The sequence below is a fragment of the Cryptomeria japonica genome, chromosome 3 (genome assembly GCF_030272615.1).
Source record: "Cryptomeria japonica chromosome 3, Sugi_1.0, whole genome shotgun sequence".
Classification (NCBI taxonomy): Eukaryota; Viridiplantae; Streptophyta; class Pinopsida; order Cupressales; family Cupressaceae; genus Cryptomeria; species Cryptomeria japonica.
The window spans coordinates 683,183,358-683,255,446 of record NC_081407.1 but is presented as its reverse complement, the minus strand read 5'-3'; the positions used below and the strand labels follow the sequence as shown (position 1 = coordinate 683,255,446).

The window sequence follows — 72,089 nt, the reverse complement described above, 5'->3', positions numbered from 1 at the left end:
ACCAACAAAAAATTTAACATCCCCCCTTTTTTCATCCACTTTATCCTTGATTCTTTGAGAGTTATCTTGTAAAACCTGCCTAACCTTCTCATGAATCTCTTTCATGGACCGAGCCATATCAACACCATGCCCACTCTTTTGGTCCATATTCCCAATATCTCTAAGATCCAACACACCTCTTGGATGAAGCCCATAAACTACTTGAAAAGGACTCTTCCAATTGATCTATTCACACTGTCATTGTAAGAAAATTCAACTTGATGGATGATCTGATCCCAAGCTTGTCCATACTCCTTTGTCAAACATCTAAGAAGGTCCCCAAGTGTCCTATTTACCACCTCTGTTTGGCCATCCATTTGAGGATGGTAGGCTGAGATAAGAGACAAGCTAGTACCTAATCTTCGCCATAAAGTTTTCCAAAAATGACCAATGAATTTGGTATCTCTATCTGACACTATACTGATTGGTAAGCCATGAATCCCAATGACTTCCTTGAAAAATAAATGAGAAATATGACTAGCATCATGAGTCACCTTACATGGAATTAAATGGGCCATTTCACTAAATCTATCTACCACAACATAGATACTATCAAATCTAGTTTTGGTCTTGGGTAAACCAACAACAAAATCCATACTTACACACTCCCATGGCCGGTTTGGAATAGGTAAAGGCTTATAGAGTCTAGCATTAGAAGAGGTTCCTTTCACTCTTTGACAAACAACACATTGCTCCACATATCTTCTAATATCCCTTTGCATCTTTGGCCAATAGTAGAATCTTTGAACAAGTTCCAAAGTCTTATTCAACCCAAAAAGGCCACTTAGGAAACCATTGTGCTTCTCTTGCATCAAGTTCTCTCTCATGGACCCTCTTGGCACACAAAGTTGTCCTCATTTAAACAAAAGACCATCTTGTAAGGTAAAATCTGCATATTCACCATGAAAATGATTCCTAAACTTTTGACAAACCTTGTAGATGGCAGCAAAATCTTCATCATCTTGGTACAGTCCCTTGAAACTATCAACTCCAATGCTCTTGAGCTATACTTCTTGAACTATTAGCAACCTTATACTCAATTCATCAACAACCTTATTACATTGACCTTTCTTATGCTTAATGGTAAAAGTATAGGATTGCAAATATTCTACCCATTTGATATGCCTATGATTCAACTTTTCTTGGGAGTTGAGAAAACTAAGATCTTGGTTATCAGTATAAACCACAAATTCCTTGGGTAATAAATAATGCCTCCATTTTCTAAGTGATTGAACAAGTGCATATAACTCCAAATCATAGGAAGAAACCTTTTCTTGGCTTCATTGAGCTTTTCACTGAAAAATACAACCGATCTATTGTCTTGACTTAGAACCACTCCAATTGCTATGTGTAAAGCGGAAAATCGCGAGTGAACCCTAAGTGTTCCCCCCACCACTCCGAGGAGAGGGGAAGGAGGTCACTAGGGTTGATGGTTTTCACTTAGGGGAGACTTTACATTCAAAAGAGGGGTTGAAACCCACAAGATCCAATCCCACACAATGCAAGATTGGATTCTAAATGAGTTTCAAGGGTTAAGACAGCAAGGCTACCCTCTTTTGTAAAGAATGTAGATAGAAGGATTGACCTAGGAATGCATGTAGAGTGAGAAAGATTCACTTATAAACAGAGATAGGAATATGGGATGAAGCTGTGGACGTGGAATTAGCAGTAAAATGTCGAGACGACGCTGTCCTACAAATTTGAGTGAAAGTTGACGGGACGATGGCGCCCGGCGTGCACACGGTCCTCCGAAAAATCCGCGAAACAAAGGGGAATATGTTCATCTCTGCACAAGGATTCCAGATCTTCAATTATAGCCGTGTACCTGCAACCTACACACAGAAAAGAGAGGATGATTGGGGGGTTAGGGATTAGGGGTTTTCCCTTGGGTCAAACCCCGGTTTTCAAATTAACCAAGAAATGAGAAATGTTGTAAATGTAGATGATTGTAATGTAAAACAAGTACTAGTACCTTGTTGTAAGAATGTTTGTATTCTTACATGCGAAGGTGTAGATGTTGTTGTATGTTGTATGTTGTATGTTGTATGTGGTATGTGATCTCCTCTTCAATGGTTGAATCCTTGTCTTGAATGCAACACTTAGCCTTGAATGGAGACTTGGAATGATCAATTGCTTGAAGGAATGCTTGAATGCTTGAATGCTTGAATGCTTGAATGTTTGAGTATCGCTTCCGCCCTTTTTCCATCTTACCAAAATGGGAGAGGAAATGTAGTTTATATACTTGTCAATTAGGGTTAAAAGACTGATTTTTCTGACCTTGGGCCGACCAGGAAACATTATTTTCCCATTTGCAAACAAAAAGACCCGAGACCCAAAAGAGACCGGGCCCAAAAATAGGGCCAGGGACTAGGGCGCTAGGTGCCATGGTCCTGGGGGACCAGGGCACTAGACGCCCTAGTCCTGAAGGACCAGTGCACTGGGTGCCATGGTCCCACCTCCAGGGACAGCAGGGTGCAAGGAGGATCAGGCCAGGGTGCTGAAAAATGCAATTTTTGATGTCATGAACAAGTTTCGGGGTCTCCATTCAGGTTCAGTGTTGTGTCACCATCGTGAAGACCCAAATGCGGTCGAAATTGCAAGTGTTGCAATTTTAGGACGCTACACTATGTTACTTGCATCACATTCTATGGTGAAGAGCTTGTCAAAGCTTGGAAGAACAAGGATAGGTTGAGTATCCACTTTTGTCTACAAGAGATCAAATCCTTTTTGTGCCTCTTTTGTCCATTGAAATTTAGTCTTTACACCTCCTTTGATTGTATCAAGCATAGGTGCACATATCTCACTGAACCCTCTAATAAACTTCTTGTAAAATTGTGCCAAACCATGAAAACTCCTCACTTCACTTGATGTTTTAGGTGTAGGCCAACTGATTATGGCTTCCACCTTTGAGGTATCCATCTTTATATCACCTCTTGAGATTACAAATTTAAGATATACCAACTCTTGTTTCATGAACTCACATTTCTCAAAATTGATAGTTAGTTGCTCATCACATAATTGCTTCAATACAATCTCAATATGTTTAAGATGTTCTTCTTTAAACTTACTAAAAATCAAGATGTCATCTAAATAAACAACAACAAATTTACCAATGTAATCCTTGAGTACTTCATTCATGAGCCTCATGAATGTGCTAGGGGCATTTGTGTGTCCAAATGGCATAACAAGCCATTCATAAAGTCCTTTTGTGGTCTTGAATGTTGTCTTCCACTCATCTCCCTCCTTGATTCTAATTTGGTGGTAGCCACTCTTGAGGTCTATCTTGGTAAAATACTTAGCACCCCCTAAACAATCCATCAAATCTTCAATTCTTGGAATGGGAAACCTATACCTGATTATAATCTGGTTAATGGCTCTTGAATTAGTGCAAAGTCTCCAAGTACCTCCCTTCTTTGGTGCCAAAATGGTGGGAACTGCACATGGGCTGATGCTCTTTCTTATCAGACCATTATCCAAAAGTTATTGGATTTGTTTAGCTACTTCTTTATTCTTCTTTGATGTCATTTTTTAGGCTTCTTTATTAGGCAATGAGGCTCCGGGTATGAAGTCAATTTGATGACTTATGGCATGTTGAGGAGGTAAGGTTGCAGGTGTTCCATCAATTATGATCCCCTTGAACTGATTAAGTACTTTCTATACTTCAACTGGGATACTAACCTTCTTATCCTTCTTTTCCTCTTTTGGTTTCACAACAAGTGCAAACCCCACTCCCTCTCCTTCCTTGAGAGTGTTTATAAACTCCTTCTCACCAACTAGTAGCACATTGGAACTTTAGATCTGCTCTCTTCTTGATCCACTAGACCTTCCTCTATTAGAGTTGCTAGATCCCCTTTCTCTATAGCTACTCTTGCTATTGGAATCCCCACTTTTCTCTACCAACTTGGATTCCCCTTGGGATCTTTGGTCTACACCTCTTCCACCATAGCTACCTCTATGACCTCTACCATCTCTTCCCCTACCTCTACCTCTATTGCTTTTCTCTTGTTTCTTTTTACTCTTCTCTTCCACCTTGAGTTCCAATTGCTAGCACTTGTGGACAATATTAGGACACAACAAACTTAGCTCTTCTTAGATATTCCACTGCAAACCATTCGAGTACCTGGCAACCTTGATGCTTTCATCTTCCACCACCTTGGATCTCAAACACAACTTCTGAAATTCTTCAATGTAGCTACTCACATCTAGTTCTCTTTGTCTCAAATTTTGTCTCCTCTTGTGTAATTGAATTTCATAGTCTTTAGGGATATAGGCTTCTCTCACTTTGGATAGCATTCCTTTCCAAGTGGCAATTGGGTTATTACCCTCCTTTTGTCTCTCCTCTTGGATGAACTTCCACCAAGTCATGGCTGCTCCCCTCAATCTAGATTTGGCTACCTTCACCTTTTGTGCTTCACTAATTCCATCACATTCAAAGTGATTCTCTAACCCTTCAATCCATTCCATGACAAATCCTGGTTCCATTTTTCCATAAAAACATGGCACTCCTTCTAGGGACTTTCCTCCTAAGGATTTGATGGCTCTAAGGAAAGGTTCTTTAGGTAGAATAGGATCTGGTTTAGGTGTGCCATCCTCTCCTACCACTTATTTACCCTTTTCTTCATTGATTTTGATAGTTACCTTCTCAGTCTTGTCTTCTACTTAACCTAGTTTGTTCTCCAATTGTTGCAATCTTACCCTAAGGAGTCTATTCTCTTCCTCTTGGTCTTCTACCTTTTTGGCTAACTTTGCATTGGTCACCATCCTGAGGCTATTTTCACCTACTGACTCAGTCTCTAACATCAACTAGTTTCTTCCCAAATCTTAACTTGATCTGATACCACTTTGATAGGGAGGATCTCACAAAAGAGTTGCACCTTGATTAGTAGGTTGGTAAAAGATGTTATAGTGGTTTTCCATACTTGTTCACACCCTTCTCTTGTCTAGTATCAATTCAAACAAACAAACTCCTTTGGAATGCTCCCTATCACTTGTTTGCTCCTATTACTCAAAAGCATGGCTGGGATTCACTAGAGTAATTCCAACCATCAAGTTGTCAAAGTCTCCAACACTCACTTGCAGGGGTGTAAGATGACGTTGAGAAGGTGTTTCAATTACCTTCACATGGTTCTATTATTGATTTCTCTATATTTCCCCATCGCTTTCTCTTGTTCCTATTTTCTAGGCCTAGTACCCCTAAGAGCCCCTTTTAGCCCTACCTTCAGGGTTTTTTCCCAATTACCCAAAAATATTCCAAAGAACCCCCTAAGAGATTTTGTGATTCAAATACCCTTTTGGACACTCTTTGAGAATCAGGAGGTAAGGTTGTTTGATACGACTGTATAGGTACGAACCCCAAAATGGCTCCTTTTGAGGGTTTAAGGGTTTTAGAGCCTTCTCCAATAGGGTTTTTTGATTCTCACACTCTATCACACCTACATACTTCTATTGAGACTCTATTAGGATTCCTTCTTCCATGCCAAACACTTGGCACAAAAATATTTGATCATCCATGCAAGCAAAAGTGCACATAACAATCAAGTTCCCTAGCCGGGCAATGGTAGAGCTCACCTAGGACTTGATATCAAATTGTTTCAATGAAACCTCCAAGGCATAAAAATGTATATTCACACTGTACATAGGCTCCATAACTTGAATCCCAAGGGTCATTGAGAAAACACAATGGGATTTCAAGTTGGAGGCATAGCTAGGGTCTTAATCCCTTGCTCAGACTAAGACCAGTGTAGTTGAAGAAAAAATGTAAACAAGCACTAAAACTCACTAATAAAGAGTGAAATACCTTCCTAAGAAACAAAAGAATATATACTAAACCACCATGAAAGGATAGTACCAAGATCAAATCATCTGGTACGAACTGCTATAACCAAAATTACAAATTTTATGCAAAAATCCGAAAAATTGCCTTCAAGTATTATTCAAAATTTTCTCATGTATCTTCCAACCCATTTACAATTATTTAAAAATCATTTTATATGCCTCCTTTCTCATAACCAACCACCGATTTGATCAATTATTGAAAAGTTGCTCCAAAAGTTGCAAAAAGTTGTCAAGCAACAATGACAACTTTTGCTCCAATTTGCATTTTTGAGACTTATGCATCTTTGATCACTATAAAACCTATATGATGGTTCCATAACACTAAACTAACATGTACAAAATCCTTATGAGGCCTTACAAGGGTTTTTACCCAAATTTTGCAATATGATGCCTTTTTTGGCTTACAAAGGCACTTTGGCCAAAACTGAGCAAATAAGCTAAAACAAGAGACAAAAAAACTACAAATAACCTTAAACCACATTCTTGTACTTTTTAATAGTGCTTTATTCACTCATTAACCCCAAACATGATCAATCAATCCAAAATTTTGAAAAATGCATCAATAAAACTAGGTGCTTCTGCACCACTACCTCTCCATCCCTTTCTCTCCCCCCCTCTCTCCTTTCCTCTCCATACTTTCTATCTCTAACTCTCCACTCCACTCTACTTCTAGTTATCTTACTTCTCTATCTCTCTCCTTCCCTCTCCTACTGATTAAGTTTGAAAAATTATAAGATTTCCTAAAATCTAGAATTTACATTACGACTCCAAGAGATCTAAGAACATTCTTAAACATCCTCCCAATATATACATAAAATATAACTTACAAATAGAAAATATAACTTATACTTAAATGTTATATTTTATTTATATATCTTGATGAAAAACACTAAGGGAAGGCCAAAGGAATAACATCTAAGGTCATTTTCCTTTTCTATTTTAATGTCAACAAAACACGTGTTTTGCTTGTTTACCATAACACATACATTTTATAACGAGTGCATGTTTTTTTCACATAAAAGAACATACATGTTTTTATGAGAAAAAAGTGTACACATTTTTAACTCAAATAACATCTGTGTTTTTATCTTGTACTTATCCTTGGATGACAAGCCTTAGGCTTGGGAGCTTCATTTCCCTCCTTTTTATGTGTTTCTTCTTCCAATATGGTTTCTCAACTTTCTCATCATCAGGTTTACACATTATCAAGTGGGTATTTGTAAAATTGCCACCATAATTTCACACATCTTTTGAGCTTTGTAACCATATAGTTTCTTTATATTTAAATAACATTAACATATTGATTTTTGATTTCTTACCATTGTCTCCATAGTTCTTAGAGGCATATGTGTACCATTTTTTAATAACATTTGAAGTACTTGTCCAAACTTGAAATAATTATATATTATTGATCTACACTTCATTCTTTACACTTTCCAAAAAATATTGAATTTTTGATTATTTTGGTGAAAGTTATGTGATGCACATGAAAATGTATCTAATTTTTAGGATGCATCTAGTTCAAAAAATCATTAAAAAAATACTTCACAAAAAATTACAAAAAAATACACAATTTCTAGTACTCACTCTGAACTATCTGTCTGCCAAAGGGATTTTCAAAATATTAAATGCAACTATAACTTGTTTGATGCACACACCAAACAACATGTTATGTTTTGTTGAAAAAACAAGAATACTTTTGTGTGTGCGAAAGATTTGACCCCCTTAATCTTAATCCATTAAAAAAAGAAAATTTAGTACTTTGGAAACTAGATTCAGAGTACTACAATTCTTGTTCTTTTGGTATCTTCAAATTTTGAGTGCACAAGTCACAAAATGTTCCTCTAAGTTCCAGTTTAGCTGATTTAAAAAAAACATGGCCACTTATACCCTCTTTTTATTCATCTTCTTGGTGCTTTTACCCTTAATGAGAACCTATTCCTATGTTTTTAAAAATATTTTAATCACATTTTTTTATTTTATGAGATTTAATTTATGTATATCTTAAATCATCTCAATATATATTTTTAAATATAATCAAATATTATATAAATGACGTTTTATATATGTTTTGATTAATTAAAATGCGATAGGCCTAAACCTTTACATATCCTTTAAACAACAACACCTAGGAAAAATGAGGAATGTACACCCAACCAAAAAAAATTGGACACCAAAACACACTAGAAATCAATAGACAACTAGATAAAGACCAGAGACAAAACCAAAAAACAAAAACCAACCAGCCACCTGCCAAAGAGATGAAGGGATGGTCTATTGGATGGGGAAATTACCCTCTTGCCATTCATTACATAGACCTATAAGGGTAAGTGCACAAAGATGGTGGTAAAAAAGGGGGTATAAGTGGACACTTTTTTCTTTTTTTTTTCTGAAATCAGGTGAACCTGAAGTTGGAGGCAAAATTTGAAAGTCATCCATCCACTCAAGATATGAAGATAATCAAAGAACAAATATTGTAGTACTATGAATCTAGTTTCCAAAATACTAAACTTTTTCAAAATTGGATAAGATTAAGGGGGTCAAATCCTTCGCGCACAAAAAACAGACCTTGATTTTTTCTGAAAAACATAACATAGTGTCTGACGTGCGCATAAAAAATGTCATAGTTAGATTTAGTATTTTGACAAATCCTATGGAAGAAAGATAGTTAAGAGTGAGCACTAGAATATGTGTAATTGTTTGTAATTTTTTGTTGAATATTTGTTTTTTTATGATTTTCCAATCGAGCACATCCTGAAAATTAGATACCTGTTCATACACGAAGCATAAGTTGCACTAAAAAAATTGAAAATACAATTAAATTTTTTTTTTTTTAAAGAATCAAATGCACTACAATAATATATAGATTTTTTAAAATTTGGATAGCTATATAAAAAATTATTCAAAAAATGGTGCATGTATGTCTGTGAGAACTATGGAGACACTGGTAAAAGAAATTCAATAATAATATGTTGTTGTTGTTCAAATGTTTAAAAAATTATATGGTTAGAAAGCTCAGAAGATGGGTGAAAATATGGTGGCAATTTTAGAAATACCCACTTGATGAAGTGTAAACCTGATGATGACAAAGTCGAGAAACCAAGTTGATAAAATAAAACACATCAAAAAGGAAGGAAATGGGGGGAAATCAAACTTTCAAACTGTAGCTTTGTCATCCAAGCCTATTTCCAAGCCTAAACAATCAAAAGCGCATACGGGGTACATATGAGATAAAAAGTGTGTACGGGGTACTTATGGTGTAAGAAGCACGTACGCTCTATCTTAACTATAAAAAGCACGTATGCGCTATTTTTACTATAAATAGCGCATACGTGCTTTTTAATTTTTAAATTTTGGGAGTGTGTATAGTATGATATTGTATATATAATATGTGTATATACATATAATATATAATTTATATATAATATTAAAATATATAATATAATAATATATAATATTTATATATAATATATTAAGTATATATATACACACATATTGTCTCCCTCTCTCCCCTTCTCCCTTCCGCCATACCCCATATCTCTCTCTCTCTCTCCCTCCAATATATCTTCTTTTTGTTTGCATATAGATGAGGTGATAAGAAGATTGACAAGGTAGTCGATTTTTATTTTTATTTTTAAAGAAGATAGGATATAAAGTAGAACTTTTGAAGAAGATGAACATATTGGTTTCTTTGGATTGTGTGGATGTATTGGTTGGATAATCTTTATGGGTTGTGTAGTCACATAAATCTATCCACTTAATTAAATGAATACTTAGTATTTATTTGATTATTTAACCATCAATTAATAATTAATTAAATTAATATTTAATTAATTCATCTTAAAACCCTCTTCTCCTATTAATTAAATAAATTATTCAATTTATTTGATTTAATTCACTTAACAAATTCAGACCATTAACTAAATAAATAAATCATATTTATTTAATTAAATATTCTCTCACATTTAAATAAATTAATATTTATTTAAATCCCCCAAAATCCCACCTCTCACATTTAAATAAATTAACATTTATTTAAATCACCTTTATCCTCTACCCACTTGCATTTTCCTACAAATGCAAGTTGCACAATTATTTTAAATAAATTATTTATTTAAATCACCTTTATCCTACACCCACTTGTATTTTCCTACAAAAGCAAGTTGCACAACTATTTTAAATAAATTATTTATTTAAAATCCTATTTATTCTCACCCACTTGAAACCTTTAATGGTTTCCCTTAAAGTCTTCAAACTTGATGGCTTTGAAGTCTTCAAACTTGATGGCTTCCTTCTATAGTCTTCTTGAGCCTTTAATGGTTTCTCTTAAAGTCTTCAAACTTAATGGCTTCCCTTAAAGTCTTCTTAAGACTTTAATGGTTTTCCTTAAAGTCTTCAAGCCTTTAATGGTTTCCCTCAAAGTCTTCAAGCATTTTAATGCTTTATCTTCCTTTTTCTCATTTAAATAAATTAATATTTATTTGAATATTTATCCAAATGCAAATTACACCATTTAATTGAAATAAATGATTTTATTTTAATTGAAAATACCAAAATTTCTCCCACTTGCATTTTCCTACAAAATCCACTTGCATGCCTAAACCCCTTCTAGATTCTTCTAAACCTTTCCTAATTAACCTAATCCATCCCCTAAATATTGTCACATTCTTAAGAAAATTGGAGTCACTTCTCAAAGACTCCAAAGTCTTTGAAAAGCAATTAATGATTTGTGTGTTCAACAAATTAACCTCTAAAGCCTTCCAAACCACTTATGGCTCTTACATGACCATTAATGGTTAATTACACTTGGACCCATGGTTAAAGACTTTGACCCCTAACTTAACCCTCATGTAACCCATGTGTCTCTTCAAAGCATTTATTTCTTTGACTAGGGTAACCATCATGTCCCCTCAAGCATTTAATGCTCCTTATCTCTCCTCTCAAGCCTCCTCATGGTGACACTTGTCGCCATGGGATTGGGTTGAAAGTCTCACATGGATTGAATATCTTTCAATCCTAACCCTTGTTAAGATTGCTCAATCTTAACCCTTCATTTCCCCATTTCTTCTATAAATAGAACCCTTCTCCTCAAGCAAAGGAAGGAAGCATTAGAGTATTGTTGTTATACTGGCATTAGCATAGAGTTTTTTCATAGCATCACTATCTACTCTTGCATAGTATTTGCTTATCATATTCAACCATCTTGAATCTCCATATGGCATCCATGGCTAGTGCTAAAAGCTAAGAGCTACACTCATTTGGGACTTGGAGAGGAGAGGAACAAGGGAGGAGCAACTATGAGCATCTTGATTAGCTATTTTATTCTATGTTTATATGCTTTCTATTTCATGCTTAATATCTCTCTTGATATGCCTGTTTAGGATAATCTTTTGTTGCTAACACTAATGTTTGTTTCTTGTGCTCTTGTGTGTGTTGCCATCAAATAGATTTTCTAATCCTTTTTGCAGAGCATCATTTGGTGAACCCGACGTGAATCCAAACACCAAAAAGTTCAACTTTTTTTTTTAACCAATAACATGTTTGAATGTTGAAAATGTCACACAAGTTGCGCTTTTGACACTGTTTTGGTGCGTTTGACATTATTTTGGCGCTATTCACCCTATTTCAGTGCTTTTGCCTTCTCTGTCTTTCCCTTTCTTTTAGTGCGTTTGTGTTAAATAGTGCCTCTGTTCAAACGTAGACTAGCGCTATTGTAACAAAACGTTGTACAAATCACCTTGTAACCAAAAAAAAAACAAATAGGCTTGTAGAAGCCCACCAAATAGGCGGATTTTACTAACAATTTTTCTCTTTTGTGCAGATTTAAATTAGATTAAAAAGTAGATTTATGTTTTTTTACTAACTTATTTTTTAAGTTGGTTTTAAAAATGAATTCACTTTTTATTTTGGTTTAAAATTAACTTCACATTTCAGATTTGAGCTTTTAAAAAAGAATCACACATTTGTTTGGGGCTCTTAAAAAGAATTTCATTGTTCAAAGGTAAAAAGAACCACAAACTTATACAAAAACAACTTTATTTTTTTGCAAGTTAGGAAACAAACTTCGTTTTGGTGCTTAAAATCAACAAGGCAAATTTTATTTCTTGCATCAAGATAAAACTCACAATCCACACTTCCATTTTTGGTGCAAATAAAATTCACAATCAACTTGTCTCATTTTCAAAGCAATTTTACTTCATGCAAACGTGTTTTTCATTAAGTTGACCAGGATTTTCAAATTCTAGTTTACTCAAACAATTGCCTTTGAAAATTAAAAAGAACACCATGATTGTTGGAGCAACATCTCCAAATAGTTAGATCACATTGCAATGATAGATTAAAAAGAACAAGTGTTTTTCGTGCTTGGCACACTTGTGCAAAAAGGTCAATCGAGTGGTCCTACCTCTAACACACACTATCCTCTCCCTTGGCTCTCGTGGTCCTAGGTGCAAGAGAAAAGTGTTAGTAACACTCAAATTTTATCTTTTTAAGAGAGGCCTGTCAAGGGATCGATACTCTTGGGAACGACCTCGAGCAGTAAATCATTCGAGCCGCTAAAGAAATCAGGTGAGAGCGAAAGCTGTAGCCTTGGGTATAGCTGTTCCTACAGTGTAACTGGCCGAAAGGACAAATGGGCCCCACCACCAGTTACAAGGCTCTTAAGTGAGTCACTACAGAATGAACTTATGTCCAAAAACATCAAACATGACTAAACACCTTTAAGTAGTAGCCCACCCGTTCTATTGATTGAGGATATTTGAGATATAATTTAGTGCAAGAGCATAGATGGTTTTGCTCCCAAGATACTCACCATACATATATCCTTGAGTAGAAACATAGCTTTTTGAAAAGTCACTTGTGACTTGATAAAAGTGGTGACTCCCCCATCATAGGGATCATCTATTTGTTATGCTTTTGCAAGACTTAGTATATCACATCCTTACCTGCCACGGCGGGATTCATAAGGTATGTAGTACCAAAGTCGAAGAAATATCAAGATGTGGGCTAAATTTATCACAACTGGCCATTTGACCTTAGGGATAAAAAGTGTTTGAAGTGTGTTCATTTTAAAGACCAAGTGCAAATTGAGCCGACTTCAGGCTTTGGAAATACACCTTAAAATACATCTAAAGGAAGGGTTATATACAAGTCCAAGGATTGGGTTGATCTAGACCCATACTCATTTGTGCCTTTGGAGGCAACATTCTTGTGTTTATGTGCTTGCTTTGTTTTCTTGTCAAAGAAAAATCAGAAAATCAATCCCAAAAACAAAGTATTCATCCAACATTTCTCAAAAACAAACAAAAATACCAAAAACAAAGTGCAAAACAAAAAAGAGTCAAAATTTTATGACCATTCTTCACATCTTGCGAAAGAAGAAGCATCATCAGAATATCAACTTGAAAAGAAGACCATTAAGCTCAAAGGCTTTGATCAAAAGAAGGAAGTTATTCTATATAAATAGACAAATCTTTGTCTCACATAGAGTCTTTCTGCATCGCATGCGTCTCTACCTTCAAGGCAAAACAAACGAATTTGATTCAGAGACATTGAACCGCAGAGCTTTTATGCAATATAGAGCTTTGAGTTATCACAAAAACCAAGGAGGAAAGATTAATCCCAACTTCTTCCCAAACGTCTGTATCACATACAACACAGCTCGAGAAATACCACCAACACCCGAAAGGGAAGAGATAGAGTTTGTCCCATTTGTAACACAAAGTTTTTATTGAAGTTGAAAACATTTTCATCCATCATCTCACTCATACATCATCACTTCATCATCAATCCGTCCCAACTCTCAAAACATTAAGAGGTTCTTGTCCCAAAGTTCTCTTTTAGATATTGCTTGAATCAATCACATCACATTACTTTTTAGATGGTTTCTACATCTAGGATAAGCTCATCCTAAGAGACACATCTATGTAGGTTAAAACTAGTTCATGAGTGAATCCTCTCATTACTAGGTAGTTCAATCTGTAACACATCTCAGATTGCTCTACACCTTATCACATCAAAAACTTATCAAAACAAGCAAGCAATTCAAAGAAGGAATTTCGGTTACATCTACCTTTAAAGTGCTAGAGATCCACATACAACACAAAAACACCAACCATCCATCTTTCATTTCATCAACAAACTCATCATCATTTTCACACAACTTCAACAAAAACTTGCAAGCAAAATGGTTCAAACCCGATCACGGTCAAGGCAACGTGAAATAGAAAGAGAAGCAGAAGAAGAGGACAACCTCAATGAATTTCAAGAAGCACTTGGAGGAAATGCAGATGATGAAAACCCAAGTACTCCCACTCCTGCAACAATTGAAAGGGCTCAGCATAACCCTCTCTTTAACAGATTGTTTGATGAAATACTCCAGAGCAATGCGGATGCTCACTTCTTAAGACTCGCTCAAGAAGGAGCAAAACTCCCCTCTGACTTTGATCTTGCCCAATTAAGACAAGCATCGGACAGACAAAGTCACCATGAAGAGGAAAGAGGTAGAGATCCCATCAGATATAACATTCCTCGAGGTAACCCACCACCTCCTCCTCCAAATGAAATGGAGATGTTGCGGCAACAAGTCGAGAATCTCGCCCAACAACTTCATAGTGGTGTTAAGACCAATCAATTCTCACTTAATGACATCTATCCCTATCCTTTTGATAGGAATATTTATATGCCACCCTTTCCACGTGGGTTCGAAACACCCAAATTTGAAAAATATAGAGGAAAGGGGGATCCCCGCGATCATGTCTGAGAATTTCATTCCGCTTGTCTTGAAGTAGCATATGAAGACACATACCTCATGCGCCTTTTTCCCCAAAGCTTAGGAGGAGCAACCATGTCATGGTTTTCTCGACTATCAGGTGGCATAAGAACATTTGAGGAACTCATCCAGAAGTTCCTAGTTCATTACTCTCATAACATTGAACGCGACATCACCATGGCTGATCTATGCAACACCAAACAAAAACCAGGTGAACTATTCTCAGTATTCCTGCAACGATGGCGCCAAATGTCTAGCAGACGTTCTCTTCAGTTACCTGAACGAGAACTAGTGGAAATATTCATTTCCAACTTAAGCGAAGAAGTGGAATTTCACCTAGATGTCAAAGACACAGACTCTTTTAACGATATGATCACCAAAGGTTTGAAGTGTGAATGGGCACTCATCAAGAAAGGACTCATCAAAATATTTAATGAACCAAAAGATGGTCCTCGCCCGCGCTTCAATAGTGATAAACCAAACTTCTGGAACAAAAACAAAAATATCATCAACGATGGAGTTGTGGATGCTCGAACTATCCAAAATGCACAACCTGTGGTTCAGTTTGTAGGACAAAATCCTCCACCTCAGAATAACACAAATGTTCCTTCCAATCAAGGTCGCATCACGTCTCATGATGAACCAAGCACTCGTCAGCAAAAACAAAAATGAACATACACTCCCTTAGGGGAACCCATTGAAACGGTATTGCGACAACTCATTTCTCAAAATTTGATCACTCTACCTAAGCTATCAAACTATGAGCCTCAAGTCAAACCGGCATGGTGGAGAGATACTGAACACTGTGAGTTCCATCAAGGAAGAGGACACAAGACAAGTAATTGTCACCGATTGAAAGATCTCATTCAGGATCTTATTGATCGAGGAGAAATTGAAATTGAAGGACATGACCCAAAAACAACCAATAATGATCATCTGATGTTCAAGAATCCACTTCCATCACAAGATCAAAGGGGTCCTTCCACTTCCCGATGAGGCACTGATACCACTAATTATACGCAGGCTGCGTATAACTACACTGTAAATCACCTGTATGATGCCAGTGAACAAATTGCAACTATAACCTTCAAAAATCCCACCTCAAATTGCAATGTTGTTGCACGTCGTGGCAAGGTCACCATCAAGGCAGCTCCACAGGGCACCACCTCTGTCCCAAAGCAGTACAATCTTGTGGAACACTTAGATAAAATGCCTGCGCTTATATCCATTTTAGAGCTATTGCGCCTATCGCCATCTCATAAAACAATCTTGGATCAAGCACTCCAAGAGGCATCAGTCCCTGCAAACCTGAATACGAACCAATTTCAAGCCATGGTTGGAAATCTAAAGTCATCACCTTGTCTCACTTTTTCCGAAAGTGACAACTCTTCTTTCCAACAACCTCATAATGCTTCGCTACACATTGAAGGCTTTATCAACCAACACAGGATCAAGCGAGTCTTGATAGATAATGGAGCAGGCCTAAACATTTGTACACTACAGTTGGTCACAGCATTGGGATATGCAATAGAATCAGTGGATCCTCGCAAGAAGATCACCATCAAGGCCTATGATGATGCAGAGCGTTCATCCAAAGGAGCTGTGGTACTACCAATCCGAGTGGGCCCTATGGTAAAGCACATCATCTGTCAGGTTCTAGACCTTCTTCTGCCATATAATCTATTATTAGGGAGACCTTGGATACATGCCATGCAAGCTGTTCCATCTACCTACCATCAATGTATCAAGTTCCCACATAACGGTACAGAGCTCACAATCCTGGGCGATGCAAATCCCTTTGCATTTTGCCATAATATCAGCCATCAACCAGAAATTACTGTTCCTAATAATAGGGAAGCCATTTCCTCCACATCATATGTAAGTACCGCCTCTCTTGCTAGTTCGAACACCCCTATACCCAAGCAAGAAAAGATTAAGATGAAAGTAGCAGAGGAAGGTCCTGGAGAATACAACTTGAGTCAGCTCTTTTGTGTGGGACAAATGCCCACTTCTCCTAGAACACATGGTAAACCACAACAGTTACTCCAGCAACCACTAATCACGCCAGCATGTGCCTTGACGCCTTTCATCCTTGGAAAGAGTCAAGAGGAAGAGACACAAGATGAGGACCTAGCGGAATGGATCTATAAAGATCCCATCACCATTGATAAACCGCAAGTTACACTTCCTACGGAACAGTATGGCAAAGGCCTCCTCATTATGAAAAGAATGGGATATGATGGTCAGAGTGCTTTGGGATACTGCAAACAAGGACGACATGAACCTCTACTACCAAAATTCAAGCCCAAAGGTAATACAGGCCTAGGCTTTGAAAAAGAGATCCTTTCTAAACTCAGATTCAAAGGAAAACCTAGCAAACCATTTTTCCCACCTACTGCAAAGAGGACACCTTTCATAATCAAAGCACCATCAAGCACTATCCCCACTGCCCCATCAAGGCTCACAACTCCACCGCAACCATCACCAATGCCAAACATCCCACCAATCGAACCAGTAATCCCATCCGCGGCAGCCATCACATCAATAAAACCATTCACAGCAACAACTATATTTGAACTCGTAGCAACATCTATGGCACCAGCCGTTCCAATAGAAGCCACTAAGTCAACACTGCCAATACTTCCAATAACAAATCCTTTAATCCCCATCAAAATTCCTGCAGCACCGATCACTACAAAGGTACATAAACCAATCACGCCTGCAGTATTCAACTCCAGCGACATCCCAGTATGGTATAGCAATCGGATGCTGGAAAGTGATTCAGAGACCGACTCACATGAGTGGGAATTTGATTCTATACAGCTTAACACTTCAGATGAGGAAGGCACATTAGCACCTCCACCACGCAAAGACATCCCTGTTTACGGAGAAGCACAGATAAAGACCACTTGGGTACCTGAGCTAGAAACATCTTCCACAGACCCTACGTCTCATCCTACGCCTGATTCTGACAAGGAGAGTACCATCAACGACCTTCACCACACTGTCTTAACCCTCACTGATACATCTAATGTGCTTAGCCTAATCAATGAAGTAATGCCCATTATCCAACCTGAACTCATCGAATGGAACCAATCAAATCCTCCATTTCTTGACCTCTTCCAAAACGATGAGGCTATCATTGACTTTTTGGAATTAAGGGATAATCTACCAAGCGGGGATCACAAAGCTGGATTCGCCATTGAACTTAATAGTGCAGCATACTTTGAGGCGAATGCCAAACCTTTCAGCTACAAAAATATAACAATAAAACATGGATCTTCCAGTGAAAACCACACTGTGGCACTATTTGATCCGACAAAAGTAAAAAGAAAGAGCATATCCAATGGTGAAAACCTCTCTGAGGCACCTGAGGATGAAGGGTTTGACATCCTCCCTACTAGTACACAACAGGAACGATCAACGATTCTCATCGAGGAAACCAAAGAATACAATGTGGGGACTCTTGAAAATCCTCATCTCATACATCTGGCATCTCTTCTCACTCCAGAGGAACAACCTAAATTTATAGAGTTCTTCCAGCAGCATCAGATCAACTTTGCATGGTCATATGCAGACATGCCTGGGCTTGATCCTGATTTAGTTATGCATCATCTCACAATAGCAGAAGGAGCCAAACCTGTCAAGCAGAAGCTTCGTAAGATGCATCCTCAAATTGCAGTGCTAGTCAAAACAGAACTCAAGAAACTCCTAGATGTTGGTTTCATTAGACCAATTGATTATGCAGAATGGATCTCCAACATCGTGCCAGTTGGCAAACCAAAAGGGGGCATCCGCATTTGTAATGACTTCAGAGATCTAAATAAGGCCTGTCCTAAGGATGATTTCCCCCTACCAAATATCGACATCATAGTGGATCTAACAGCAGGACATGCGATGCTTTCACTCATGGATGGCTTTTCCGGCTACAATCAAATAAAGATCACACTCGAAGATCAACATAAGATAGCCTTCACATGTCCATGGGGCACATACTGCTGGAATGTAATGCCTTTTGGTCTAAAGAATGCAGGAGTGACCTATCAAAGAGAAATGACCACCATCTTCCATGACATGATACATACCATGATGGAAGATTATGTTGATGACTTACTAGCAAAATCACTCACTAGAGAAGGTCATTTGGACATATTAGAGAGAATCTTTGATAGACTAGAACAATATCATGTTCGACTCAACCCAAAGAAATGTGTCTTTGGAGTGACCTCCGGGAAGCTTCTAGGATACATTGTCTCAAGCAAAGGCATTGAGGTTGATCCAGCAAAGGTTAAGGCAATAATGGACATGCCACCACCAAAGAATATCAGTCAGCTAAGGACATTACAAGGACGGCTTCAATCCATCCGAAGATTCATTGCACAATTGGCTAATAAGTGTCACCCATTCACACATTTGCTACACAAAAACATCCGCTTTCAGTGGGATGCCCGATGCCAGCAAGCATTTCAGGCGCTTAAAGACTATCTCATGAATCCACCATTGTTGATGCCACCAGATCCAAGTAGACCGTTGTTACTTTATATCTCAGTGACAAGTACAACATTGGGTGTACTACTGACCCAACATAATATGAAAGGAAAAGAGTGTGCTGTTTACTACATCTCTCGCACACTGGTGGGCTATGAACTCAATTACACACCTATTGAGCGAGCTTGCCTAGCAGTAATATTGGTAGCCACTAAGCTGAGGCACTATCTGTTAACACACAAAGTACAACTCATTGCAAAGATTGATCCACTCAAGTATTTACTCAGCAAAGTAGCATTGACAGGTCGCCTGGCCAAATGGGTAATGATTCTAAGTGAATTTGACATCGAGTACGTGGACCGTAAAGCTATCAAAGGGCAGGTTATTGCAGATCAGCTGGCCGATGCACCACTCATAGGCGATCATCCTCTCATTTCCAATTTTCCAGATGAAGAGATATTCATGATCACAACAGCACAGCCATGGAAACTATATTTTGATGGTTCATACACTAAGCATGGCTTGGGGGCAGGCATTCTGTTTATCACACCTCAAGGTGATAGCATCCCGAAGTCTTACAGGCTCACATTTCCATGCACAAACAACATAGCAGAATATGAGGCTTTGATCACAGGACTCAGGCTAGCCATACAATGGAAATTAAAAGAACTACAAGTATATGGCGACTCACAACTGGTCATTCGACAAGCAACAGATGAATATCAGACCAAGGATGATAAACTCATGCCATACAAGCAAATGGTGGACAATCTAAAGACATCATTTATTACTATCACCTTTCAGCAGATACCAAGAGATCAGAATCGAGCTGCTGACACTATGGCTACTATCGCATCTCTACTAGATCTTCCGCAGAATTCAACACGCTGCGAGTTCTTGGTAGAACAGCTTTGGATTCCCGCTTATGATATCCTCGAATCCAAAATGATATGTCACCTTGTTAGTTCTAAATCCCCATGGTATGGTGAGTTCTACACCTATCTCCGCGATCACACCCTTCCTCCCAACCAATCAAATAACTAACGAAAAACCTTCATTCGCCAAACTGCTCGATATACCATTATTGCCGAAACCCTATACCGACGTAGTCTTGATGGTACTCTCCTTCGATGTCTGGAACAAGATGAGATAACAAAGGCTTTGGAAGAGGTACATGAAGGAATTTGCGGGACTCATGCAAGCGGTCCATCACTAGCCAAAAAGATCATGCGAGCTGGATACTATTGGCCATCTATGGAAAAGGATTCCTACTACTTTGTCAGAAAGTGCAAGAAATGTCAAGTTCATGGCAACCTAATACATGCACCAGCCCAGGAACTGCAACCAATCACAACACCATGGCCTTTTTGTCAATGGGGCCTTGACCTTATGGGTAAGATTCATCCATCTTCATCCAATGGCCATGAATTCATTATTACCGCCATCGAATATTTCACAAAGTGGATCAAAGCTGTTCCACTTACCCAAGTCACCGGCAAGTAGATCGCCTCATTAATCCTCAACTACATCATCTGTCGGTATGGTGTGCCCATGTCCATCATCACAGATAATGGTCTTCCTTTCAAAAATCAGGATGTCCGTGAACTTTGTGAGAAATTTCACATCCAACATCGCTTTTCCACCCCCTATTACCCACAAGGCAATGGTCAGGCCGAAGCATCAAATAAAAACATATTGCGGATCCTAAAGAAGATAGTCAATGATGCCAGCCATGATTGGCATGTTCAACTCAATCTAGCGCTATGGGCATATCGAACTAGCATTCGAACCCCTACAGGTGCAACTCCTTATTCATTGGTCTATGGTGCAGAAGCTATCTTGCCTATTGAGGTTGAGATACCATCATTACGGGTTTCCTTGCACAATCTCATCGATGATGAAGCCTACAGAGTATCCTATCTTCAGGACTTAGAGTTACTTGATGAGAAATGACAAGTTGCATACAATCACCTCAAAGCCTATCAGCAGCGCATGAGCAGAAGCTACAATCACCGAGTTAGACCTTGTACATTTGAGGTAGGTGATCTTGTTCTATGAGAGAATCCTCGCAACCAACCAAACAAAGAATATCAGGGCAAGTTTGAATCAAACTGGCTGGGCCCATATGTTGTTACTGTTGTATTCGAGTCCGGGGCATATCAGTTGGCTACATTAGAAGGAGAACCGCTTGCAGATCCAATCAATAGCATGCACCTCAAACGGTTTTATACCTAAGCTGAACAGAGCATCAGGCTCCCCTGCATACTAGAAAATACCAAAACCATCTAGAAAAATGTCCTGAAGAAAATACAAAAACATTCAAAAATTCAAGAAAAATCATACATCCAAACGGTGAACAACCACTCCGGTGGCACCTTGGGTAAGTGCGATGGTGAAAACCTAGCAAACAGGCGCCACTCATAAAGGCTATGGCTCCATTGTCTTTTCAGACTTGTTGCGATCACATCTACTTCATACATACATCCATCCATCCAAAGCCATGGCTTGTTATTCATCTGCTATTAAGAAAGTACTCCATGCGTCTTGCATCCCACTTTTTCATAGTCAGGTGTAAAACTGGGGGCAATACTCTTAACCTATTGATGGAAGTGGATTCTACATTACTGGTGATTCATTGGCAAAAACATTCGAAAATATCTCGCAAAAATCCAAAAACATTCAAAAATGTCTCACAAAATCCAAAAACATTCAAAAACGTCTCACAAAAATACCAAAAACATTCAAAACAAACCAAAATCCAAAAACATCAAAAAACCATCGAAAATCAAAACAAAAACATGACAACACCTTGTACATATTCATCCGCACAGATACCAAACAAACATTGTGATATACTTAACAAAATGACCATTTATCAATCAAACCAAACAACATCAACACTCAAAACTATCTTCAACAAGGATGCATCCTTCCTTACCAAAACAAAGACAAAATGACATTTTCTTTGAAAAGAAAATTGTGTTAAACTATCAAATACTTGGTTGATTTGTGAAGTAATTCATTCGTTTATCTGTATCAGGATCTTGCAGCATTGTTTTGTATCGTTTGCGCATTATTTCCGATGAAGTTCTGGGGCATGTACTAATGGTGTCTACATGGAAAGTTCACTAAGCTATGTGATCATAGGCAAAAATACAGTCATAGATCACTATGGCTTGTTGACTACAACGTATACCTCCACCATATGAGCATGAACCATTACCAAGGATCCATATTCTTTATTCTTTATGTATATACTGTTTATTTGCAGGTACAATGCTTTTTCTTTGGTTCCTCCTACCTCATCCAAACTAGATAAAGGTTTTATCTCTTATTACGGTATGCACTTGTCTCAGGATATGATCAGTCTAAGATCAAGGAGGACGATCCAAGTCATGCATGAAAGGAGATAATCCTTGTCTATTCTGCAAGCAATACTCAGGTCAACTTGATCCATTATATCAAGTTGCTTGTATTAACTTGCTATATCAAAATCCATGTAAGGAATACTCAGGTCATCTTGAATCATTATGTCAAGTTGCTTGTATTTTCTTACAACATTTTAAAGCTCAATGATGAAAAATAAAGCACCATGGATCATCATTCCATCTCATTTGTATATATTGCATTCCATTGCATTCCATCCATCCATACATTCATAATAGTTGCATATCATGCATACATAGTCATAATAATTCATACTCTATTTTACTCATCTTCTTCCATAGGACACGGTCCTAGTCTTCCCTATCGTCTATCTAACATCGAATCCCCCCTCACCCTCCCTATCTTGATCCTCAAAAATCATCCTAATCCCTTCATCGCTTCCCATCCTCACTCATCCACAAAATTAAGCCAGTTACTATGTCTACACAGATACATCGACTCCCACACACCTAGCCTATCAACAGATACTCTGATCAAGTATCTTCGGGTCTCAATAGGTAATCGATCATGGTAATCCTAGACTACATCAGGCATTTATCATAATGACCTAGTCTCAACGGGGTTGCCATGATTCCCCACAACCATCCATCACCCGCACACACTATCAATTGATCAACCAATCACACACAATCCAACGGATAATTACATCAATTGTCTACGTCTCAACGAGTATTTTGCTTCATATACCTTGACTTCATCGGGCAATTACATCAATTGTCTAAGTCACATCAAGTCACTTTGATTCACTTACTCAGACTTTATCATGTCCAAGTGACCAACTGACATCAACTGTCACGCTTTGACTTGACCGGGGCAATTAAACCGATTGCACTAGATTGTCCAACCAATTTTGATCAATTGTGTAGCATCAATCCAAACCCCACACTACATCTGCTATGTATCTCTTGCATGACCTCAGGGTACTCACTAGCTTGTTGTTTCTTCATATTCACTCCATTTTCTCCCCTTCTTTCATCATTAGTTCTAATTTCTTCTATTCTACATCCCCTCCACTTTTCATTCTTTTTCGAGAGACCGCCCAATTTTTCAGAAAAAAAATTCGGCCCATCTCTCGAGGGGGCATACCACCCACTAAATTAACATTTATGGGGCATATTTCTTCACACCTATTTTTCTTTCTTTGAAACGACGCGATAAAACTGCACCGTCTCAAAGAGGGGCCAATGTAGTCACATAAATCTGTCCACTTAATTAAATGAATACTTAGTATTTATTTGATTATTTAACCATCAATTAATAATTAATTAAATTAATATTTAATTAATTCATCTTAAAACCCTCTTCTCCTATTAATTAAATAAATTATTCAATTTATTTGATTTAATTCACTTAACAAATTCAGACCATTAATTAAATAAATAAATCATATTTATTTAATTAAATATTCTCTCACATTTAAATAAATTAATATTTATTTAAATCCCCCAAAATCCCACCTCTCACATTTAAATAAATTAACATTTATCTAAATCAACTTTATCCTCTACCCACTTGCATTTTCCTACAAATGCAAGTTGCACAATTATTTTAAATAAATTATTTATTTAAATCACCTTTATCCTCCACCCACTTGTATTTTCCTACAAAAGCAAGTTGCACAACTATTTTAAATAAATTATTTATTTAAAATCCTATTTATCCTCACCCACTTGAAACCTTTAATGGTTTCCCTTAAAGTCTTCAAACTTGATGGCTTCCTTCTATAGTCTTCTTAAGCCTTTAATGGTTTCCCTTAAAGTCTTCAAACTTAATGGCTTCCCTTAAAGTCTTCTTAAGACTTTAATGGTTTTCCTTAAAGTCTTCAAGCCTTTAATGCTTTCCCTCAAAGTCTTCAAGCATTTTAATGCTTTATCTTCCTTTTTCTCATTTAAATAAATTAATATTTATTTGAATATTTATCCAAATGCAAATTACACCATTTAATTGAAATAAATGATTTTATTTTAATTGAAAATACCAAAATTTCTCCCACTTGCATTTTCCTACAGAATCTACTTGCATGCCTAAACCCCTTCTAGATTCTTCTAAACCTTTCCTAATTAACCTAATCCATCCCCTAAATATTGTCACATTCCTAAGCAAATTGGAGTCACTTCTCAAAGACTCCAAAGTCTTTGAAAAGCAATTAATGATTTGTGTGTTCAACAAATTAACCTCTAAAGCCTTCCAAACCACTTATGGCTCTTACATGACCATTAATGGTTAATTACACTTAGACCCATGGTTAAGGACTTTGACCCCTAACTTAACCCTCATGTAACCCATGTGTCTCTTCAAAGCATTTATTTCTTTGACTAGGGTAACCATCATGTCCCCTCAAGCATTTAATGCTCCTTATCTCTCCTCTCAAGCCTCCTCATGGTGACACTTGTCGCCATGGGATTGGGTTGAAAGTCTCACATGGATTGAATATCTTTCAATCCTAACCCTTGTTAAGATTGCTCAATCTTAACCCTTCATTTCCCCATTTCTTCTATAAATAGAACCCTTCTCCTCAAGCAAAGGAAGGAAGCATTAGAGTATTGTTGTTATACTGGCATTAGCATAGAGCTTTTTCATAGCATCACTATCTAATTTTGCATAGTATTTGCTTATCATATTCAACCATCTTGAATCTCCATATGGCATCCATGGCTAGTGCTAAAAGCTAAGAGCTACACTCATTTGGGACTTGGAGAGGAGAGGAACAAGGGAGGAGCAACTATGAGCATCTTGATTAGCTATTTTATTCTATGTTTATATGCTTTCTATTTCATGCTTAATATCTCTCTTGATATGCCTGTTTAGGATAATCTTTTGTTGCTAACACTAACGTTTGTTTCTTGTGCTCTTGTGTGTGTTGCCATCAAACAGATTTTCTAATCCTTTTTGCAGAGCATCAGGTTGTATGGTGTACTAAGGGGTCATATGGTGTCTTATGACCCCTTAGGACTCCATATAACCCCTTAGGTGTTGTTATGGGTCATATGGTGTCCTAAGGGGTCATATGGTGTTCTATGATCCCTTAGGACACCATATGACCCCTTAGGACTTCATATGGTGTCATTATGGGTCGTATGGTGTCCTAAAGGGTCATATGGTGTTCTATGACCCTTTAGGACACCATATGATCCCTTAGGTGTCATTAGAGGTCATACTATTTTCTAAGAGGTCATATGGTGTCTTATGACCCCTTAGGACACCATATGACCCTTTAAGACACCATATGACCCATAACGACACCATATGGTGTCCTAAGGGTCATAGGATGCCATATGACCCCTCAGGACACCATACGACCCATAACAACACCATATGGTGTCCTAAAGGGTCATATGGTGTTTTATGACCCCTTAGGACACTATTTGGTGTCATTATAGGTCCTATGGTGTGCTAAGGGATCATATAGTGTCCTATGACCCCTTAGATGTAGTTAGGAGTTATATTGTGATCTAAGGGTCATATGGTGTCCTATGACCCCTTAGGACACCATATGGTGTCGTTATGTGTCTTATGGTGTCCTATGACCCCTAAGACACCTTATGACCCCTTAGGAAACCATATGGTGTCCTAAAGGGTCATATGGTCTCCTACGACCCCTTAGGAGACTATTTGACCCCTTAGGACTCCATATGGTGTCATTATGGGTTGTATAGTGTCCTAAGAGGTCATATAGTGTTTTATGACCCCTTAGGACACTATTTGGTGTCATTATGGGTCATATGGTGTGCTAAGGGGTCATATGGTGTCCTATGACCCCTTAGGACTCCATATGACCTCTTATATGTTGTTATGGGTCATATGGTGTCCTATGACCCCTTAGAACACATGCATGGATCCCTAGGATACCATATGACCCCTAAGAATACCATATGACATTTAAAAACACAAAAATGATACCATATGACCTCTAAGAATACCATATGACCCCTAAGAATACCATATGACATGAAAAAACATAAAATGGTTTCCTCCAAGTTCAAGCTCTCCTACGACCCCTTAGGACACCATTTGACCCCTTAGGCCTCCATATGGTGTCATTATGGGTTGTATGGTGTCCTGAGAGGTCCTATAGTGTTCTATAGCCCCTTAGAACACCATTTCGTGTCATTATGGGTCGTATGGTGTGCTAAGGGGTCATATGGTATCCTATGACCTCTTAGGACTCCATATGACCTCTTATGTGTCGTTCTGGGTCATATGGTGTCCTATGATCCATTAGGACACATGCATGGATCCCTAGGATACCATATGACCCCTAAGAATACCATATGACCCTAGAGAGGGAGAGAGGGGGAGGAGAGGGAGGGAATGGGAGAGAGATACACCTAAGAGAGAAGGAGAGTGAGATAGAGAGATAGAGACTTAGAGGGAGAGGCAAGAGATAAATGAGAGAGAGAGAAGGGGGGAGACAAAGATGGAGAAAGGGAAAGGGAGGGGGAGAGAGAGATGGAGAGATAGAGAGGGAAATAGAGGGAGAGATAGAGATAGAGAGTGACACAGAGAAGGGGACTCAGAGAGAGAGAGAGAGAGAGAGAGGTTGATAGCTAGAGACTTGATAGAGAGAAGGAGAGAGACTTGAGAGAAAGAGAAATGGAGTGAGAGGGGGAGAGAGAAAGATATTTAGAGGGAAATAAATACTTGACAAAGGAAGAGAAAGGGAGGGGAAGGGAGAGGGATAGAATGAGATAGAGAGAGACACTGAAGAGAGGGGGAGAGAGCGAGAGATAGAGATATTTGAGAGAGGGAGAGAAAGAGAGGGATAGATGAAAGAGAGAAAGAGGGTGAGGGAGATGAGAAAGAGAGGGAAAGATACCCAAGAGAGGGAGATGCGCAAGAGACAAAAAGGTAGGGGTTAAGGAAGAGAGAAGGGGAATGTAGGGAAGAGATGAGAGAGATAATGCTGATATAAGCATGCTGATTACTAAAATTTGACTAAGTCTGAAATTTATAAGAATACTCAATAAACTAGAATCTGCGTTATAACTCTTAGAGATCTGGAACCACTCTCAATCATCCTGACAATATATACATAAAATATAACTTAAAGTAATGTTATATTTTATGTATATATCCTAGCAAAAAACCTAATGGAATGCTAAATGAATTACATTTTATTGATAGACAAATGCGTATGCGGCTTAAAAACTAAAACCATGTACGGGGTTTTTAGTTTTTGAACTGTGTACGTGGTTTTAGTTTTTAAACCACGTACGGGGCTCTTAGTTTCTAAACTGCATACGTGGTTTTAGTTTTTAAACCGCGTACATTGTTAGTATACTTTAAACCCTGTACGCGGTTTAGCTTTGGTTATGCTTGGAAAAACAAGCCTAAATGCGTACGGGGTTCTTTAAATTTGAAATACCCCGTGTGCATTTTGTTGTTTTTCATGTTTTTTTTGTGTGTGTCCACTTTTTTGACCACCATATTTGTGCACTTACCCATAACATTTTCAATAAAATAAATAAATCTTTTTATTTGAATCCTTTGCAAAGGCCAAAGTGCCAGACTCTGGGTTAGCATTGACCACAGAGGCAGGGGGATCCATTATTATAGAGGGATACTCCATGTTCCTCTTCCGCTTTGTCTTCTTGCGTTCAATTTATACCTGTATGGCATGCAAGGAGTTCAAGTTCTTTAAATCCACCTCCTAGCTCACCATAGACATTTCCTCGACTCTTGTCTCTAGGACCTCCTAGTTCTCCTTTAGCTCAACCACTAAATTACACTCAACCCTTTGTGACATTTTTTCATTAAGGTCATTTAGCATCACCTCGACCTTATCCCATTTTTCTAATTTTCCAGCCATATAACTAGAAGTCTTCCAATCTCTATCATCCTTGTTCTCCATCACCTATTTGTTGGTCCTAGCCCTCACCTCTACCAGTGTTTCAAGCCTATTTATCTTTCTTATGCTTACATCAAATTGCGAGAGGAGCCATTTAATAATCATATCTTTCCACCCAATATTATCTACCAGCATATACACCTTAGCATCTAGAGTAGAGGAGTCACGATTGGGAGTAGGAAAACTAATGCAAGAGCATCCCCGATTCATAACAATCTTGCATCAACCAAAAACATTTTCCTTTCTATTTTTCTTTCTATTTGCAATTTCAACATTTCTTTCAGTGTGTACCGGTTTTGGCTCACCGGATCCTGTGGAGAAGGATTCTACTTGAAGACTTGATCATCTTTCATATTTCTAGACCGCATCGCATTTGGATCATTTTTCGGCAAGTTATTGCTATCGGTTTCCTTGATAGTTTCCTATTACTAGTTGATAGTTTCTTGTTACTGATTTCTTGGATCTATTTTGGTGATCTACCGGAACCCATTTCGACACTTGCGGAGCCTTGGGCGTTGATTCTGATGTTTCTTGGCATGTGGCCGACCTTTTCCCGCAATCAACACTTCATCCTTTGGATTTTTCAGAGGAATCTCTTGGAGGAGGATGACCTTGTTGGTTTTACACATTAGGTCTTGTTCTTCAGGTTTTGATCCCTTTTTGGGCCGATCGGATCCCCTTGGATTGTACATATAATTGTAATTGCACATTAGAATGGAACAATCAAAGAATCAGGTAGATATACTGAGCATAGAAGATAGATATTAAGATTGAAGGTCTTGGTTGTGACCTATTTTGTATTTTGAGCATGTTTTAGCAATCCTGTGAGCCAGTTATGCTGTAACCTGGTTGTTACCAGTTGCTTGTAATCGGTTTCATGAAATAAAATAATCTGTTCTGCATTGCCTCCATCATATCTTTGTGTTTCTGTTGTGTTTACTCTTGTTGACTAGACCAGATTGATCTCATTGAGGTCCCTCCTAACTGGTGACTGATTCAAGTGGTATCAGAGCGATTTTTCATTCCAGAAGTTGCATGTCTTGAGATTTTTGTTGTAGGGTGGCGAACTGTGGGTCCGACCTGCAGCTATAGAGGGCTAGCGTAAATGATGGTGGAAAGAGGAACTAGGAATGGTAGAGCACGTGGGAATGCATACCCTATTGTGATGTATATATTCCGAGGGATAGCAACCCGATTGGAAGCCATGGAGACAACCCAAAGAAGAGGCCAACACATCAAAGATGTAAGTGAAGATGAAGGAGAAGAAGCCCTAAAAAAACAAGTAAACCCCTCAATAGTTGATCCAGATGAGGAAAGGTTTTCGAGGGTTTTGAGTAGGGCGAATACTAAACGTCATTTTACCCCACTAGAATATGATGGGAAGTTGGATTAAGATGAATTGAAGGATTGGATCTCAGAGATGGAGAAATACTTTGATTTTGAAAACACTATAGAGGAAAGGAAGGTGAAATATGCCTATACCCAATTGAAAGGTCATGCATCTCTTTGGTGGAAACATTTGCAAGTCAATAGACAAAGAAGAGGTAAAGAAAATATCAAGACATGGGATTGGATGATTGCTAAGTTGAAATCAAAATTTATGCCAACTGATTATCAAGTGAATTTGTTTTTAAAGTTGCAAAATTTGAGACAAAAGGAATCTAGTGTGAAGGAATACACCAAAGCATTTTACAAGTTGAACACCAGATCAAGACATCTTGATGATGAAGTTGAACAAGTTGCAAGATATATGAATGGATTATGGGTGTCTATACAAGATGAACTGAGTTTGATCAAATTAGAGAGTGTTGAAGAGGCTTACCAGTATGCCCTAAAGGCATCAGAGAAGCTAAACAAAATACATGAGTAGAGGCAAAGAGGCAGAGGGGGAAGGTTTACCAAAGGAAGATTTCAAGGAGGAAGAGGATATACCAGAGGTATAGAGGAACCTATACAGATCAGAACAAGGACAAGGAAGTGAAAAAGGAAGGTAATTCATACCAGGAAGATGATAGAAATTTATACTAGAGGAGAGAACCGAATGGCTACCAAAATAATAATTTTGGAAGACAAGACAAGAGAACATTTAGAGGAAATTTCTATAAGTGTGGAGGAGAAAGAAATCATGCTTTTGAGTTTAAGAAGATAGAGAATACCGAAAGAGAAGCAGTGGTGGAAGAAAACTCCATTGGATTAGACAATAAATTGGAAGATGGAGAACTATTGATGATGAGGAGAGCTCTATGTCATATCGGGAGAGATGAAGAGCCCTTACAGAGGAAGAATTTTTTCATGACCAGATGTAATGTTTTTGGTAAGTGTTGTAAATTTGTTATTGATAGTGGTAGTTCAAATAATCTTGTTTTAGAAGAGATGGTGAATAAGTTTAATTTGGAAAGATTGAAACACCCTAAAACTTATCAGATAGCATGGATTCAGAATGAGTATAAGTTGTTAGTAAGTGAGCAATGTTTGGTGAAATTAAAAATTGGGAATTATCATGATGAAGTCTTGTGTGATATTATGTTTATGGATATTTGTCATCTTTTATTGGGTAGACCTTGGCAGTTTTATAGACAGGTGGTACATGATGGGAGGAAGAATACATACACTATTGTGGCCAATGGGATGAAGCAAACCTTGTTGCCCTTGGAGGAACCTTTGAAGAGTGAAGTCTGTATGAATGCTAGAATCTGTTTGGTAGATGGATAGAAATTCTTCGATGGATTGAGACATGAGAATGTGTGTTTTGACTTAATTCCTAAGAAGACTAAGAATATAGAGCATGAAGTGGAACAACCATAAGAGATAACATATTTACTAATAGAATATGAAGACATCATTTCAAATAATGTGCTTGATGGATTGCCACCTGTGAGAAGTATCAGTCATTACATGGACCTAGTTCCTAGAGCTAGTTTTCCTAACAAAGCTGCACACCGAATGACACCAACAGAGAATGAATAATTGAATAGACAATTGCAGGAGCTGTTGAAGAAAGGTTTGATCAGGGAAAGTCTGAGCCCTTGCACAATACCAACAGTATTAGCACCTAAGATTAATGGAGAGTGGAGAATGTGTACTGATTCCAGAGCAATAAACAAGATCACAGTGAAATACCAGTTTCCTTTTCCTATGATGAATTACAGAATGGACTATTTGAGTGGAGCCAAATACTTTAAAAATATAGATTTGAAGAGAGAATATCATCAGATCAAGATCAGAGAAGGAGATGAGTGGAAGACAACATTCACGACAAATGAAAGACTACATGAATGGTTGGTGATGCCTTTTGGATTAAGTAATGCACTAAGTACTTTCATGAGGCTGATGAATGAAGTATTGAAGAAATTATTGGGCAAGTTTGTTATTCTGTATTTGGATGACATTCTGATTTTCAGTAAGACAAAAGAGGAAGATTGGTTTCATTTGAGACAAGTTTTGCAGAGGTTGAGAGAAGAAAAGTTGCTAATAAATATCAAGAAGTGTACTTTCATGAAGGATGAGTTAGTCTATTTTGGGATTTGTGATATCTGAGGATGGTTTGAAGATGAACCCTGAGAAAGCAAAAGCAATTGTTGAGTGGCCTACACCGGAAAGCATTGGAGAGGTAAGATCATTTCATGGATTGGATAGTTTCTACTAGAAGTTCATAAAAAATTTTAGTTCAGTTTGTAACCCTATGAATGAGACCATGAGGGGAGATCGAAAGGAATTCAAGTGGACCACCAAAGCAAATAAAAGTTTTGAACTATTGAAACAGAAAGTGACTGAGCAACCTGTGTTGGCTTTACCGGATTTCAATAAAGTATTTCAAGTGGATTGTGATGCAAGTGGAACAACAATAGGAGTAGTCTTGAGTCAGGAAGGGAGGGCAATAGCTTATTTCAGTGAGAAATTGAATGATGGCCAGAGAAGATATTAAGTATATGATCAGGAGTTTTATGCCATAGTTCAAGCCTTGAAGAAGTGGAGACATTACCTGTTGCCTAAGGAGTTTGTGTTGTATATAGATAATCAAGCTTTGTAGTATTTGAACAACCAGAGTAAGTTGAATCAGAGACATATGAGATGGGTAGAGCTTTTGCATAGTTACACCTTTGTGTTGAAGCATAGAAGTGAAAAATCTAACAAAGTTGTTGATGCATTGAGTAGGAGAAGGAATTTGTTGATAGAGATGAGAGTGACAGTATTAGGATTTGAAGAATTGAAGACTTTGTATAAGGATGACCCATTTTTTGCAAAACCTTGGAAAACATGTAGAGAACCAGTTATGGTGGATAGAAGCAAGTGGTTGGATTACTTCATTCAAGATGGGATTTTATTCATAGGAGTTTAGATGTGCATACCTAAGAGTTTTATGAGGGAGAATCTAATAAAGGAGAAACACAATGAAGGATTAGCTGGACATTTTGGTCTTGACAAAATAGTAGCATTGGTAAGTGAGCAACACTTTTGGCTCTAGATTCATAAGGATGTTAAAAAATATGTGCAAAGTTGTGGAGTTTGTCAAGTTGCAAAGGGTAGTAGTCAGAATGTGGGATTATATAAACCTTTGATAGTACTGGTAAGACCTTGGGAGGATATAAGCATGGATTTCATACTTGGATTACCTAAAACACCGAGAGGGAATGATTCTATATTTGTGGTAGTGGATAGATTCTCAAAGATGACTCATTTCATACCTTTTAAGAAGACATCAGATGTATTAGATGTAGTAGGCCTATTTTTCAAGGAAGTAGTGAGATTGCATGGATTACCTAAGATCATAGTTTCAGAGAGAGACACTAAGTTTGTTGGCTATTTTTGGAGAACACTTTGGAAGAAGATAAAGATGGATTTCAAGTTCAGTTCTAATTTTCTTCCACATACTGATGGACATACATAAGTAGTTAACCCGATCTTGGGGAACTTGTTGAGATGTTTAGTTGGACATAAAACCGGAAGTTGGGATTTGATTCTTGCACAAGAAAAGTTTTCCTACAACAATTCAATAAATAGGAGTACCGGAAGAACATCTTTTGAGATTGTTACCAGAGTGCATCCCAGAGGTATATCATAATTAAGAGATATTAGCAGTAAAGACCAGAGAAGTTTAGAAGCAGAAGAGTTTGCAGATCACATGACAACCTTGCATATTCAGGTTAAGCAACATTTGGAGGACATGAACAACAAGTATAAGGAGAAGGCAGATGAGAAGAGGAGACACAATGAATCCAAAGTTGGTGATGAAGTGATGGTATATCTGGGAAAAGAAAGATTCTTAGTTGGAACTTATAACAAATTGCAGATGAAGAAGTTTGGACCTTGCAGGATTTCGAGGAAGTTTAGTTTTGGAAATGCATATGAAGTGGAGTTACCAGATAGTCTGAGTATTTCACTTGTGTTTAACATTGTCAATCTTCATGAGTATCATGAACCAAAATTCAGTAAGGACAATAGCAGACTTGGAGAAACAGTTGCCCCGAAAGGAACTAGATCAGATTGAAGACATTTTGGATAGTAGGATTGGGCATAGTACTTGGAGCAGTCAGTATAAGGAGTATCTTGTGAAGTGAAAGGACATACTAGTTGAAGATTCATCTTGGATTTCTCAAGTAGAGGTAGACCACCTTGGTTTTCCTCTGACCCCAGCAAAGTGAGAGGCTCTCTTTTTCAATAACCCTAGATGTCCTGATGTAGGAGCATCCTCGGTTCATAGCAATCTTGCATCAACCAAAAACATTTTCCTTTATGTTTTGCTTTCTGTTTGCAGTTTCAACATTTTTTTCTATGTATATCGGTTTTGGTTCACCAGATCCTGTGGAGTTGGATTCTACTTGAAGACTTGATCATCTTTCATATTTTCAGACCACATCGCATTTGGATCTTTTTCTGACAAGTTATTGCTATCGGTTTCCTTGACAGTTTCTTGTTACTGGTTGCCTGGATCTATTTTGGTGATCGACCGGAACCCCTTCCAAAGCTTGCGAAACCTTGGGCGTTGATTCTGATGTTTCTTGGCATGTGGCCGACCTTTTCCCGCGATCTACACTTCATCCTTTTGATTTTTTGGAGGAATGTCTTGGAGGAGGCCAACCTTGTTGGTTTTACATGTTAGGTCTTGTTCTTCGGGTTTTGATCCCTTTTTGGGCCAACCAGATCCCCTTGGAAAATATATATAATTGTAATTGCGCATTAGAATGGAACAATCGAAGAATTAGGTAGCTAGACCAAGCGTAGAAGATAGATCTTAAGATTGAAGGTCCCAGTTGTGACCTATTCTGTACTTTGAGCATGTTTTAGCAAGCCTATGAGCTGGTTATGTTGTAACCTGATTGTTACCGGTTGGTTGTAATCATTTTTCATGAAATAAAACAATTTGTTCAGCATTGCCTCGATCATATCTTTATGTTTCCATTGTGTTTACTCTTGCTGATCGGTCTGGATTGATCTCTTTGAGGTCCCTCTTAACCGGTAATTGCTTCAAAAACCTTGGCCAAGAGGAAAGGAGGCAACTTCTTCAGAGGCAGCAAGAGACCAATTAGACTTTGAGGCCAAGGAAGACTTGGACTTCTTTGAAGCCTCCTCCTCATCCAAATCCACTAGATCAATTTCCTTAGGAGGAGGGGTTTGGAATTTTTTTGTTGTTGCACCCCTCTGATAGGGTTGAAATAGGTAGGAACTAGCTTGGTATTAGACAAAGAGGCAACATTGGGGTCCAATTTTGAAATAGGGGCACCATAAAGATCCACCACTAAACTTGAATCTGACAAGGGGCTAAGGAAAATCAATGGGGTCCCACTAAACAAGGATAAAGCCAAGTGAAAGTTGTAAAGCCTTATGATTAACCCTTGGTGAAGGGGGGGGGGGGAATTTGGATTTAGTCTTAGCAACCAGTTGTGTTAAAGAAGAGCACACCTAGAAGGAAAAAATAATTTTTATGCCCTACCTTAAATAATTCAGTATGGAGAAGGGTTGGGTATGGAATATTTTAAATCTTCCATCCAAAGTGAAGTATTTCATGAGCAACATGGCTACATCCTTCTAGACCACAGGAGGTCTTCTCTATTATATCCACTCTATAGTCTCAAAACCCCTTCTCTAGGCTTGAAGAATATCTTGAGCTCATCTTTGTAGGACCTTTTCGACTTTTTAGGAAAATTTATCTCTTCCAGAGATAACCTAGTAACAATAGCAATCATGTTCAAAGAGACTTTAAAGGCCACTCTCCCAATTTTCACCTCGCCCTTTTCCCATGATTAATTTTTTTTAAGAGACCATGATCAAAGCCTTGCATTCCTTACACATAAATCACAAGGTTACCCTCAACAAATTTTGGCCACAACTTGGCATTATTTTTGAAATTGTCACAACTATTTGGTTCGGTTTGAATGAGATCATCCCTCATAGCTAACACAGAGAGCTTAGAGGTGAAAACCAAACTGTGAAAATAAAAAAAATGACAATATGAAAGAGATAATACTTACAAGGGCTGGAGGAAAAGTGCAACTGTAGTTTGAATGAGACGTCCACCACCTACACATTAAATGACTTGCATAAAGGGCGATGATGGCAAGAAAAAATAAATCTTTGGATTATACTTCATCACGAGTCCTTATGTCATCATAGTAGGGACATGAACCATATCAAGGATATAGTTTATTCATCTATATTTTAAAATGATTGGAAAATGGGTCCAAAGAAGCCAGCCTATCTGCAACATAATTCCCTTCTCTCTTCGTATGACTCAGTCTGACGTGGCTCATCCCAAGAGTGAGGTCCTGACACTTTGGCAATAAGGTGTTCACATTTATAGTTGGGTTTGGCTTCAATTCAAAGCATTAAAATAGTTTTTTTTGAATCACCTTCAATGATGATTCGATCATACCCTCTATCTTCTACAATAAATGGGCCATAATAAGCTGCTGCCACCTTCGCAACACTTGAAGTTTGTGTCCCGAGGTTAACCACATAAACTACGACTAAATTACCCTTGTGGTCATGTATGACCCCACCCTCACCTGCCCGACCTGGATTTCCTTTGGAAGAATCGTCAAAATTCAGTTTCAGCCAACCAGAGTCCAGGGGGAGCAGGAGGGGGGGCATTTAATAGAATTTCTAAAGCCAATAGGTGGAGATATCAATCTAGAAAGAGAATCAATCAAGCTCCAATTTATAGCAATCTATGAATCCATGGACAAGGGTGAAAGATAATGCTTTTTTCTTTCAAAACAACCCTTATGTTCTTTGACATTAAAAAATAATATTAAAGGCAAGAGTGTCCCATTTGTTCTTCCTTTCCTTGATAATTCTATTATTTTTGTCTTTCCAAAGGCTCCACATAGTATGAAAAAAGGCCTACCACTAGAGTTCCCTAATAAGGGGATGAGCCAAAGGAGGAGACCAACTAGAAACACAATCCTTGAAATCCCCATTCCAAACCCACTCAACTAGGAACAAGTAGGAAATTCTTTGTCTAGTAGTCCAAGAGTATTGAAAATGAAACATAATATGATTAATACTTTCTTCTTTGTTCTGACATAAAACATATAAATTAACAAATTGAAAACCATGCCTTTTGAGATCGCTAGCAATAATTTTAACAAGAACTTTCTTAAACGTATGGTAAATACAATCCATCAATTTATACTTTTCACTTATAGTGTATGTCTTATTGTTCATTTTATTAGAACATCACCTTGAAAATCACTTTTAGTTAACAATTCTTATTAATAAATTAATTACAACTTAATCATATATACGTGTTAAGAAATGAAGCATTAATAAGTATATTTATTTCATTAATTCAGAGAAAAAAGCTACCAACCCCTTATACTGATAACATATCTAAATTTTTAACATAACAGACTACTTGTATTAAAAAGACACAATCATGAATATCTCACTCATAAATATACGAACATTAATAACCGTTATTTTGAAGTCTATCATAAATTCAAATAGTTTAAAGGAAAAACTTATCTAATTATATAATGATCTATAAATAAAAGTAACATAAAAATAATTAAATTTTATCTTTGATATTCATAAAAGAGAGATTTTTGTAAAACATTATTTATAAAATATAAATTAATAAAATTTATTTTTTAAATTATATATTTAATGATATAAGAATTAAATAAACATTGTCATTTATGATATAGTGTGATGGTTAAATCGTGACATTGTTTTTTATTAAGATAAATTATCATGACATTATTATTGTAGTCATTAAGATTCAAATCTCAAGCAAGTTATTGTAATCATGGGCATTGTCCCCTCATTGATCTATTGTGCTCGTGGGTTTGAATCTTGTGTTGAAATTGGTGATCATTATCTATGACTTAATGTTAATCTCAACTAGTCTATAGTGATCATGGACATTGTGTTAAACTTAACTAGTCTATTATGATCATGGGTAACTTAGTGTTAATCTCAACTAGTCTATTATGATCAAGGGCAACTTAGTGTTAATGTCATCTAGTCTATTGTGATCATGGGCATTGTGTTAATCTCAACTAGTCTATTGTGATCATGGACAATGTGTTAATCTCAACTAGTCTATTATGATCATGGGTATTGTGTTAATCTCAACTAGTCTATTGTGATCATGTGCATTATGTCCTTACTGATCCATCGTGCTCTGTTAATCACAACTAATCTATTGTGATCATAGACATTATATCCTCGCTGATCTATTATACTTGTAGATTTGAATCTTTATGTTAAAGTTATTGATGTTCATTATCAATGACTCTATATTAAGATTTCCCATTTATGACCTCAGTTAACTTAGTCTATTATTGATTATGACCATTGTAAGATTAAGAGAGTTGGTCCCAACAAGCCAATAGTGACAAATCACATGAAAGTGATCTTGATTGAGGACATACCCTTCACATCGACACACAACATGCAGAAACACTCTATGGAGAATACAAAAATAGCTTTTCTCATGTCTAGCAGTCCACGCGGACATCTTTCAACGTATAGAAAGCCCATGGTGATACGGAATTGCTGTTTAGTGTCAAAAATGTGCAACTAAAATCTTCTCCTCCATACTATGAATTACTGTTAAGGTTGAGGTGGTGGATATACCAAAATAGTCTTTTTACTATGGATGTCTTATTGACAAGGAAATATGTACTGTACACCACCTTTAAAATCTGCCTCGCCTGGCTCAGCTTCAAGACGTAGAGAGTTTGTGCGAGGAGGTGCAGATGTGATAGAACTTTAGCATTTCATTGTCTCATCTCACGTCCTCCATTGCTTAAGCATGGGTTTCTATGCGAGAACGTCAAGCTCATGTTCAAGTTTGAAAATGGTGGGTCTCTGTTGATGCATGGGTTTGAGACCAATATTGAAGATTCAATTAAGTTGGCCTAAAACATGCCCTACATCCTTACTAGTATATGCTTTTAGGTTAGTTCTCTATCCTTCCACATGCAAAGTTCTTATTAATTATGTTGTTTTAATCAATCCTTTTGTTTAATTTTTTCTAATTGATTATTAGAATTCATTTAATATTATAGATTTTACATAAATTGATGTAGATATTAAATATTTCAATCAATGTCAAGCATATTCCAAATCAAGTAAATTGGATATGATCTGGATTCTAAATCAAGTCAAATATATTTTATTGTTGTTAACGTGAATATGAAAACCGCGTTCAATCATTACTACACATCTGACATAAAATTGAATGAAATAAGTTTTGAAGAAGCCAACACATATTTAATACAAGCGATGATAGATTTATGATCCTAATTCTAAATCAAATCAAAATGTCAATATCAAAATTGTATCCAATCATTACCAGTTACACATGTGCGACATAAAATTAAATGAAATAAATATTTGAAAAGCCAATACATATTTATTACAAGCTATGATAGATTTGACATTGGAAAAAAAGACATATATTGTACAAAACTATTGTTAACAATATAAAATAATTTTTAAAGAAGAAATACATTGATTTTCTTTTCCTTTTTGTTCATTTGATTGTTAGAGTGACCATTATCATCTTTGCCTAAAGTATCCAAAGTCTTTTAAGCAAATCCATTTTCTACATATTTTGAAATCCTTATAGTTTAGTGGAACACATCTCTTTGAGATATTTTGTCAAACAAATTACATGATTTGTTCATCACTTTTTCAAAATAGAGATATGTAATGATTATCATATTTAGTAGTGTGACTACTTATAATTTGAAATATAAAATCATTTTATGATCTTATTATATTTATTAAATATATGCATCTTCTTTTGCAACTTTGCTAAAGAAATGATCTCCTTTGTTGAGAATGAAGAATAATAATTGGAAAACCATTCTTTTTGGATAAAGAAAGCCTTATTATTTACTCTGTTATTACTTTTTTAATAATGCAAAATAATTCCTTTTGGATAGTGGAAGTCTTAATATTTATTTTTCGAAATAGAGATATGCAATGTTATAATACGATTTCCATATTTAATACTGTGATTAGTTAAGGTACTTGTAATATAAAGTCATTATACAATCTTAATAGTTTTTATTAAATATATGCATCTTCTTTTCTTGATTATTTTTTGCAACTTTGCTAAAGAGACGACCTTCTTTATTGATAATGAAGAAATATAATTGTAAAATTATTCCTTTTGAATAATGAAAGCCTTAGTATTTTATTTATTTTAATAATATTATCAATATGATGAAATTAAAATGGGCTTAACTTAGCCTTAGATGTGAATAATCAAGGATAAAAATATTGATTTGATGTTGGAATCTTTTAAAAGTAAAAAATATGAATTGATGATAAAATATCACAATCAAATTAGCCAAGACATTTATTCCTAACCTCAATAGATATGATTTCATCTTTGTTAATACCCTTTCCTAGAGCCCATTTTGGCACAACTAGAGTGGATGCTAGTGAAGGTTCTAGAATTTCAATCTACACGTTGCCATTGCATTCGGCTTAAAGTTCATTGATATTTTCTCATAATTGTTACAAAAAATATTAAATCTAAATATATACCAAGAATCTTTTTTCTATTGTCAATTTAAAACATCACATTCAACATTATTGATAATCTACATTTCCCAACCACATTATCCTCATTGCCAAATGAATTAGATAAACTATATTTTAATTAAGTTGATATATTATTTACATCATCACTAAATTAAATAAAATGATTTTATTATTTAATTATTATTATTGGCTTGTACTCCTAACTAATTAACTAATTTTATTATTTAATTAGTCTTATTTATACCATACTACTAATCAATTAAATGATTTTAATTAGTTTAATTGTCACATCATAATTTTCAAGTAATTAAACAAATTTATTATTTAATAATCTTAATATTCCTCCACCATTTCAAAATGAATGTATTTCCCTCTCGAGTTTCAATACTTTTATGATTATAACAAATTACTATTTTTAGTAGTTGAAATCTTAATCATTCATCTTAAACAAATTACATCCAAATCCTCCATTTTCTTTTTGATCCTGGGAAAGTATTCTCTTTCAATCTTCACTAGATAGATATCAACCTTAAACCCTATCAATGTATCCTCCCTACAAACTATCTATAATTGATAAATTATCCTAGGCAAAAGAAACCATCTAAAAATTACAAGTATATGTCATTGATATTTTGACCATTATTGAAGCAACTACATTTCAACATCTTGTTGATCATTATGAGAATGTCTAGTCCATCAATGGATTTATTTGGAAATATATTTTTGAAATATTTGTTTTGAACTTGATTTTGTCAGTCTAAGGTGAATATTGATTAATAATAGAAAGATTTCATTTTCATTTTATCTTTTTTTTTTTATCAGTAAAGGGCCATAGCCGAATATTAATATAAACAAAAAATACATAATAAGTGTTTGCTTGACAGTCACAAAATCATACCCTAGACTATAGATAATTCTAAAATTTCCCATAGAATATGAAGGGCAAAAACTTGATTATGCCAAAAATCAGAGTTCAGAACTAAAGGAGGATAATATTTTCTAAATTTAAACTATGGCAGAAATAGAAAAAGAGCATCCTGACTTGGTCAAAAAGAGATTTTGACAAGATAAGTAGTCACCCAGTAGAGGAAGTGTCTAGAACAAGGGAAGGATCTAACCCTTTGAGAATTGCAGGAATCCGCTTTGCCAAACCAATTGCTCTATTTTTAGAAAATATTCAAAAACTCTGATATTGTGAGTGTCTTTGGAGAGGATTGTTTTCTTGGGAGATGTATTGTGAGTGTCTTCGGAGAGGATTCTTCCCCACCCTTGCACTATGATATTAGAAATGTTTGGATAACTGAATCGGCGTAGCCTCTACTCTTAAAGATTTTTAAGAAGGCTTCCGTTTAGTCTTCTATGATAAAATATCTTGGGAGGCTTCCCTACCTTTAGAACAAAGGCTTTACGCATCTCAAGGATACTGGGGAAAGGCTAATCAATGAGCAAAACCATTGGACATGATTTTCATCATATCCATATTTGATTATAGTGGGTTGGAATACTTGGCATTAGTCATTCTCCACTTAGGTTGTTCCCCTCTCACTGACCTTATGGGCTTCTTGGGAGGGAAGCCTGCTAAAGGTTGTATCTTAATTGTAAAAAGGAAAGAAATAAAAAGAGTGAGTCCGACTTTTTGATCACCCAATTAAGGGGAGAGCATATACCTATCACTTTCAAAGCACGGTAAACAAGTTTTATTCTTTTTATGCTAACATTGCAAAGTGATCTAATTTCTATTTGGAGATATTGCTCCAACAAACATGATGTTCTTTTTACCCAAGATAGTAATAATGAGTATTCCTTTTGAGCCAATGATTGCAACAATGAACTTTGAGAAAATTTGAAAACCTTTGTCAGAAAATAAACCTCGTAACAAATAGAAATGTGGTTTGTTCTTTTTACCTTTGCAAAAGAAGCTGAGATTCTTTTTAGCGCACTAAACAAAGGATGAGGTTATTTTTATCCTTTCACAACAATAGTAAAATTTGTCTTGTTCTTTTTAAAGAGTACCAAAAGACAACGTGAGTTGGTTGCAAAAAGGAAAGGTTTAATTTGTTGTTCTTTTTAACCTTTGTAAGAAAAAAAAGGTGAGATTCTTTTTAGAGCACCAAACAAAGGATGGGGTTATTTTTATCCTTGTGAAAAAAAAATATTGAAGTGTGAATTCTTTTTACCCTTGCAAGAAAAGGAAGTGAATTATTTTTTAGCATTTGTGAAATAAAAGCAAAAACTAGTTTAACTCCCTTGGACCTGCAACACACATTAGTACTTGCAAAACCCTTCAAAAAAAAGTTAGCCAAGATTATGGGCTGACAAGCCTAAGTTCTCCTTTAAGGTTACAAAATTGGCCTTTTGTCTATGGCAAATGGGCTAGATCATATAGCAGATGCGCTAGAATAATAGTTATATGCACTAGGATATTAATAAAAAAAGCTATTAGAAAGGTAAAAAATGCTACAGAAACATTCATATGCACTAGAGAAACTATTGTAAGCGCTAAAATATTTGTCAAAAGCGCTAGAAGGTTGGTCAAAAGCACTAGAAAAAATATTGTAAGCACTAAAAGATCTATCAAAAGTGCTAGAAAATCTTGCATTTTGAACCTGCGTGAAAATTTGCAACCAAAAGTTAAATTTGAGGGAAGAGCCCCATGATTAGCACCAAAAATGTATACCTGAAAGATGGTTAGTTATCAGTTAAGAGACAAACAACAATCATACCAATGAAACATTATATGCAAGGATCTAATAAACAAAACAAGTTAAATACACAATCCCTCCAAGACGTCCCATTGTTCTCTATCTCATAGGATTCCTCAATTCATGGTTGCTCTTAGATCATTGAGCAACTAACCTTTGGAATGACAACTCCAAGAATGAGTGATGTGTGATAAAAATGATCTATGTGCAAAGAAACTAAGATCTATATGATAATAACAAAGCTTTCTAGGATGAAGATTTATGGTATGATAATGAAACTAAATGTGATATGCTAACATGCTATGCTAACATGCCATGCTAACAGGATATATACTGAACTAATGATTAAAATACTCCTAAATGTTAAAGATTATGATTAAAACAAAGAGAGACAAAGCTAATATTTGATGACTTTGATGGACTATCACTTGGATGCATAAAACCTGTCATCCTTGATAATGAAATAATGAGGCCTATTTATAAAATAAATGGGCAATTAGATGGTCAAGATTGAATAATCTTAACAAGGGTTAGGATTGCTTGAGAATTTGGTGATCCTCAATCCATGTTTACAATTTTCACCAATGAAATGGTGACAATTTTCAACATGAGAAGGCTTGAGAGGAAAGAGAAGAGGCATTAAATGTCTGAGAAGACATGGTGATTACCCTAGGGGGTTTGGTTAGGGTTAAGTTAATGGATAAAGATTTTATCCAAAGGATAAACTCTTGTGCAAGGGTTAAAGGGATAACTATGGTCAAAGAAATGCATGCTTGAAGAGACCCATGGGTTAAAGGAATGGTTAAGTTAGAGAGAAAGTCTCTAACCAAGGGTCATGGTTGAATTAATCATTAATGGTGTTGTAAGAGCCTTACAAGTTTTGGAAGACTTTGGAGGTTATCTTGTTGAAGAATTAAAGCTTTTAATGCTTTATGCAGACTTTGCATATTTTTGAGATGGGACCCTTTTCTTAAGGAATGAGAAAACCATTAGAAGGGGATTAGGCTAAATTGGAAGAGGTTAGAATATTCTAGAAGAAAGGATTAGTGGCTAAGTGAATTTGTAGGAGAATGCAAGTGGGGGGATTTTAGGATTTAAGTGAAATAAAATTAATTTATTTCAATTTATTGGTGCGATTTGTATTTGATAGATTTAAATAAATATTGATTTATTATAATGTCAAAAGGGGACTTAATTAAATGTAAAAGGGGGATTTAATTAAATAAAAATTATTTATTTAATTATAATCTATAATTTGGCTAAATGAATTAAATCAAATAAATTGAATAATTTATTTAATCAATAGAGGAAGGGGGTGAATTAATTAAATATCAATTTAATTAATAGAAGAATTGTTAGTGAATTAAATATAAACATTAAATATTTAATTAATTTGGTGGTGAGATTTATGTGTCTACAATGTTTGTTACTAAACTCACTAAACCTAAGATAATAAATATGATTGAAAGAAAATAAATATATCTAATTTAGGGTTGTTTAATTCTAAGGTCATTGAAGACACTTAAATGAATAATAATAGTAGATTAAAAAAGGAATAGAAATATAAATAGGCCCAACTAGAATAATAAGTAGCTTAACCATAGAGTAAAGGACATAGATGGGAACATGGAACCAAAGGTAGGTTGTTGGGCATGTGGTGGAGATCATACAAAGTGAAATTTTTGTCAATTGAGTGGAGCATCAAGGGGTCAACCCAAGATTTATGTTGCAACATATAGAAGAGGTTGATAATTGAGCCACTTTGATAAATCTTTGAAGCACTTTCATGGTATTTCAATATCTATTTTGGCTAACTTAGGAATTATTGATAATTTCATTTCTTCATCATTAGTAGAAAATATATAATTCCTTATTTAAAGTTGAGAAAAGGAGCATGGTGTAGAGTTTGGTTTGAGTAAGAAGCAGGGGATAAATTATTGCCTAGGAAAAAACTAAAAATTGAAATAAGGAATTTTGATAGTTCAAATTGATCATTTGGCCACTAAGTTGGGATCCAGTGAAATTATACTTAGCATGGATAGGTTTGGGCTTCACAAGGTGCATTTTAATTATTTAAATTTTTTTTTGAATTATTGGATAATTTGGTAAATATTATAGTTCTCTAGGGAATTTATAGACTATTTTTCTTGAAAACTCTTTTATCTATGAAAGTTGAGAATTGAATTCATAAGGGCTATAAAGAGTTTAGGGTTAAAATTTTAGAAAAAGAGAAGAAAAGTATAAGGAAAAAATCGCATCATTGCAATTTAATATTTAATTTAATACTTTCTTTAGCATCAATTCCCTTGGAATGTTAAGATGCATTGAGCCCTCAACTTTGACCTTTCTCCACAATAGATTGCCAAATTTAACTACCATGTTCTAATTCTTCTTGTTGACCTAGGGCCATATTTTAAAGTTTGCACAATTTCTCAAGGACTCTAGCACATCACGCATATGTTCATGTGATGCACTAACATCATCAAAAATTTCTAAATTTAAACATTGGCCTATCCTAGCTAGCTAATCATTGTTTCTTATTGTAATTATTTTAACCCAAAACTAAATAATAGTGGAATTGGTATTGCTAGAGGGGATGAGGTAGATCCAATAAACAAAATAGTAGATTAAAAATTCTTAGCACTAATAATTTGTAAGATCTTTAATCTATTTAATTTATTACTAAACAAATCATAAATCATATCTATTAGTTGAATAATTTATTAAATAAATAAAAATTTATGTATAAACAAACTTTTTTGATGGAGGATTTTATATCATCCACAAAGCATTTTTAGCTATCTGAGCACAAACCTATAGGTTGAAACCTCTTGGGGAGTATCCATCGTACCGAATTCACATACGACATGATCTTGACCTCATCCTTTATGATGTTGGGGCCTTGTACTCAACAAGACTTGATTTGTGGTGGGCTCATTAAGTACTATTCAACTTGACCAATAATTCAAGAACCCATTTTGACCTCTAAAGAACTTCAACATCATATCAAGTAGAAAACATTAAAATCCAAAACTAAATTAAAATTTAATAATAAATAAATTTCAGTATTATATCAAATAAAAGAACATAATGTTTAGACTTTTTGAAGAGAGATTATTTGATGTGATCGAAGGCATTTAATTCAACTCTGACTACCCAACTGCCTAAAACGCATAATGTATAAAGAGGGTGTTAGAAAAAAAGCTAATCATCTCCTTCACATACATACATTTTAGTTAGCTGCATAGATGTTCCCCTTAATTCATGAGGGCATCTCCAACACCTTTTCAGACCTGAACGTGTGGAAGATCTGCAGTTATAATTTTAAAAGTTTTCCAAAACTTTTGATATACATCAATTCTAGGCTGCTTAATCACGCCTTGACAAATTTCTTTGACGTGTTTCTTTGGGAAAACCACTTTTAAGGTTTATCATAAATAAAGTCCATGGGGGACAAAATAAATCTTAATTATTATAAATAAAGTCCATAGTGGACAAAATAAATCTTAATCACGCGTCTATGACAAATCACTTGCCCGTCAATTTCGTTCATATCGATCTTGGAGTGTGTAGAGGATGCAGCAAAGCATGTTAAACGATATCAATCCCTTCAAAATAGATATGAAAGTCAAAAATTTCTAGATGTTCAGAGTAAAAAACTGACGCCAACGGGTTCCATTTAAGGCATTAATGTGAACCAATGCTTCAAAGTCACGCAGAATAAATTCTGTTATTTTAGTCAAAAAAGGACTGCAATCTCGTGATAAATCTTGTTTGCCAAACACTCTTTAATGTTTTTTCTCTCTTCCAACTCCTAATATTTTTTTCTTAATTAAAACATGTCAGAAGTTTAGCTGCTGAATTAATAAATATTCAGATCATAATAAATATTTGTATAGTACTATTACTGCAATCTTCATTATTATGATATTTGAAAACGTTTGTAATGCTGTATACTGTAATTAGAATATTCTATTCATTAGATTTCTTCATTACCAGTTATACTTGTACCGACTCCATGTGGCGAGGCAATTATTTTTATTTTGTTTTTGTTTTGACCATCTAATGTCAACTCTTCAACACGCGTTTACATTGGATTTCTTATCGCTCTTCTGATTTAGAAATTGCTCTCCTCCCTCTATAAATAAGTTTCCCTTGTCTAAATTGATCCATAGCTTCAAAAGTTTTGTTTTAAGTTTGCCTGCAAAGAAGAAAAGTATCAACTATGGCGGGGTTGTCAAGTGTGGTGAAATTAGCCACTTCCCTTGTTTGTTTAATTTTGGTAGCAGCATGGACGGCTTCTGCAGCTCTTGTCCACCACAAATTCACAGTGAGCATTTCTAGTTTTTATTATAATCCCTTCAACACTAGAAGCATATCATGTTAAGCTTGATGTAATGACTGTTACAGGCTGAATTGATCGTGAGCTTAATCATGTTGTTTATTGTGTTACAGATTGGAACACAGAACGTGACTAGAGTGTGTAACACGCAGACGATCGTGACAGTGAATGGACAGTTTCCTGGCCCAACTATAGAGGTTCGAGAAGGTGATAATCTTGTTGTTGAAGTGGACAACAACGGGCCCTATAACGTGACTATACACTGGTAATAAATACTATTCTCCAATTTGTATCAAAGTCTTCATTAGTTTCATAAACACTAGAGAGAACATACGTTGAGATTTTATTATTTGTGATTTGACAGGCATGGGGTAAAGCAGTTGAAATCCTGCTGGGCAGACGGACCCGCCTACATAACGCAGTGTCCCATTACTCCTGGCAATAAGTTTACCTACAAGTTTACAATTACAGGACAGGAAGGGACGCTGTGGTGGCATGCACATATCTCATATCTGAGAGCCACTGTGCATGGAGCATTGGTCATCAAACCCCGGGCTGGAAAGGCTTATCCTTTTCCCAAACCGGATGCTGAGATTCCCATTATTCTGGGTCGGTACCAAGCTCTCTCTTATGTTTTCAAAAGCTGTTTAGTGATGAGATTTGGGTCATGAAGTGATAAACTTGGTTTATGGTGTGCAGGTGAATGGTGGAATGCGAATGTGGAAGATGTAATCGCAGATGCGATTAAAACAGGAACTGTACCAGCAAACTCCGACGCATACACCATTAACGGCCAGCCAGGAGACTTTTTCAATTGCTCTGCCAATGGTACGTACGTAATATTAAGTATGTACCGATAGTCATACCCATAAACGAAATTGTGATGAGGAGTAATGAAAGAATTTTTTCGATGCAAATGCAGATACTAGCCATATTTCAGTTAAGAGTGGAAAAAGGTACCTGCTGAGGATTGTACATGCTGGCATGCTTCATGGATCCTTCTTCAAGATTGCGCAGCACAAAATGACCGTTGTGGCAGTGGACGCGGTTTATACAAAACCATATACAACTGATGTGCTGCTCATACAGCCAGGTAATACCATGGATGTGCTCATAACTGCTGATCAGAAGTTAGGGCAGTACTACATTGGCACCCGCGTATACAATAGTCAGCCTGGAAGGACTGAATACTTAAATACCACTACAACTGCAATACTGGAATACAAAGGCAACGACAAAACATATATTGCATCTGCCCCTCTCTTACCCAACTTTCCTGCATATGATGATACGGCTACCGCATTCAAGTTCAGTACAGCCCTGAGAAGCCTGAGGTCCTCTGTCCCACAGACTGTTGATGAGGAGATGTTTATAACAGAGGGATTCGGACTCGTTCCTTGTATGGACAATTCTTGCACAGACAACAATGGTGTAAGGCCCGTTGGAAGTCTTAATAACATTTCATTCGTGGACCCCGAGATAAGCATATTACAAGCTTATTATAATGGCACCAATGGAGTGTTTACCAGAGATTTCCCAAGTAATCCTCCTCAGGCATTCAATTACACTGGGAATGTTCCACTGAGTCTTTGGACCCCCGAGTTGGGGACAAAAGTTAAAGTTTTGAAGTTCAATAGTACTGTTCAAATAGTGTTTCAGAACACTGCAATTATTACATTGCAAAACCATCCCATACACCTTCATGGGCATGATGTTTATCTTGTGGGACAAGGCTTCGGTAACTATAATTCCCAAACGGATCCTGCAAACTTCAATCTGGTGAATCCTCAGACGTTGAACACTGTTGGAGTTCCTACTGGTGGGTGGGCGGCCATTAGATTTGTAGCCAACAATCCAGGTAATCTAGTTTTACTTAATTTGCATATGAATATTTTAATGCGTTTTTTTTTCAACAGATTAACAGTGTATATGTGTATACAACTATTTTCTTGATTCAGATTTTACTACTTTAGAGCTAAATTATATGTACTTTGTTTTGAACAACAGGAGTTTGGCTTATGCATTGCCATTTTGAATCTCATTCTGCACTTGGTTTTGCTATGGTATTTCTCACCGAGGACGGTCCACGAAATTCAGACAAATTGCCGCCACCTCCTTCTGATCTACCTAAATGTTAGATGGATTTCTTCATCGTTAAAACCTTTAGTTCCAACATATCACTCACTTGTAGACGCCTGCAAACAATATTTCGTATGTGCTCACAAAAATTCAAAATTACAGCTGTCACGACAGCCTGTCATGCAAATAAGGCCATTGCAAGACCATTCTATTCAATTGTATAATTTTATTTATTCATAATAAGAAAGTTGTATTATTCCAAGATGGCTTTTTCTTTTAACAAGGTCAGGTTGCGATCATGGGTTGTTTGTGTTTAATAGTTAAGTTGTTGGATTTTTTCTTAAAAAAATCTTATAATTTGGATCTAGTTCGAATGTTCTTAAGCTAAGTTTGAATTACAAGATATATTAATTGTAATGAATGAATCATAAATGAATTTTTTAACTTTTTATAATAAATATTATTAAAATATTAATTAATAATATATTAAAAATGTCAGAAATATCATTATGTAAAAAAATAGTAAGTTAAACATAGTTTAAAGATCATCAAGGCTCATTGCTTTAATATTTTTTAATTTAAAAAATCATATAAATATATTAATATAATTAAGTTAATTTTAAAGTAAAAAATAATTTATAATCAAATTCAAATTTAGAAGATCAAATCAATTTAGAAAAGCACAAAATAAATCTATAATATATATTTAATTTCTTTCATTTCTCTTTCTTTCATTTAAATATATATATTTAATACATATATTTAACGGGACCTAGTCACATTATCTCCCATTATGATTTAAATTTTCATTAGAATAAATATTAAAATGAATTCAATTATTTTAAAAAGTTTAATATTTATTTATAGATTGAACATTCAATATCATAACACTTAGATTTTAGGACATTTTGATAAAATCCTAATTCATATCTATCTAAATAAGTATTATTTTCTTTCATTTCTCTTTCTTCATATAGGTGAAGGGTACCAATGTAGCGATTGGCACATGCCAAATTTATTAATGGACTTTTAGTTATCATTTTTTTAGTTTCTTTAAAGTTAGTAATTGGAGAGTCGAGTGAGCAAGGAGTTAAGGAAATTGTAATATGGGCTGTAACTGGTGCTCTTCCCCTATATATATACATATACATATACATATACATATGCATATGCATATGCATATACATATATATTCCGGTTGAAGATTTCATGATTAAGGTAGAGTCAAGTTTGAGATCTCCTAGAGACTGTTACGCTTTAATAAAAAATTTCTCCCATTTAGTTTTCTATCATTATCCTATTTTTAATATTTAAGGGACTATTAATATTTACCTTATTCATTCCAACCGGACTATGATTCTGACTCATAGCATGATTTCTATAGTAATTTTCTCTGTGACCAAACTTCTTGCCGTTGTAACATTGAATGCTTCTACAGTCTGCAACCTTATGACCATATTTATTGCATTGAAAATAATAACCATTAAATGATGGGTAGCTTTGTGCATTCGGTTGATGAATCGGTAGTCTCCTTGGAGTAGATCATTGATTCCTGGTTTTTCTTGCATCTTCAGGATTCTTTTCTTCTTCAACTTTGACTTCCTTGCCTTTGTCTTTATCATTATGATTTGAACATTTACTGATCTGAAATCCTAGTATAGTCTTGTCTAAATGAGCTTTATGCATGTTAATAAAGTCTTCCAAAAGTTTGCTACTTTCAAGAACTTTACTTTCTATCTTTAACTTTTTCACTTCTTGTTCCACTCCTCAATCTTCATCATCGTTTCTTTAATGGTTTCATTCACCTACTTCAACTGATTATTAAATTCCTTATGTCTGACCTTGAAATTTTAGATTTGTTCTCTCAGCTTTTACACGCATTCATCTGCTACCTACACATTCTCTTTCAACTCTTCATTCGTAGATTCCATACTTTGCATATCTTCAAGAGATATCTCCAATTCCTCATCTAAATGATATTCTTCGATCATACACATCGGTGCCATGATTCAACCAACAAGGATCTCCCACAAGTGGTTAAGATTTCAAAAAAGGCACCAAGATTTGATAGTAATTGTTGAATTTGTTGAATGGACTGGAATATTGAGAGGGGGGTGAATCAATATTCCCACACTTCTCCAACTTTTACTGATATATCAACTTCATTAATTAAAATTATGAATATGAAATAAAAAACAAATAACACAACAAAAAACTCAACACCAAATTTTATACATAAAAAATTTAAATGGGAAAAACCACAAAGAGTGTTAATGCTTAAGATAATATAGCTAGTTATTGTAAAGTGGAAAATTTGATTTGCCAATTTGCAACATAGGAGGGAGAAATCACCAAATCAATTTTCACTTTAGAAACCTTTACATTCAAAAGAGGGAAGGGAATCCACTAGATTCAGTTACAAATCAGATATGGACTAAATATTGAATGGATTGGATTGATTTTTGTGGGTTTTCCTCTCTTTTGTAAGTTGAAATGCTAAAATAGGATAAAGTTCTGAAAAATGAAGATAAAATTAGTAAAATAGTGAGTTAAAAATGTGGGATTGAGCTGAGCACCTATAATTGAGTAGTATAAGCAAAGTCAGATCTGACACTCGAAAAAGATCCTAAAAAGTGGGGACCAAGATGCAGTACCACAGTCCTCTGAACTTTCTGCGTGTCAAAAAAGGGCTGTCATCTTTGTGAATGATGCTTATTGTGAAAAGTACAAGTCTGTACATGTTTCTAGTACACATAAAGAAGGGGAAAAAGGCTAGGAATAGGGGTTTGCCTAAGTTAAATCCTAGTTTGGAATCAAGCTTGAATGAAATATTGTAAATGCTTAAAATAAATTATGGAAAGGTATACCTTGGATCTACAATGAGTGATGATGATATTTTTCTTCTTGAATGTAATCACATATGTTGTATGAAAATGGCATGAACATGACAAAACCCCAATCACACACACATTCTTGCAAATTAATGATGCAATGTTGCTCCACAATTGATAGATGAAGAATATGCAGCCTTAAAGATGAATGCTTCAATGCTTTAATGCTTGATTTATTGAATGTATTTATCTCACTTATCCCTTGTATCCACCTTATGCTTTCTTACCTTATGCCCAAATGAGATGCGGAAACCTCATTATATACTTTCTTCTCATCAAACAAATTAATTTTCCAACATAGGTTGATATGGAGCAAGATTTACCACTCAAATTTGAGATGGGTCAAGGGGTTTAAATTGGGCCCCAATTAGGGAGAACCATGGTGTGGCACCATGGTCCTAGTGAGGACCAAGGCACCACGCCCTGGTCCTACCCTAAATTGGGCCAAGGTTAAGGGGTCTTAGCAAGGTGAAATGATATAATATGACATTTATTTCATGGTAGAGACATAAATAGGCCCTAATCAAGCATGAGGATGAGAAAACTAAGGTGAGGGCCAGAAATGCGGTCCAAATTGCAAGGGGGTGCAATTTTAGAATTATAAAGTTATATGGTGTTTACGAAAAGGTTGGCTCACTATTGAATGGCTCACTACCGGAATGCTCACTACAATAGATATAAATAAATTGAGGAAAGTTGCATATCCAAATGCATGAAGTCAATTCCAATATAAGCTTAGATATCAACTTACATAAACTAGCATCGGATTCGGTAAATGATTACTTCAACATTGTCCATAACTTCCTGCAACAGATCTGGTATATTATTACTGTAAGACTGCCCATAATTGTCTGCAATAGATCTAATAAAGGATTACTATAACACTTTCTGCACTCTCTTTTCTTCACACACCTTCACTCATATACTACTCACATTGTATACTTCTTGCACACTAACTCTATTGCTTGCACAATTCTTACCCTGCTAAATGTCATAAACATACTTTGTTGAATAGCACACACGCTATGCTTTCTTATACCTCATATTCTTCACATCCACACATCTACTAAATGTATATATATCAATGAACACATACATCAAGATAATATGTTGGCCAAGAACAAGTGACTTATACAAAAATACATTGCTCAGATCAACACATTATCCAAAACATGCGTGGACCAAAAAATATGATAACCAAGTCAGCCTTTACCAAACTTCTAAATTCTTCCTTCACATACTTCATTTACCAAATGTGTGCCCCAATTACTAGAACAAAACAAGGGTCTATCAAACCCAAGAATAGGGACCCATAAGCAAAAAATTCAAGCACATGAACAACTCCTAACTTCCAGATATAGATACAATAGATTTCAAAACATAAAGCATGATGTAATATAATCATTCGAATAGCAATAGATACAATTGGTATGATTGATATAATTGATACCACTGATATGATCAATGTAACTGATATGATCAAAACTCATATAGCTAATACCAGAATTAGATACAAACCATGATAATCAAAAACCAACATTCTAGATAGGAGGATCATCCCGAAATGACTCCAGTAGATCACATACATACCTATATTCCATTGTTGCTAAACCTACAATACCAAAACTTCTTACAACACATCTGGTCCTAATAGGGTCACCAGGTTTGACATCAATGACAACATTCACACAAATCCAATAACTTGTAGGTCCAAGGCTAAGGGTTGAATCACCATGACTTTTCCAAGCCAAAATCCAAATCAAAATGTGAGGGTTGATATTTTTTTTTACTAAAAATTACCCATTGTAAAATGGATGCCTAACAACAACCCATTTCTAAACTAGGGAACCATTATATTTCCAAATTAAATATGACTTGTATTTAAATAATGACTATAATAGAAATGGGTACCCATAACCACTGGGATATGAAAGAAAAATGAGTACTCATGTTTTAAGTTTAGCTTTGAAATCTTAAAGCATAATGAGTGCCCATTATTTACAAAATGACTACCTATTTCTATCAGCTTCATTTTGATGTCAAAATATCGCCTTAGTGGGGATTCAAATTCTTGTGCCTGGCTAAAAGATAACATAAATATGATTGAAATAAAATAAATATATCTAATTTAGGGTTCCCTAATTCTAAGTCATTGGAGACCCTAAAGTAAACAATAATAGGTCCAACTAGAATGATAGGAGATGTAACCATAGAGTGGATGGCATAGATACAAAAATGGATTTAAAGGTAGGTTGTTGGATATGTGGTGGAGATCATATTTACAAGGATTTTAGTCAATTGAGTGCAACATCAAGGGGTCAACCCAAGATTTATGTTGCAATGGATAGAAGAGAGGTTGATAAAATTTAAGCTGATTTGATCAATCTTTGAGGTACATTAATGATATTTCAATCTCTATTTTGGTTAACTTGGGAGTTGTTGCTAGTTTTATTTCTTTATTATTAGTAGAAAAATCTGCAATTCCTTATATCAAGTTGAGAAAAGGGAGCATGGTGTAGAGTTTGGTTTGAGTGAGAAGAAAGGGATAAATTATTTCTGAGGAAATATTAAAATTTAAAGAGGAACTTTGAGAACGCATGTGTTAACATTTTTATCACTCAGTTGAGATCCTATGACATGATTGTTAACATGGATTGGTTTAGGCTTCAAAAGGATTATTTTTCATATTTTGCAAAAACTATAGAATGCTTTGATAATTTAGGGAATATATAAGGTCTCTACGGAATTTATAGACTAGTTTTATTGAAAACTCTTTTAACTATGAAAGCTAAGAAATCAACTAATAAGACTTCTGAGAAAATTATCATTAAGATTTTAAATAAGGATAAGAAAGACCTATATTAGGAAAAAATAAATCATTATTATTCCACAATTCATTTTATACTTCATATAGAATTGAGTTTCTTGGCATGCCTTAGATTGCATTGAGCCCTCAATCTTGAACTTTCACCATACTAGATTGCCAAATTTTATTGTCACATTCTAATTCTTCATGTTGACCTATCACTACATTATTTAAATTTGCATAGTTTCTTTAAGACTCTAGCACATCACACATATTTTCATGGGTTGCATTGGCATCATAAAAAAATAGATTTAAACATAGGTGCATCCTACCTAGAAATTCATTGTTTCTTATTGTAATATTTTTTAACCCAAAACTAATAATAATGGAAATTGGTATGGTTGAAGAGGTGGATGAGGTGGGTAAACTAAGAAAAAGAGTATATTAAACATTCTTAACATGAATATAACTAGTATATTTCATTAATAATGAGGAAAATGAGTGAGAGTGGGAGAGCAGGGAGTGGTTCTAGTGTATTGGGTGGAGGAGTTCCAAGGAAGGAGTGAGAGGAAGAAGGGGAATTAGAGGATGATGGTGATGATTGTGCTATGGCTTCTGTGTAGTGATGGGATAGTTGTTTCTTTGTGAAATCAATGGTATATTATGGCTTGATGTAGTGAATGGTTTGTACAAGGCTTGATGTGGCTCTGTGCGATGGTGGGAAAGTTGTGGCCTCTCACAATGGATGGTATGTTACTTGTTTTTGTTTATTGCATGGTGGTCTTGCTAGAGATTTGAGTCTGGAAGGAGTTATTGCTCTTGAAGTTGTCATAGTTGCATATCCCTTTGGTCTGCTACTTGCAGTCTCCTTTTTAATCCCTTCTTGTATGGATGCTACTATTTTAGATGTGTTTGAGGGATATGTGGCTCCTCCTTGTGCTAGGTTATGATTGTATCTACTCTAGGTTTGGTTGTTTCTTGGAGGGCTTATTATGTGCTTCTTTGGAGGCTAGTTTTGTTTCTCTTGATGGATTTTCTTTGATGGGTATTTACTTTCCTTTCCTTTCCATTGAGTTCCCCATTTTTTTGGTGTAGGATGACTATCAAAAGGGTTTATAAGTCTTTCCTCAAGGTTCTACCTGTTGCCCCTAAGCCTTTCGAGGCATTATTTTTGTGAAGTATTTTTGGTTAAGGGTTTCTTCTTCCTATTCGGGGGAGAAGCCTACTCATGGTAGTTTTGTGAGGGCCCTGGTTGCTATTTCTATTTTTATTTGCTGAGGGTCTATATTGCAACTATCCCAACTTACCCTCATGCTACTCCTATTGAGTTGGAAAGTTATCCTATGGAGCTAGATTTGGACATCATGTGGATTTGGCCGATGGTTTATATATTTTGTAGCTACACCTATTTCCTACTTTTCCTATTGAGATGGTGTTATATCCTATTGAGGTGGACGTTGGTTATTACAAGGAGGATATTGATACTATGTTGTTGGTTGTTGGCTACAAGGAAGTTGATGCTACCCTTTCTATTAACTCCTTTCCATTCACTCATATTGAGGTGGAGAATTTTCTTGGCAAGGAGATCTTTTGGCTATTTCATCTTAAGGTTATGGGAGCCTTTTAAAAACCCATTGTTATGTACTTTTTGAGATAAGTTGATTGGTGGCTCCACCCTTCTTTCTAGTGGAAATAGTTTAATGATGTTTTGATTCTTTTGTTATGTTGAATTGGGTTGTTGAAACTATTTGAGTGTTATCTATTTGCAGTGAATTATTTATGTTTAGGGTTTTGGGTCCCTTCAAAACTTGTAAGGGGATTCAAATCTACTTGAAACCCATTTTATCTTTGTAAAGTGGAAAATTGGATCCTAGTGACTACCCACCTAGGAGAGAGTAAGGAAGCTACTAGGATGCTTTTCACTTGGAGGAGGACTTTACATTCAAAAGAGGGGTTTAATACACTAGATCCAAATCTGAGGGAAGCAAGGATATGAATTTTGAGGGGACTGCAAGCAGTTGAAGTGTGATTTACCCTCTTTTGTAAATGAGAAATTTGACTTGTTGACTATGAGAAAAAGAGAGTGGAAATGAGCGAAATGAGGTGCTACTAGTTCGGGATCATGCTGTAACTTCGGATCTGAGATAATTAAATTGATGCAAATCTACCTTGCAAATTTGGAGAAAATTCATTGGGACCGTGGTGGGCATGTACATGGTCCGCCATAAAATCCGCGAACCAAAAAGGGTTCTTCTGTCTCTGCAAATGAAGCCCAAACCTGCAATTACAACTACACACCTGCAACCTGCACATAGAAAGAGAGGAAAAGGGGTTTTTAGATAGGGGTTTGCCTCAGTCAAACCCTGGTTGAGGAATAAACCTACAAAGAAAGTAATTGCAAATACTTGAATATAAACAATGGAGATGTATACCTTGTAGATCTGCAACTTATTGATGATGATTGCTTTGCTTCTTGAATGTAACCACAAATATTGTATAGAATGGCATGCAACATAACAAAACCATAACGCAAACACATGCTTGCAAATGAATGTTGTAATGTTTCTCCAACGGATGAATGAAGAAGATTTGAATGCTTGATAATGACCTTCAAATATTGTATCTTCTTCTCATACTCTCTATCTCTTATCTTTTGTTCTCCATCCATCCTTGAATGAGGGTATTGAATTCCATTTTATACATGCCTCAAGGATTAAATTTCAACCACCGAAGGTCGACAAAGAGGAATAACAAACCCTGAAGATAAGAAGTGCATAGGAGATCGGGCAACCCACACATAGGACCACCCTAGGAGGTGGAGACAGGGTTGCCACACCACTGTTCAGGGGGACAGGGGTGCCACACCCTTGTCCTAGGGGGAACAAGGGTGCCATGCCCCTGTCCTGCCCTATTTTGGGGCCTAGACAGAGTCTAAAGCAGACACAAGACATGAGGAGTGAGAGAGAGAGAGAGAGAGAGAGAGAGAGAGAGAGAGAAGGGTTGGAAATGTAGAAATAGGTCTCAGTTAAGCAAGGAGATGTCATCGCCAAGGTGAGGACCCCAAATGTGGTTAAAATTGTAGGGGTCACAATTTTATGACACTACATTTAGCCCCCACTTTAGCGGGAGTATGGCTTACACCACTAGTGCCGGTAAAGTAGAAGAAAAGAGAGATGAAGATGAGAGATGCAGAGAAATACCACAAGGATTGTAAGACATCACTAATATTGAGGAGAAAAAATCCCCCATTCTTAGGGTCTTAACTCATTCCAACCTATGCAAGAGCACACAAAATAAAATAGGGCACAAGACACACAAAACAAAGACAAAGCGCAAAAAAGACACATGACAAGAACAAGACACAAGATGGACAACTAACTAGTCGAAGAGACCTCGAGCTCAAATGCCTCAAGAACTAATCAGGACACAAAGGCCAATTCCATCACATAAACATGAGCGATCACATAAAAGAGCAAAGCTGACATCATGCATGAACTATCAATAGTAAAACTATGAGTTTATGAGAGGAAGATGAGAGAAAACATAAATACACACTTTGGTGATTCCTGAGCAGAAAAGTGAAGAAGAAAGAAACCATGAAAGTATCACCCCTAAAAATAGATGATCTGTGGAGAGAAGGACATGGAAAATCTCACCCCTAGATCTTGCCTAGGTGATCCATGTAAAGAGAGCATGTGAGAACTCTGTTAGTTCCACTAAACCTCATGCACATGTGTGCAAGTGAGGTTTGAAGTGCCTCATAGGAGTCTATGCTCGAGTACGCTACAACCTATATAGAATTTATAGTGCAAGTGTCAAGAAAGGTGTGATATCTCACTCTAAGAGACCATGCTTTGGTTCTGAGAATAATCACCCCACATAAGAAAAAACTGGCATCATCTTTCTCTAAGAGGTTTTCCCCTAGTTCCAAGAATGACCCACTTTACAAGAGAAAAGTGATGACATCTTGTTCTAAGATGTTTCCATCTGGATCCAAGAATGTCTCACTGTACAAGACAAGAAGAAGTGAAGAAATTTCTCTCTAAGAGACTGCGCTCTGGTTCTGAGAATGACCCATTGTACAAAACATGATGATATCTTTCTCTAAGAGGTTTCACTCTAGTTCCAAGAATGTCCCACTGTTCAATGCATGAGAGAAGTATGGTACAAAGGAGTAGTGTGGGTGCCCCCCCTTAAGATGTCAACATAGACTAATGTTGATATCTTAAGGAAAGTAGAACAAGGATACCTACCTTCGTCACAAAGAAAATATCTGCTATGCAAAAATGTCATAAATCCAAGCAAGAGAGGGAATACTCTTAAAGCAAGGATAAGATAGTTGAAAAGAGATATCTTGCTGTAAGTGTAAAGGTGATCCTTGGAGGAGAAGAGATCTTTGTTCAAAAAGACATCTACCCCCAAGAGGTGTTGTCTTAGAAAAATATAACATCTTCTAGAATAAGAAAAAGAAAGAACAAGAATTCAATCCTTCCTCCTATTTCTAGGTGAAAGGGATTCTTGATGAGGAATGACTCACGTTTATCCCCCAAAGGGATGGTTAGATTTATCATAGATGTACATAACTAAGTGTAAAAGAGGTTGTAGTGAAGGATTAACAATTCTTGTATAAGAGAGAATCCTCATGTCAATAACCAACAATTCTACACAAGGAATGACATCAAGTAATAGAACTCACACCATCCACTTAACAAGGCAAAGTGGATCCCTAGAGAAAGAGAAAGAGAAGGATCATTGCCCCCCAGACTAAAAGACAATGACAAGAGCTCACACAATATACTAGAGAGAGATTAAACATAAGAAAATGTGCAATGAACTTACATGACCACATGCAAGAAAAGACATTAGTAAATGTAAAATACACATCTCAAGAAGTGGCAATATTTGAAAAGAAGAGAGAAAAAGTATCATACATTCCCAAAGGGGTTAAATCATAAAAATTATACCATTGTAAGAAGTGATAATCACATATGAAAAATGCAGCCCTTAAAGGAAATGATGATACAAGAGAAAGGAGTGAAAATCCTTGCCCCTCAAGTGAGGAGAACAAGGAGAAATATTACACATTTTTTGACGGTGATTAGTTTCAAGTGATATTTCATCCTAGTGGAACAAATCCTTTCAAGGAAGGGATACATACTTCCCAAGAGATCGTTCCTTGCTAAGGGGCATATCATACTTGTGAATAATCAAAACCATAGAAGAGGTAATATTTCCAAAAGAACGAAGGAAAGAAAATAAGTACAATACTCATTGAAGATTCCCCTCTCCAAGAAAAAAGGAAAACCAAAGAACAATTATATGCTCATATAGGAATAGCCCTATGCAAGAAAAGAGATCTAATAATGAATAATGCACAAAGATAGAGATAAATGTAAGGAAGAAGCAGAAAAATGGACTTCATGTTGCTGCCCCAAAGTATGTTAAAGTGAAACAATACCAACAATAATGATAAAGACCCCCTTGGTAAATAGGCTAATTATGCCATAGGGTGAAGAGCAACATGAAGAGAAAAGAAGTGCTAAGGCACGATGTTTTTACCAAGAAATACAACTAGATCTTCTGTGAGACAAATGTGTGCAAGATCATATTGTAGTTGAACAAATTTCTTAAATGCATAACATTTTCCAATAGAATGTGAATATAAATCATGAAAAATGCAAGATTCAATACCTTTCACCTACTTAAGATTTTTTTTTTTTTTTTGAGGGGGCAAGGAAATGTTCTTGTCATATTTCAACCTCCAATAGATTCTTTCAACTAATCTATCAAGATGGTAAATATCATCTTCCCATGAAGGAGAGGGTTTGTTAGAAAAATATGTTTCATTATCCATAATTATAATTTTGCCACTATCTATGCCATCTTGAATAGATTTTTGAAAATAAGGACAATCATTAGCATTGTGGTCATGGGTTTGATGAAATGAACAAAAAGGACGCTTTTAAGAAGAAGCACTCTTGCGGGATCTCTTGATTTGTTGTTTTTGAAAGTAATCTTGAAATATTTGAAGTCTAAGGAATTCGTCCATAGAAAGAGGGTTACCCCTTCCTAGGCCTCTTGTAGTGGTTTGTGTAGGAGGGTTTATAGGGGCACGAATTCCATGTTCAAATTTCCCAATTCCTTGTCCTTTAAAACCTTGTTTTGTAATTATATGAAAGCCATGACTATAAGAGTGTTGCAATTGACTAGATGGAGGAGCAAGATCATGAATTTCTTTGAAAGATGATGTGCAAATTTTAGATGAATTTTAGATCTGCCTTTACCAAGCTTAGCCTTTTTGGAAGCTTGAGGAGGAACATCTTCATCATCTAGAAGATCATCTTTAGTGATTTCTATGTGAGGAGAAAGGTCATGAATAAAATACATGGCATCATCCTCCCTACATAGGATTTGATGTTGAAGATAGGTTTTAAGAGAATAAGGGGATCTAAAGATGTAAGAATGTTGATGTTGTCATATTTCCTCCTTTGCTCAAGGGTTTGTGTAGAAAAAGAAGATGGATCCATATTACTTTCCAATGCTTGCTCTCTTGTAGAAAGATCATTGGGTAAAGCATTCGATCTCAGTTCTTTCACACAAGATACCCTAGGAGAGGTACAAGGGTTAGGATCTACAAAATCTTTAAGATAATTAACATAGGAAATGTATTTTGTTAACAACATCACCATAATACAACATAAATGATACATGAAAGCTTTGAGCTCTAATAATTTGGAATTCCTAACAACACAATATGACCAAGTGCTATGAAGAAAGAGAAACAACAAGAAATAGAAGAAACTCTTATCCGACACATGATAAATATATGTAAAAATTAATGTAATCACATGTGAAAGAGCAAATAAATCCAATTTATTAATTGCCATTAAATGTCTCTTAAGTGAAATCTAAATTTGCAAGAAAAGAAGATCTAAAATTAGGACCTTTTTATGAAAATTAATTTTAAAATTTGAATTTGATGATATTTGAATTTGTGCTCAACCTTAGAGAGTGTTAAAATTGATAAAGTATGCTGATTTCTTGGATCTTAGTAGAAAAATACACTCAATTCCATCTCCCAAAATTTTGGGAAACAAGTTGAGGACCGTGTCAGGAACGTACACGGTTTGACCAACATTTTTCCAAAATTTCAAGGATGATAAAGATTATGATTTTAATGTGGAATCCAAAAAAATAGCCGATTTGGAGATGTCTAGATGGGTCAAATTTGGAGTCAAAGGTTGAAAATGAAAAGAGTTTAAAAATTAGGGTTTTATGATTTAACCTCTAAATTTTGAAAATAAAGAGGCAGATTTGAATTGCAATTTTGAGATAGAGATCAGATTTGAAACAAGCAATTACAATTTTGCATTTTAACAAGCTTAATTTTCTCAAAATGAAAAATTAGGGGTTTTATTCAATTAACCTCTAAAAATTGTAAATAGATCAAACTTGAAAATGAAAATTTGAAATTAAAATTGCAATTAATCAGATCTAAGAATGAGAAATTAGAATCAATGTGTAAGACATCGGGTTCACCAAAATGGAAAGTGGAAAATTGGATCCTAGTGACTTCCCACCTAGGAGAGAGAAAGGAAGCCACTAGGATGATTTTCACTTGGAGGAGGACTTTACATTCAAAAGAGGGGTTGAATCTGCTAGATCCAAATCCAAGGGAAACAAGAATATGAATTATAAGTGGATTGCAAGTGGTTGAAGTGTGATTTACCCTCTGTTGTAAATGAGAAAGTTGACTTGTTGACTATGCCAAAAAGAGAGTGGAAATGAGTGAAATGAGGTGCTACCAATTCGGGATCACGCTGTAACTTCAAATTTGAGGTAATTAAACTGACGTGAATCTACCCTGCAAATTTGGAGAAAATTTGTCAAGACCATGGCGGGAATGTACATGGTCTGCCACAAAATCTGCAAAACAAAAAGGGTTCTTCCATCTCTTCAAATGAAGCCCAAACCTGCAATTACAGCTATGCACCTGCAACCTACACATTGAAAGAGAGAAAAAGGGGGTTGTGGATAGGGGTTTGCCTCAGTCAAACCCCAGTTGAGGAATCAACCTAGAAAGAAAGTAATTGCATATACTTGAATGTAAACAATGGAGATGTATACCTTGTCGATCTGCAACTTATTGATGATGATTGCTTTGCTTCTTGAATGTAACCACAAATATTGTTTGGAATGCCATTTAACATGACAAAACCATAACACACACATGCTTTCAAATTAACATTGTAATGTTGCTCCAATGGATGAATGAAGAAGATTTGATTACTTGATAATGACCTTCAAATCTTGTATCTTCTTCTCATGCTCTCTATCTCTTATCATCTGTTCTTCATCTATGTGCTATCCATCCATCCTTGGATGACGGTATTGAATTCCCTTTTATACATGCCTCAAGGATTAACTTTCAACCACCGAAGGCTGACTAAGAGGAATAACAAACCTTGAAGATAATAAGTGCATAGGAGATCGGGCAACGAACACATAGGACCACCCTAGGAGGTGGGGACAGGGGTGCCATGCCCCTATCGTGCCCTATTTTGGGGCCCAGACAAGGTCTAAAGAAGACACAAGACATGAGGAAAGACAGAAAAGGGTTGGAAATGCAGAACTAGGTCCCAGTTAAGGAAGGAGATGTCGTCGCCAAGGTGAGGACCCCAAATGTGGTTAAAATTACAGGGGTCACAATTTTATGACACTACAATCTTAATAAAAAAACACCATTATAAATTGTAAGATCTCTAATATATAATGTATTAGTAAACAAATCATAAATTATATCTATTAATGAAATAGTTTTTTAATAAACTATTAAAAATTAAAAAATTTACATGTAAACAAACGTTTTTAATGGAGTATATTATATCATCCACAAATAAATTTTACCTACTCAATATAGGAGCACAAGACTTTAGGTTGAAACCTCTTTAGTTGAGAGCCAGGATCCTAAGGAAGCATATCTTGTACCAAAAGTGGATTTCCCTAAAGTGCTTTCTTCCTCAACACATTGAAATTTCTCTTTTCTCTATTTTTTTATCTTCCTCAATTCATAAGCATTATTTAGACTACCCTTGTATAAATTTTCAAATGAGGATTTACTAGTACTCATATTAAGAAAATTGTTGTAAGCAAACGATGTGAGGACCCGACACTCAACAAGACTTGATTTGTGGTGAGCTCATTTGGTGTAGTCATAAAATGAGAGTCGTCAAAGAGAAAAGTTTAGACCATGCAACAAATGAAAAATAACACAAACAACTTAATGCAATGGAGGGAATGCAAAATATGAATTATATTATAACAAGAATTTGATACAACTAGCCAACAACATGGAGGCTTACAAGATTCGGCCCACATGCCCAATTACAATCATGCTCAAATATAGTAACTAGGATCAAGTATGAATACGAGTCAACTTTGGATCTCCTAATCTATTGATTATTATTTTGTGCCTTTGTATCTGTCTTCCATATGCTTAATTACATCGATTTATATGATATTCATAGCTCAAGGATGATTTGCATTGACCCAAGATGGGATAAATACTGAGGAAGAAGATGGAACGTGTAAAACAAGCAAGTTGGCCTCCACAAAAGGAATCCTTGTTAGACAGTTCAAATAACTAGAATCTAACAACTGAGAGGGGGGGGTGAATTAGTTGTAACAGATTACCAGAACATTTATCAATTTAAAAATTTAATACCAAAACCCAGAACATTAATACCAGAATAACAATTAAACCAATTAACCATAAACAATAATCAAAGAATAAATACCATCCACATGACACCAAGATTTATACATGGAAAACCTGGTAAAGGGAAAAAACATGGTGGGAAGCCTACCCACAGTCAGATAATACTTCTACAATAACTATGTAAATTACAATTGAGGGGCCTGCACTTGTAGGAAGGCCAATAGCTTAGAGCGCACTACTCATCACAAAAGGAGTCTCACTGACTACATGGAAATCCAGACTACAATTTGGAAGAATGAATGAATTGCAAAGATAGCATCTCCTATGCCTGAGTACAGTTTTGGTTAAGCTCAATACTGGGAGACTAAGTCCTCTTACATAAACCCAATTTGATCTCCAATGATCGACCAAATCCTCTGCTTGAATGATATTACGTTATTCGTACATTACATATATATATCCCATTCCCTGACCACATGCCATAATGATCTACAATGAGATCTTACATCATATATATACAAACCCTCGACCATAAACAATCAAGTCAGTCACCAGACAATAAACCAATTACATAATTGCAAAACATGTCGACCTTAGACCAAACAAATAATATCCAACTCATAAGACATCCCAGAAACACATCGAGAGGTCCAGTCCACACATTACATTAAGTCGGTCCATAACCTAAATCAACCGAGACCCAATATAGGTCCACACACTAACGCAATGATCTCCATCTACCAAGTCTCGGACATGATCACCATTAGCATCTTGAAACTCCACCAGAAGCTTCACCAACACCACTTATGCATATCATCAAATATCTTCATCAAAGCTCTGCCGATGAAACCCTCGCCCAAACCACAAACCAAGATTCCAAGCAATCAGGATAGCATCCGATCACCAGACTAAAACCAACTGATTGAATATGAACATGAGTAAGCCAATTCCATAACCAAATCATATTAGAGCATACTGGATCATGCCAGATCCAAACCAACTAGAAATTGGTCAGCCTACCGGGACCATAAGGGTGTCGGTAAAGCATCCAAAACATCTAGTGTTGATATCAATGACAAAAAATCAATGCAACACATAATCAATTCCTCCAAATGGCCAACAATCTCCCCCTTTCGCATTGATGACAACACTAGATGTGAAAAACATCTAAGTACCAAGAAATGCTAAACAAGTCTCCCCCAATGGAAGACAACCAACAATCTCCCACATAAAGATATAGTAATGAAGTTCTGAACCAAAGAACAAACTCCCCTTGTGAATATTATCTCTATAAAGCTATGAATGACACATATATCTCCCCCTAATATATACAATTCTTTTTCACGTCAATATCTCTCCCCCTTTGACATCAATGCTAGAAATCTAACAAAAATACCAAAGCAAAAACATAAACTAGTGAATCACAAAGCTAACTACTCCCCCTGAGCAGTAGCATCCCCACATCAGTGTCGGAATGAATAATATCTTTGATAATACATACCAGAGTGATGCCAAAAAGCATCAATCAGTTCTCTATCGGAGGGGCAGAAACCCCTAACCTGTCTCCCAGGTACTCAAATCGTTCTTTAGGAAAAAGTTTAGTGAAAATATCTGCAATCTTCTCTTTGGTGTTCACATAAACCAGTCTAACTTTATTTTCTTCCACCTTTTCCTTCAAAAAGTTATACTTGATAGATATGTGATTTCTCTTAGAGTGAAATACTGGATTCTTTTATATATCAATAGTAGTAGAGTTATCACAGTGAATAACTACTAGTCCAGCGCAATGCACTTTGATATCCTTCAACATTTGCTTCATCCATAAAACCTATGTACGGTTATTAGCAGCAACAACATACTCAGCTTCAATAGTAGATAAAGAAGTACATGACTATTTCTTGTTGATCCACTAAACCAACTTCTTTCCAAGAAAGAAATCTCCACAAGAAGCACTTTTCCAGTCATCAACATCTCCAGCATTATCAACATCTATATATGCACATAAAGTGAAGTCATCATCCTTAGGGCACCATAAACCATATTCAGATGTACCTTGTATGTATCTAAAAATCCTTTTCACCACACTCTCATGAATTTCTCTAGGATTGATACTCTAAAATCTAGATGCAATACAAATAAAATTCATTATGTCAGGCCTAGTCTGAGTAAAATAAAGTAGACCTCCAATCATATATTTGTATCTTGTAGGATTTAGCACTGCAGAAACATCTTTCCTTGTCAATTTCTCACTTGTAACCATAGGAGTACTTACCGGTTTAGAATCTCCCATACCAAATTTATTCAACAATTTCCTAGCATACTTAGTTTGATAGATGAAAATACCTTTATCAGTCTGAGTAATCTACAAACCTAAGAAAAATTTCATTTCCCCAATCATAGACATTTCAAATTCCTTCTCCATATTCTTAGAAAATTCCTTACACAACTTATCTTCACCTCTAAAAATGATGTCATCAACAAATACTTCAATAATTAGTATATCATCACCAGTGATCTTATAATATAAATTACTATCAACATTACCCTTAGTAAAACCAATCTTCAAAAGATATTTATCCAACCTTGCATACCAAGCTCTCGATGCCTGTTTCAATCCATATAAAGTTTTTCTTAACCTACAAACCATGTTTTTATCACCTGAAAGTGAAAAACCATCAAGTTTCTCAATATAAACTTCCTCATCAAGATCTCCATTCAAAAATGCACACTTAACATCCATATGATAAACCTTGTACTTTTTATGGGCAACATAGGCAAGAAATAATCTTACAGCTTCAATCCTAGCTACAAGTGAAAAAGTCTCACCATAATCAATTCCTTCCTTCTAAGAATATCCTTTACAAACCAATCTATCCTTATTCCTTACAACTTGACCATCCTCATTCAATTTATTCCTAAGAACCCATTTAGTTCCAATAACATTCTTATTTTTAGGTTGAGGAACCAAAGTCCATGTGTTATTCTTTTCAATGTGATCTAATTCTTCTTACATAGCTTTCAACCAATATTCATCTTTACATGCCTCAATTACTGATAGCGGTTCAACTTGAGAAATTAATCATACCTCATTAGTTGTCAATATTCTTCTCGTCATCACTCCATTGTTCTTATCCCCAATGATATGATCTTCTAAATGATTCAATCTCACACACCTAGGAGTCTTCTGACTCTCTGTTCCTCTACCCAGTTCTTCAGTTACTGTTGAATTTTCTGATACTGCCGGAGTAACTGGTTCAACACTTTGTTCTAGTATAGATTCTACCAATTCAGATATAATCATTTCCACCATTGGTTCTTTCTCATAAACTCTAATTTGACTTCTATTAAGCTCATCCACCTTAACATTTGCACTCTCCACAATTCTCTGCTATCTCTTGTTATAACATCTACATGCCTTGATTTCATTAGAATAACCAACAAAAATTCCTTCATCACATCTAGGATCAAATTTGTCAATGATATCATCTCTCCTGAGATAAAATTTACTACCAAATATTCTAAAATACTTAACTATAGGTTTATTGCCAAACCATAATTCATAAGGTGTCTTATCGGTTTCTCCTTTGATATGTACTTTGTTGAATGTATAAAGTGTTGTGCTCATTTCTTCTCTCTAGTAGATATGAGGTAGACTAGCTTCCATCATCATTATTCTAGCAGCATCCAAGATAGTTCTATTCTTCCTTTCCACAACTCCATTATGCTCAGGTGCTTGGGGAGCAAAAAATTGTCTCCTTATACCATGCTTCTCACAAAAGTTATTAAACTCCCCGGATGTGAATTCTCCACCATGATCTAACCTCAAACATTTAATCTTCAATCCTATCTTAGGTTCCACTTTAGATTTAAAGATTTTAAACTTTTAAAAATCCTTAGATTTCTCCCTTAGAAAACTAACCTACATCATTCTAAAATAATCATCAATGATTAGCATTAAATATTTATCACCTTGAAAAATTTTAACTCTAGTAGGGCCACACAAATCAGTATGAATAAGTTCAACAACATCATTAGATTTATCTTGTATACTCCTAAAGGAGGTTCTGACTTGTTTACCCATTTGACATTCTTTACATACCGGATTATAGGGCTTCACAATCTTAGGTATATCTCTAATAGCCTTAGTTGAGCTGATCTTCACAATGCAATCAAAATTCACATGACACATCCTTCTATGCCATAGCCAACTGTCATCAATTTGTGCAATCAAACATGTCTTCTTACTAAAATTCAAATGAAATATATTACCTTTTGCCTATGTACCAGTTACAATCTCCAAATCAGATCTGTTAATGATTTTGCATTTTTCATCCTTGAACTATAATTGAAATCCCTTATCCATTAATTGTCCTACGCTCAAAATATTATGCCTTAAACCTTTAACATAATAAACATTATCAGTATTGTTCTTACCATCTAATGATATAGTTTCTTTTCTTTTGATCATAAATGCTTTTTCATCTCCAAATCTAACCAAACTGCCATCAAATTCTTGCAAAGATATAAACTTCCCTTTATCTCCAGCCATATGATGTGAACAACCACTATCAATTACCCATTCATCCTTGTCTTCAATTTTAGTAGCAAGTGCCTTCTCTTCAGCTACATTCTCTTCCAGTGCCAGAATATCATCCTTGATAGCTAGGAACACCCATTCCTTCCCATTGCCAGAACCACTAGCATAATCTTCTGTCGGTTCATCATCAGAATCAGTAATGCCTTCCTCATCCGCTATGTATAATGATTTATCTTTATTTTTTTGTTACTTATACTTGTTCTGATATCCAAGGTTAGGCTTAAAAGATCTTCTAACTCTTTCTTCAAATCTTGAATTCCTTATAGGACATCTAGATGCAAAATGACCAATCTTATTACATGCAAAACATTTAAAAGGTTCTTTTCCTTCATACTTACTTCCTACCGGTCCTTTAGGTACTCTTCTAGAAAATAGTGCTTCAAGTTGGTCAAACTCATCATCTTCTCTCTTCATATCATCCAATTCCTTTGCATGTAAAGCTTTCCAATCTGGCTTACTGGTTGATGGTGCAAATGCATGAAAAGCAGGTTCAGTCTTCACAGCTCCAGAAGGTCCAAATTCTTCAATCTCAAAAGAAGATAATTTTCCAACCAAGGTATCTATGTTGACAAAAGTATTAGCCATTATTCTCAACTCATTAATAGCAGTAGGCTTCATCTTGTAAGCAAGTGGTAGGGATCTCAGAACTTTAGAAACAATTTCTTCTTCACTCATATTTCCAATACAACATTGAATTCCCATAACAATCTCATTTACCTTTCCATGAATGCAGTAATCCTTTCATATTCTTCCATCTTCATGTTTTCATATATCACCTAGTAACCATCAAGTTTAGCAATCTTAGTAGTAGGGTCACCTTCATTAAGAGTCTCCAACTTATCCCATATGGCCTTTCTAAATGATTTGTCGGTTAATCCCATTATTTGTTGATAAGAAAGTGCACACAAGAGGGCTTCTCTTTCTCTACAATCATTATCAAGCTCCTTATCCAAGTTTTTCGGAGGAGGGTAACCAGATGCTAGATTATGAGGTGTAACACCATTCTGTGTGATCTCCCAAATCTCCTTGTGAAGACATATCAGATGAGACTCTATCTGAATCTTCCATATTGTGTAAGTTGTTCCATCAAGCCTAGGAATATCTCTCTAAAAGATAGCTCCAGATGAGCTTGATAAACTTGAAATGTTAGTCACCATAGGATCTTCCTCAAGCAGTTAAGCTTTCTGCAGAGAGGGCCAAAGCTCTCATACCGATTGTTAGATAGTTCAAATAACTAGAAGACAACTGAGAGGGGGGGGGGGGGGGTTGAATCAATTGTCACAGATTACCAGAACATTTATCAATTTAAAACTTTAATACTAGAACCCAAAACATTAATACCGAAATAGCAATTAAACTAATTAAGCATAAATAATAATCAGAGAATAAATACCATCCAAATGACACCAATATTTATGCATGGAAAACCCAGTAAAGGGAAAAACCATAGTGGGAAGCCTACCCACAGTCAAATAATACTTATGTCATAGGTATGTGAATTAAAATTGAGGGGCCTACACTTGTAGGAAGGCCAATAGCCTAGAGCGCACTACTCATCACAAAAGGAGTCTGATTGACTACATAGAAATCCATACTACAATCCAGAAGAATGGATGAACTGCAAAGATAGCACTCCTATGCTTGAGTATAGTTTTGGTTAAGCTCAATATCGGAGGACTAAATCCTCTTACGTAAACCCAATTCAATTTGCAATGATTGACCAAATCCTTTGCCTAAATGATATTACATTATTCATACATTACATATTCATATCCCATTCCCTGACCACATGCCATAATGATCTACAATGAGATCTTACATCATATATATACAAACCCTCGACCATAAACAATCAGGTCGGTCACCAGATAATAAACCAATTACATAATTGCAAAAAATGTTGGCTTTAGACCAAACAAATAATAGCCAACTCATAAGACATCCCAAAAACACATCGAGAGGTCTAATCCACATGTTACATTAAGTCGGTCCATAACTTAGATCAACCAGGACCCAATATAGGTCCACACACTAAAGCAATGATCTCCATCTGCCAAGTCTCAAACATGATGACCATCAACATCCTGAAACTCCACCAAAAGCTGCAACAACACCACTTATGCATATCATCAATGATCTTCATCAAAGCTCTGCCAATGAAACCCTTGACGAAACCACAAACCAAGCTTCCAAGCAATCAGGATAGCATCCGATCATTAGACTAAAACCAACTGACTGAATATGAACATGATTAAGCCAATTTCATAACCAAATCATACCAAATCATGGCAGATCCAAACCATCTAGAAACTACTCAACCTACTGGGACTTGAAGGGTGCCGGTAAAGCATCCAAAACAACTAGTGTTGACATCAATGGCAAAACATCAATGCAATACATAATCAATTCCTCCAAATGGCCAACAATCCTTACGTAAACAACATAGAATGATGTGTGGACCCAAAAGGAAGGTCAGCCATAGGCAAAGGAACATTAGAAGCAATGAAATTAGGCTCTACAAGCT

General features: G+C 35.9%; 1 protein-coding gene across 1 annotated transcript; it reads left to right on the top strand.

Annotated features, from left to right (window-relative positions):
* The first annotated feature begins 47,357 nt into the window (after positions 1-47,357).
* LOC131051119 (laccase-12-like) lies at positions 47,358-49,750 on the top strand. Its single transcript, XM_059217638.1, has 6 exons — positions 47,358-47,462; positions 47,588-47,739; positions 47,839-48,083; positions 48,174-48,302; positions 48,397-49,332; positions 49,482-49,750. Exons 1-6 carry the CDS (start codon positions 47,358-47,360, stop codon positions 49,610-49,612), a joined length of 1,698 nt encoding a protein of 565 aa, XP_059073621.1. The 3' UTR covers positions 49,613-49,750.
* Positions 49,751-72,089: the final 22,339 nt, after the last annotated feature.

Coding starts and splice junctions, on each gene's coding strand:
- LOC131051119 (XM_059217638.1), top strand. CDS start 47,358: ATGGCGGGGTTGTCAAGTGTGGTGAAATTAGCCACTTCCCTTGTTTGT. Junction 47,463..47,587: donor TTGTCCACCACAAATTCACA/GTGAGCATTTCT, acceptor ATTGTGTTACAG/ATTGGAACACAGAACGTGAC. Junction 48,303..48,396: donor TTTCAATTGCTCTGCCAATG/GTACGTACGTAA, acceptor ATGCAAATGCAG/ATACTAGCCATATTTCAGTT.